Source organism: Hibiscus syriacus, unplaced genomic scaffold (assembly GCF_006381635.1).
Source record: "Hibiscus syriacus cultivar Baekdansim isolate YM2019G1 unplaced genomic scaffold, ASM638163v2 tig00005406_pilon, whole genome shotgun sequence".
NCBI lineage: Eukaryota > Viridiplantae > Streptophyta > Magnoliopsida > Malvales > Malvaceae > Hibiscus > Hibiscus syriacus.
Window position 1 is genome coordinate 2,816,441 of NW_024062056.1, and position 72,089 is coordinate 2,888,529.

The 72,089-nt window shown below is 32.7% G+C and overlaps 1 protein-coding gene and 1 pseudogene across 2 annotated transcripts; both read right to left on the reverse strand.

Annotated features, from left to right (window-relative positions):
• Positions 1-19,032: 19,032 nt before the first annotated feature.
• Positions 19,033-19,769, reverse strand: LOC120199246 (21 kDa protein-like). Of its 2 annotated transcripts, none has more exons than XM_039200395.1 (2): positions 19,143-19,769; positions 19,033-19,068 (listed from the first exon to the last, which is right to left on the reverse strand). In XM_039200395.1, the coding sequence occupies exon 1, from the start codon at positions 19,760-19,762 to the stop codon at positions 19,160-19,162; it is 603 nt and encodes a 200-aa protein (XP_039056326.1). In that variant the 5' UTR covers positions 19,763-19,769; the 3' UTR covers positions 19,033-19,068; positions 19,143-19,159. The 2 variants fall into 2 exon arrangements, with proteins under 2 accessions (XP_039056326.1, XP_039056327.1); XM_039200396.1 differs by having other exon boundaries at positions 19,042-19,063; positions 19,144-19,769.
• A 21,427-nt stretch (positions 19,770-41,196) lies between these two features.
• Positions 41,197-41,957, reverse strand: LOC120199322 (annotated as a pseudogene).
• Positions 41,958-72,089: the final 30,132 nt, after the last annotated feature.

Sequence of the window (72,089 nt, forward strand, 5' to 3'; positions counted from 1 at the left end):
GAAAAAATATTAAAATGAATCAGCACATTTGTGAGGAGGTGCAAGGATTCATTCAAAGGCTTTTAAGTTCATCTATTCATGCATATTGATGCAAAAAGGCAAATATTCATGTTCACACAAGGGGGAGAATTTCAGCTAAGATACATTCATGAACATTCATCCATAGAAGTCAAATCAACAAGTTCACACAATGTGGGATGAATTCGGCCAAAAGGATGCATTCCATTAAAAGATGAACATTCATTCATAAAATTCATTAACCTAAGCCACGCTTTGTATCTAATTAAAGTATGAACAGTCATCCATGAATGTTCACTCATTAAAGCTTGTATGTGTATCCTAGAAATCCTTAGGCCTATAAATAGTTTAGGTTTCATTTTGTAAATCAACCAACTTTGTTTAATCAAAACTTTTAAGATTTTTTCTCTTTCTAGTTTTTTAAGAACTATATGTACTTATCAAGTGCTCTTGTGCTTGTGGCATTGACTATATTCTTTCCACCTTGATACTTTTTGTTCTTTTGGTTTAATATACCGAACGGGTCATAGTCCTTAACACCATCCCTCAAGTTTCTATAAGGTCTACGGTTAAGATTTAATAAAGCTTAGTTTGATTCCTTTGTTTCTTTAGATACTCTCTTCATTCTTCACTACCATTTTCATACTTCCTTCTTCCATCACCATAAGTTTGTTCCATATACAAATACTTCTTTAAATCCTTTTAAACATGTCCTCATATTCATCTATTACATTGTCATTTCTATCCTACCATCTTACTCATTCATATTTAACCATTTTCTTTAAAGCCTTCTTATTTTAGGAACACTTGTTGCCTTCCTAGGTCCTACAATCATAGTGCAAGTCTTACCTCACCAAGTGGAGTAGGGTGTGCTTGTATCATATGATATCAGTGCTAAGGTGGAAGCAAGCAAGTTGTGAAGTGTTGACTCAAAGAAACAAGCAAAACCAAAAGGAAAAAGAAGTGCTATTCAAAAACTCATTGAAGGAACGTGCAAAAAGAAAGCAAAAGGAAAGACAAAATCAAAGCAAGAAAAGCAAAACAAAGTTAAAAGCAAAGGTTGTTTCATACTTCAACAAGTGGAAACAATCCTAAAGTTGTTTTCAGCACTTTGATTATGGCTAAGGAAGGTTGTTGTCTTATAGTAAGAATGCATTTCCTTCTATCAATTTCTTTTCTTTCTTCTTAGGTCAACCTTTTACTTTCTATTTATTTTTTCCCTACCTAACCTCATTTTGCAACAAAAGCCTAAGCACTTCATTTGAAGGTCTTGAGTTAGTTCTTTTAGAACTTAACAAAAGAGAAACGAGTAAAGAAAGGCATAATGAGCGTGTGAGATCAGAATGGGAATTACAAAAGCCAAAAATATTTTCCCGAATGAAACACGAGTTCTTGAGTGGAGTGACATCACAATTTTTTTTTGGAGTGACCGTGAGGTTTTGATTTGTGAAATTTGGTAAGGTCTATTTTCACATTTCAATTTTTTTTCTAACAATGTTACTTGATCTTTCCTCTTCCCAAGCAATGGAGAAAATTCAGTAAAGAGAGAATGCATTTCATACTCATTTCCATGTAAATGGTAAAGTATGTCTTGTAGCCATTGATAGTGGAAGTTGTACAAATCTTGCAAGAAAATACATGGTCAAGAAGTTGGGACTTACAATGTTCAAACATCCCAACCCATATGTTATGCAAAGATTAAATAAAAATGAAGAGTTAGAATTTATAGAGCAAGTACTTGTGCCTTTTTCAATTGGGAGATATGAAGATGAAGTCTTGTGTGCTGTTGCTTCCATGAATTCAAGCCATCTACTTCTAGGACGTCCTTGGCAGCTTAATAAACGAGAATTGTATGACGGGTTCCTAAATCATTATTCATTCATCCATGGAGAAAAAGAATCACGTTAGTACCGATGTCATCACACCAAGTACTTCAAGATCAACAACAGCTTAAGAAAAACATTGATGCTATGCAAAAAGAACTTTGTGAGAAAACAACGGCATTTGGAGTAGTTGAAATTGAGAATATTGAAAAGATTGAGTGTGAAGAAAAACATGTGTGTGAGAGTGGAACTAAAAAAGAACAGGAATGAAAAAAGAGCATACGAGAGAAATATGAAGAAGAGAAATTTCAAAAGGGTCATTAGCATGAGAGAAAAGAAGATGACGAGAAGGAAGTTTTAGTTTCTACTAATCAATCTTTTCTTCATATTATTTCATTTGATTTGCATGTTATTCCAAAGGCCATACCATTTCAAATTAATGAATCACATTTATTCATTGAATTTCCAAAGGTTATAACATTTGGTATTCCAAATAATGTTCTCTTTGACATTCGACGTACATTCACTTAATATTCACGATACAATGAACCTTATGAAAGGAAAGTTTCATCGAACCAAATTCTATTCATGATCCTTAGTGAATCTTATATGTTCATTCACATGGTTAATGATCCTTCATGTTTTAACTTATTTCTATTTCGCAACACAATGAATCATTTACATGGAATTGTTCTTTCTTGTGATCATCAATTCAAGAAAAAGAAACGAGCATTATCCAACTATTCAAGATACATAATGTGGAAAGGTACAAAGACTAAAGTTGGCATGACTTACCTACTTGAAGGATTCAAAGAAATTCATGCATACCCTAATAGGCATAATGATCTTCATTCATCCTTTCTTACACCAATCGGTTAATCAATGACACAATTGACTTATCAAGTGCTCTTGTGCTTATGGAGTCGACTATATTCTTTCCACCCTGATATATTTGGTTCTTTTGGTTTAGTATACATAAAGGGTCAATGTCCTTAAACACCATCCCTCAAGTTTCTATAAGGTCTAGGGTTAAGCTTTAATATAGCTTAGTTCGATTCCTTTCATTCTTGAGATACTATCTTCATTCTTCACTACCATTTTTATACTTCCTTCTTCCATCACCATAACAATGTTCCTTATACAAATACTTTTTTAAATCCTTTTAAACATATCCTCATCTTCATCTATTCCTTTTTCATTTCTATCCTACCATCTTACTCATTCATATTTAACCATTTTCTTTAAAGCCTTTTTTATTTCAGGAACACTTGTTGCATTCCTAGGCCCTACAATCAAAGTGCAAGTCTTACCTCACCAAGTGGAGTAGCGCATGCTTGTATCATATGATATCAGTGCTAAGGTGGAAGCAAGCAAGTTGTGAAGAGTTGATTCAATGAAACAAGTAAAACCAAAAGGAAAAAGAAGTGCTATTCAAAAAATCATTGAAGAAACGTGCAAAAAGAAGGCAAAAGAAAAGACAAAATCAAAGCAAGAAAAGCAATGTTAAAAGCAAAGGTTGTTTCATACTTCAAGAAGTGCCAACAAGCCTAAAGTTGTTTTCAACACTTTGATTGTGGCTAGGGAAGGTTGTTAGTGTCTTGTACTAAAAACCCCTTTCCTTCTATCAATTTCTTTCCTTTTTTCTTAAGCCAACCTTTTACTTTCTATTTTTTCCCTACCTAACATCATTTTGCAGCAAATGCCTAAGCACTTCAATTGAAGGTATTGAGTTAGTTCTTTTAGAACTTAACAAGAGAGAAATGAGTGGAAAAAGGCATAAAGAGTGTGTAAGACCAGAAGGGGAATTACAAAAGCCAAAAACAAATTCCCGAGTGAAACTATAATGCTTAAAAGGAGTGACGTCACAATTTTTTTGTGACCGTGAGTTTCTGATTTTTGAAATTTGGTAAGGTCCTATTTTTCACATTTCAATTTTTTTACTAATAATGTTACTTGATATTTCCTCTTCCGAAGCAATGGAGAACATTCAGCAAAGAGAGAATGCATTTCATACTCGTTTCCATGTAAATGGTAAAGTATGTCTTGTAGCTATTGATAGTGAAAGTTGTACAAATTTTGCAAGCACATAAATGGTCAAGAAGTTCGGCCTTACAACATTCAAACATCCCAACCCATATGTTTTTCAAGGATTAAATAAAGATGAAGAGTTAGAAGTCAAAGATCAAGTATTTGTACCCTTTTCAATTGGGAGATATGAAGATGAAGTCTTGTGTGTTGTTGCTTCCATGAATTCAAGCCATCTACTTCTAGGACGTCCTTGGCAGTTTGTTAAACGAGAATTCTATGATGGGTTCCTAAATCATTATTCATTCATCCATGGGAGAAGAAGAATCACGCTAGTACCAATGCCATCACACCAAGTACTTCAAGATCAACAACATCTTAAGAAAAACATTGATGCTATGCAAAACCAACATTGTGAGAAAACAAAGGCATTTGGAGTAGTTGAATATGAGAATATTGAAAAGATTGAGTGTAAAGAAAAACATGAGTGTGAGAGTGGAACTCAAAAACAAAAGGAATGCAAAGAGTGCATACGAGAGAAGTATGAAGAAGAGAAATTTCAAAAGGGACATGAGCATGAGAGAAAAGAATGTGAGGAGAAGAAAGTTTTACTTTCTACTAATATATATTTTCTTTCTATTCTTTTATTTCATTTGTAGGTTATTCCAAAGGCCATACCATTGCAAATTGATGAATCACATTTATCCATTGAAGTTCCGAAAGTTGTAACATTTGGTATTCCAAAGATTGTGCTCTTTGACATTCGAAGTACATTCACTTCATATTCAAGATGCAATGAACCTTATGAAAGGGAAGTTCAACGAACCAAATTCCATTCATGAATCTTAGTGAATCTTGTACGTTCATTTACATTGTTAATGATGCTTCATGTTCTAACTTATTTCTATTTTGCAGCACATTGAATCATTTACATAGAAGTGTTCTTACTTGTGATCATCAATTCAAGGAAAAGAAACGAGCATTATCCAACTATTCAAGATTCATAATGTGGAATGGTACAAAGACTAAAGTTGGCGTGACTTACCTACTTGAAGGATTCAAAGAAATTCATGCATACCCTAATGGGCATAATGATCTTCATTCATCCTTTCTTACACCAATCGATCAATCAATGACAGAAGCATTCAATTTGAGTACAAATCGCTCTAAAGAAGGGGGACAATGATGGGATCATGCCAAGGACCACACTTCTTCAACACTTGATCACTTCATGGATGTTCTACCTTGTTGATTATATGGGAGTCTTGCCTTATTTTATTATTTATTTACTTATTTATGCATTACATGTCACGTGAATATGTTTATCTTATTCTTAATTATGCTTGAATATTATATGTTGTCATTTATATGTATACTATATGATATTCATGCATGACTTATTAATTCACATCTTTAAATAACTCATTCAATGCATATGCATTCATAGTTAGCTCATTTGCATTCATAACATAGGCGGCAACATGCATTCATAATTATCATAGCTCAATTCCTATCTAATTATTTGTTTACATAATTTGTCTAGGTACATTGGATGCTAAGAAAACAAAAGGCAATTGCAAAGTTGGTTGGACAGTTCACATCAGTCAGATTAATCGCCATTTTTTAACATGTTCCAAGCATCTTTGGCTGATGAAGTCTCATAACATTTAATTCCCTATTGCTTAGCTTTCCAATGCACTTTGAATCGAATCAATTCAATATTGGGAGCTCATGATATACCTATATTACTGAAGACGGTGCAGGATGGAAAGAAATACATGATTTGCAACCATTCATCTCCTTCAAAGGAATTATGCATGGAAGGAATTAATGAAGACATGCATAGACGAGAAAAGAATATTAAAATGAATCAGCACATTTGTGAGGAGGTGCAAGGATTCATTCAAAGGCTTTTAAGTTCATTCATTCACGCATATTCATGCAAGAAGCCAAATAGTCATGTTCACACAAGGGGGGAAGAATTTTAGCCAATATACATTCATGAACATTCATCCATAAAAGACAAATCAACAAGTTCACACAAGGTGGGACGAATTCGGCCAAAGGATGGATTCCATTAAAAGATGAACATCCATTCATCAAATTCTTTCACCTAAGCCATGCTTTGTATCTACTTAAAGTATGAACATTCATCCACAAATGTTTACTCATTAAAGCTTGTATTTGAATCATAGGAATCCTTAGGCCTATAAATAGTTTAGTCTTCATTTTGTAAATCAACCAACTTTGTTTAATCAAAACTTGTGAGATTTTCTCTCTTTCTAGTTCTTTAAGAACTATATCCACTTATCAAGTGCTCTTGTGCTTGTGATGTCGACTTTATTCTTTCCACCCTGATACTTTTGGTTCTTTTGGTTTAATATACCTAAAGGGTCAAAGTCCTTAAACACCATCCCTCAAGTTTGTATAAGGTATAGGGTTAAGCTTTAATATAGCGTAGTTTGATTCCTTCCTTTCTTGAGATACTATCTTCATTCTTCACTATCATTTTCATATTTCCTTCTTCCATCACCATAACATTGTTCCATATACAAATACTTCTTTAAATCCTTTTAAACATATTCTCATCTTCATCTATTCCATTGTCATTTTTATCCTACCATCTTACTCATTCATATTTAACTATTTTTTTTAAAGCCTTCTTATTTCAGGAACACTTGTTGCCTTCCTAGGTCCTACAATCAAAGTGCAAGTCTTACCTCACCAAGTGGAGTAGGGAGTGCTTGTATCAATTTCTAGGTTCGAGTATTGGTACTTAAAGAATATAACCTATATTTTTAATCATCTATTTTAAAACAAGGGTCTTTTGGGAATAAAGTATCGATACTCATCCATAGAGTATCGATATTTTTTGTCAATTTTGATACTTGTAGGGTAGTATCAATACCGAGCACACTTAGCAGATTCTAGTAGGCAATTTTGGTATAATTACTCATGGGAGTAACGATACTGAGGATTGTGTACCGATACTCCTAGTATGAATCTTGATATTGAGCTATTTTTCAAAACATCGAAGATAAATTCGGTATCGATAATAAGGATAGTATCGATACCATAGACTAGAAGTATCGATACTCAAACTAGAGTATCGATACTACCTCTTTTCTCTCTGTTGTCAATAGGCAATTGGTATAAAGACCCAGAGGTTAGTATCAATACTTAGAGGTCAATATCGGTACCACAGGGCATACTATCAATACCCACGTATTGTTTTGGGTAAGAACCCTAAGGGTTTAAAGGGATAGTTTTGAGGGTCCCAATAATCCTATAACACCATGAAATAAAATTACAAGTGAGAACAGTAATAAACTCAGAACAACTAGAAATAATAACAGTTGGGATAACATAAAACTAGCCTTGTTTGATGCTAGGGAAAAACCCAGGACACCTGCGTTTACTTTAGCAGATAACGAACATCTTGTTGGATATATCCCAATTAATGCCAAGGCACTTCAGTTGCCAACTAGGTACAGATGTCCCAATACTTTAAGGAGTAAGTTGATCAGGTGTAAGTTTTCGATGTAGCTATGGATCTCACCTAGATACATAAAGGTATCCTAGGAAGTCTAGAGGGGTGTGTGCCCCGAGATGTAGAACCCTCACCCACACCATGATGCCTACCTCAGCATGTCATTTAAGCATTTCTATGTCTTCATACATATGCCACTAGGATGCACATTTAGTGAATGCATATTGTATAGTACAATTATTAGTGTGGCACTGAGCTTGTAAGCTCAGTGTTTGAAATGTGTTTCCATGCGCAATTTCTTAGAAGACCGTATGTGGAGCAATATCGTCGTCAGATATTCCAAATCAGCTGAGGCTTTAAAGTACATCTTGATTTATATTTGACGGTATATACTATTGTAGACACTTTCTTTATTCAAAATATATTAAGAGATAATATCATTTAATTTTTCACGCCAAGAATTAAAATAAAAAGATTAGTGGAAAACTGTTTTAGTGACATCTTTGATGCGTCACTAATTCAAGATCTAAGTAATGATGTTTTTCGAAATGATTTTTAGATTTTAAATTCAGAATTTCAATTTCTCGTACTAATTTTTTAAACTTATATGTTATGTGTATATATATTCTTTTTTTCAGGTTAACATATATTTAAATTTATATGCCTATTTAAGTTTTTTTTTTGTTTGGGAAAATAATTTATATGTTTTATTGTCAAAGTCAAGTGCTAATATAAAAACGAGATAACATTAACGAAAACTATAATTCAGAGAGATTTATCAGTGTTTCTAACTTTACTCATATTATGATGTTTGTAAAAGTTTTATCACAATCATCAATTTTGTCTTTAAGCAAAGTATAAATGTAAACCTCCAATGGTCATGTTATTTTTATATATTTTTAATAGAAAATAAATAAAATCTAGATACGCACTCCAAATAAAATAAATAAAATAAAAATAGAATTTAAAATAAAATTGTACTCAATTATTATTAATTATTCAGAATAAAAATTTCAAAATTATCTTTTCATAAATTATAAGGTTAAAGTATATAAAAATAAAAATAAATTATTTCTCCAACATCAAAGAGAATATCATGAATCAATTATTTTATTAAAACATTATTAAAATGATATAAAAATTGGTAAAATTTTAAAATAATTTTTAAAAAAATAATAAATAAAGCTTCATTAAAAATATATTCTTCATTGTTTTTTTACCCTTTTCTATAAAATATTTATTTTTCTTTATTTTTTATTAGAATTTATATTTTAATCATAATATAAAATAAATAAAAAAATAAAAAAAATTGTGTTTAATAATCTATATTTTAATTTAAATATATTATAATATTACAGCTTTTTATTTATATTTAAAAAAACAAATTAGTGACTCTGGCCTGATTGTTTGTAGGTCTTGATACGGATCCTATATATGTCGAGCTAGACTTGTCATCTTATTTTATTTTAAAAATAAAACTAAATCATTCATTTTTAACGTCATTCGTAAAAACTGTCTCTTTTTTGTTCTAGTGTCAAATTATTAAAATTTGTTATTTAGTCACACATATATTAATATTAATTCACATATTAAAATTTTTTATTTTTTATTAAAATATTAAATTTATAGTGAACATTTTTTAACACAAAAAATCTAACAAAAATCTTATGGTAATTATTGAATAATATTTTTGTTAAAAATTATAAATTACTTGTTATTATTGAAAATATTAACTTGACAATGATTTATGATTTTGTTTTAAATAGATAATGATCTTTAAAATTAAAATCTTATTAAAAATAATTTTATTGATTTAAAATTAGGCGAAGTGCTTTTTTTAGAAAATTTTAATATATACATAATTTAATTTTTTAATTTAACCTATACCATAAACATATAATAATAAGGCAAAAAAATATTTAATTCATTTAAATAAAATAATAATAATACCAAATTTTATAAAAACAAATTCTCGAAAAATAATAAATCCAAATTTAAATTATATCACATTAATTTTTTATTAAATATAAATTTATTTATGAAATTGCCACTCTATATTCATATGTTATTTAAGTTTTTTTACCCAACTTATTCATTTGTTGTTGCCACTTACCAGATATGTTTCTATTTCTTTTTCCTTTTCACGTTTTGTTCTTAATTTATACTCATATGTTCTTCTTTCAATTTTTTTTGTTCTTCATTATCATCCATCTTTTGTGACTGGTAATTAATGTAATCACCAATTTTCTCCCGAAACCCAAATCAAGGCCCGACCCAAACTGAAACCCAATCCCCAAAAACATATCCAACCCGGGGCCCAAACCAAGCCCAACCTTAATCTAACCCTAACCTTAGGGTAGCTGCCCCCAATCCCCCTATCAATGCTCGCCGCTCTCTGCACCAAGCAAAGTAAGGCCGCTCCAACACACCACCAAACTCTACACTCCACGCAACTCCTGCAGAAAACACAAAGCAAGCAAACAAATTTGTAATGATTCATTTTTCTGTAAAAATGGTACAAAACCCGAACCAAAACACTTTAAACTCTCTCGGTTGTTGATACATCTAGAAGCATTAAACCAGTTTTTAAAGTTGTTCTCCTTTTTATTTTGAGTATTAATAAATATGTGTCTTTTGTGTTAGTTTCCAATATCAGTAGAAAGCATATTTTTCTTTTTCTTTTTCTCAATTTTTAAATAGTAACAGAAAAACTTTTTTTGGTTTTTCGAATAGTAGTAAATAACAAAAGGAGAGGGGTCTTTAGTTCGGAACAACCGAAAAGAAAAAGTAAAAAAATAGTGTTTTATGTTTGGAAGGCCATCAACGAAGTCTTTTTTTAGTAAAGTGTAAATAAATAAAAAGAATATTAGATTCGATGTTTACCTGAGTGTGGGAGGCTTCGTCGAGACGCCAGAGTCTAAGGAAACCGAAAGATTTAAGAGGGGTTCGAGTGGTTTTTAGAGCGTTTTTGGTGGTTTTAGCCCTAAAAAGGACCTAAGCTAGTAGATCTACATATTTGGGTTTTTTGGCAGTCGCGTGTTTGGGGTGGCCGGAAGTGAGGCAGCCAAGGGAGAGCATTGATATTTTTTTTATTTTTTTTATTTAAAAAGAATTAAAAAGGGAAATGTTTGTATTTATAGGAGTAATTTGGGGGGAAATCATGCTGAGATCCTTGTACTTTTAAAGTGTTTTTTCAGTTTGGTCACCTATATGGACCAAAAATGTTATTTTCCCTTTTCCTTGTGTGCCTATTAATTTTGGATTATTCGCATTTTCATCCTTCTAACTTTAGCATGTTTTTTGCATTCTAGTCACCTGTAGGGTTTACAAATGTAATTTTCCCTTCTCTTTGCATGTTATAGTTTTGGTAAAATTATTGTTTGGTCCCTGTAAGTTAGGCGTATTTTTACACTTTAGTCATGTGTAGTGACTATTTAATTTTATTTTAATTCGTGTGGACTACTTTTTATTTTGTTTTTTTAGTTTATCAAGTTATTTTAGGCTTAAATAAAATGGATAATTACCTTTAGGTCCCTATAGTTATCGCATATTTTTGCATGTTAGTCCCTAAACTAATTTTTATTTTGTTTAGATTTAGCCATTTGATTTCAATTTGCTTTAATTTAGCCCCTGTTATATGCCTAATTTATTATTTTTTTATCTTAGTAATTTGATATTCATGCAATTTGGTCATTGTTTTATGCTTATTTTATTTTTATTTTATGTTGTGTTTTCTTTTTTATTTTAATTAGATTATTTAAATGATTCAAAACTTCATAGTTTTAAGCATTAGATTTCACTCTTAGATTAGGTTAACACTCAAATCAGAATTAGAAATTAGGATGACACCCTAGTTATTAATTAGGGAGCAATTCGAGTCGAGTTTTTGCATAAGATGCCCGATTACTCGAATCTATTGCTCGACTTTTTAAAATTTATAAATCATCAATATTTAAAAAATTTAATAGGTTAAATTAGATAATACTTAGGAGTTTTTGTTTATTAATTAGTCCGTGATCTTTATAAATTATTGATTTAGGTCCTTAACTTCTATTCTCTTAGAGCCCGACATTTTAGATCTTTGACACCCAAGCTTCAATTAGACCTTTACGATTGACATAATAAAATAGGTTAAATAAAGCCTCCACTTTTAGCAAGATTTCAATGTAGTCCTCTTAATTTAGGGAATAATTCGAGTTGGCCCTCGCTTAAATGTTTAAGGGACCATCTCGATTATTCTATTCAATAATTGGTTTAAAAATCAAATAGGGTTAATATTAGAACCTATATTTCTAGGTTTGTACCATTAGGTTCTTTAACTTTCATAATTCGACACTTTAAGTTAGAAAAAGCCTTAACTTACCCTTAGTTTAATTAGGATGAATAAAAATTTGTTTGATTGCATTTTATTTTCAAACCTAAGGCAATGTTCACTTATTAAGGAATTAATGGTATATCTCCCGCAAGTAAGCTCAGGGGATAACTACTGATGATTCCCAAATAGGTCGACATTCTTTTCAAAACTGCATTATAATTTTTCTAAAATTGAAGCAATGTCCGGTTATTGGGAAAAATAGTTGATCTCTCGTATTCATACTAGGGGAGAATGCTATTGCCTTTAATAAACGAATACCCTTATTCGTAATGATTTTAAAATTAGATAAAGTTTGAACTCAAAATTTTGGATTCTAAATATATGGTAATCAACTAGGTACCAATTTTTAGGCGCTTATGGGGTGTTAATCCTTCCCCATGCGTAACCGACTCCCGAACCTGATTTCTGGATTTTCACAGACCTTAAAACTTGGTATTTTGATAAAAATAAAAAGTTTAACACCTAATTTTTATGGTGTCCCAATCGCACCTTAAATGGTTGGTGGCAACTTCTCACATTTCAAAATCCTTTTCAAAGAAAAAAACCCCAAGTCAGTACTAGTATTTCCCCACTCAGGCAAAAAATAGTGTCGAAAGCTTGGCAACTCCTCTAGGGAATTTTTTTTAAAACAACTTGAGAGTCGAGCCACGAGTTGGTTACCATATATTTAGGATTCTAGAAATTATGAGTTTGATATTATTTTAATTTACGATTCATTATGTTATTTCAAATAGAAAAAAGATTTTCTCTTTGGTTAAGGCTTACACTTCCGTGAAATTATTTAGGACTGCTGCATATCATAGCTCTAAACCCGAGCTCAATCTCGATTTACTTAAGTAGGGGGAAACGTCACACCTCATAAGGAGCATTGGGCTTCCTCGTGTAGGTCTGAAAAATTACCTATATAAAGCATCCTAAGTTATATGTCTGGATATCAGTTCCGAGATACGTTTTAGTGGTGTGATCGCCTAAGCATAATCCAATTCGCAAGTCTGTAATGGGCCATAATTTGTGTTAACCTTAGCAGGTTGTAAAGATGGCTTGGGAACCTTAATAGAACAAAACCTCATTTAGAGAATTTAGTAAACCTACTCGCTAAAGCCATACGGATAACTTATGAGAACTAGAACACATGCAGTTATGACTCTTAATTTTTTTTGTATGCTTTATTTTTCAATCTCACATTTGAGTCATATTTTTGCTAAGCTTACATTTATGTGAATAATAATTTTAATTAACTTGATTCTTTTTGTCTAACTAACTTGACTTCCTTTTTTGTGTTTTTTTGTATTTTTAGATGAGCATAACATATTTTGCAAAGGCATTGATCCCTGAAATAACTACTCATTTAGAAGGTTCTTGAAAAGCAACGCCCGTAGTAATGCCTTTTGATGGGTTAGATATAATTTAAAAAAAATTCTTTTGTGGACAAATCAGAAGTTACAAGGATTTAAAGAAATTCTATCAACTAAAGAGAGAAGCATGACATAAGAAGGTTCAACGTTGAAGACAATAACAGAAAATTGTGAACCTAAATGATGGAGAAGAAGAAGAAACTAAAGATTTTAAAGTGCAAGAGTCTGAAAAAATGACTCATTATCCAATTACTCGCACAAGTTGTAATGTTTGATTTTTGCTTCCTCATTGTACCGAGACATTGCTAGTTTTTTAAGAATTGTTCAAGGAATAGTTATTTTGGGATCAGTCCTTTCGTTGCATTTGCATTTACCTTTACACCTTACCTTTACATCATGTGGTCATGACATACACAAAAGGGTGTCAATTCTAAGTAATCACCAATGAAAAGGTTTTCACCATTGACAAGGGGTTTCATAATCAGATAGACCATGATATAGCTAAGAAATGGCATTCGAAAGAAGTTCCGAGAAAATTAGAGAGTCGTACGTCCAAAGATTGCATGTCTGACGAGGAACAAAGTGAACTGCAATAAATAAAAGAGCAAATGTCCAAGATGATGGATAAAATAGATGTGCTGACCAAAGGAAAAGATTCTTCCACGCAAAGGGAGAAAGAACTTGACAAAAATAAATCTGTAACAAAAGAGGCTACAAAGGTACCCCGTACAATCATTGCCTCTTTCAAAAAGTTGTCAGGAAGTACAAAGGAATAGTGACAACAATAAAATTTCAAGTAAGGATAGATGAAGAGAAGCTATATAACCATTTCAAACGTAGTAAACTCGTGTTTCCTAATGATCCAGATGCCACAAAGGTACCTCAGAATATGAAAATAAGGGATAACATGAATCAAACTACAACGGCTCAACGTTTCACTCCATCTACGGAAACTTTTATTCACTCAACAGAGATGCACCTCATGAATAACCAAAACTTAGGAGGAACTGAACCTGACTTTGATCTTGCTCCTATTACATATGGAGATTTATACAATAAGTTATTAGAAGCACAAGAGGTAACCCCACGGTATGTGAAGCCTTTGCATCCTCCATATCCGAAGTTGTTTGATGTTAATGCAAACTATGAATATGACACAGGAGCTTAAGGACATTATATGATACTCGTGTTTCCTTCAAGCGTCAAATTTATTACCTGCTAGAGCATGGAGTTTTAGAATTCGAGAAGGAATGTCAACCTGGTTCAGTAGCCGAACATCTAGTCAAGGTAAAGCCGAGAGAATCCAAAGACAAAAGAGTTAGTGAAGGCATCCAAAAAGAAAAATGTTTGTTGAAATATGAAGCTCAACAGTTGCAGAACGAAAATGACATTATGAACAAATAATTGGAAGCCATACAAGATGGTTTTCAAACATTCAGTTAAGACTTCCAAACGGTGGGTTTAGGCAGTACTATAATAGAGTGGCAAAAAGAAGCCTCTAAATTGAAGAGTGACGTCGAACGATGGCAGATGAATTGCAAAATACACAAATGACGAGCTAAGAGGTGCTCTCGAGATCTGCAGATTACAAAAGGTGAACGTAGAGTAGCCTTACAAGAATTAGGGCTTTGGGAAATGAAGAATGAAATGTTGATAACAGCCCTTACCGAAACAAAAGCCTCATTTCAAAACCATATTTATGAGAAAAATACTGAACTAGAAACCAATAGAGCCGACAATAAAACAATGATAGAGCTAATATATGACTATAAAAATCTTGCCCAAGAACTTCATGATCGTATCGAGTCTTTTACGAGAGAGAATAGTCAATATTGCCTACAACTTCAAAGGTTGAAATGTAAAATGAAAAGAAGACAATGCGATTAATGAGGCAGTTACTCAAGCGAGCAACGTGACTCACAAGTTGGTCGACTTAGCCATCTTTGCAAGAGATTTGAAACAGATTGATGGCTCACCACCATATCATGCCAGAAAGATAACTTGGCTCCTAAATAAGATAAAAAAGCTAGGAGCTAAAGCTATTCGTTATATGTGGTTTGGTTATTCGATGTACTGAAACCTTTTGTGATCAATAAAAATAATTTAAGATGGTTACTATGGATTGACGCCTTTTTACAGGCATTGCATTTATTTTAATTTTATGCATTTTTTTATAAAAATCATCAAATTAATTTATGAAAGGTTACATACAGTAATACCAAGATCACCCAACCACATACTCCTCCATTCTTGATGGATAAAAGGTTAGAAGAAATAGAGCAATCCCAAGGAGAGTTATAAGATCAAATACGATATCAGATGGTCATGATGCAACAGAGGATGAAAAATCAATCTTTAGTTTCTCAAGAAGAAGTGTTGGGTTAGATGACTAAAATATTGGATACAATGATCGTCAACCGAGAAATAGCATCTGCTAAAAGACGTCAAAAAATTGACACATCAAGGTTGGTTGACCACCCTAGGGTATTCTATTTGGTTAAGGGGAGGAATCTCAATGTTACCGAGCATTTCAAAGGAAAAACTAAGTAGGGTCGATTGAGGTAATAAAGGTTGATGAGATATCCCATGAAAACTTAGATGCGAGAGAGCTAAGCTTAGTCCCCACCTTGGTTAATCCTCACGAGTTTAGGGTACCTGAGTTTGAAAAGTATAATGGTACCAGTTGTCCTTTAATCCATTTAAAGATGTTCTACAAAAAGATGGAGGGGTACTTGAATAACGATGATTTATTGATTCATTGCTTCCACGACAGTCTTACGGGACCGAATAAGGTGTGGTATACCCGTTTGAGCAAAGAGCAAATTAAGTCATTGACCGATTTGGCCAATGCTTTCCTAGAGTAATACAAATGTGTCAAAGACATGGATACAAATTGTCAGGATCTTCAGAAACTGAAGATGAAAACTACTGAAACCTTTAGATGCACTAAGATGGAGAAGTCTGGCAGCTCAAGTTCAAACTCTAATGCTAAAAAAGGAAATTTCATGTATGTTTCATAGCACCATTCCAGACCCTTTCTTCGAGTTGTCGCTTACAAATTCAATAAACGATTTTGAAGATCTTGTGTCAAGTGTGGAACAAGTAGAATATGTAATCACAAGGGGAATTTGAAGACTGCTTCTGAAAGATCAACCATTCAAAAATCAAAAGATAATGAGGTGAATGAATGTCATGTCTAGAGCTTGAAGTGTTTTTGTTTCAAAAGAAAAAAGAAAAGACAGAAAGAATAAATGGGGGAGAAGGAACAACCGTGCAAAAAAGGGTGAAGGCAGAATGAATTTCTCATTGAAACTAGGGTTTTTGCGCCTATTGGGTAGTTTTGGTCTCTCAGCGAGCGGGTCATTGAAGAATTTCGTATTTTCAAAGATGGCCCTTTTTTGTTTTCTTTCATTTTGGTCACGCTTTGATTGGGAATTCGTGTTTTAAATTCTTTAACTCTTGCAATCCACTCACCGTGTAATATTGTATGCCGACCTTATGCATTTTAATGGAATTCGATTTAGTCTCTGCATTTCTTTACCTTTAATTTTAATGTTGATTTTATGGAATTGGTTTATTATTTCAATTTAGATGCTAGCTTTGATTTCTCCCAATCTAATCATATGTGTAATTACAATATCAAGGCTTATGGTTTTAGTTCTTTTAATTTAACCATTAGTTACTTTTAATTAGATCACATTAATTCTAGATTTCTTATTTAGTTTAAATTAAATTCTTTAGATTTTAGAATTTATCAATTTGATCACCAATATTAATGTTAATTATTAATCTTTAATTAGGACTCTAAAACTTGGTAATTTAGTTATTCATTAGAGTCTAGCCTTTAGTTAGATCCGTTGGATTTTAACTTCTTTTATATTAGTTATTAATTAGAATTAGTCATCAAAACCCTTAGATTTTTAGACATTTAAATTTACTCACTTTTTAGGACTTGACCTTTAATTAGGTCCTTTAAATTTTATAATTCTTTAAATTTTGTTTTTAATTTTAACTTAAGTTTAGAATTAAACTTCAGGTTTAGAACTTCATTAATTAGATCAGTAGATTAAATTTATAGATTAGATAAAAGACCTTAAGATTAGGTTCTTTAGTATTGATCACTAATTTAGAATAAATTTGATCCTTCTAAGTCTAATTACTTCTAATTTAGTTCAAATACTTTTAAAAATTTTAGAACTCATTATAAGCACATAATTGAGATTAATTAAAAATATTTGTTTATTTTCTAATATTGAAAAGAGCGCTCCTAAAACAATTGGACATTTAATTTTAATATTAATAAATAAACAAATATTTTTTTAAGTAGTCGCTTAAAGTTAAATTAGGTCCCATTAATTAATGAATAAATACAAACTCATCCTTCCTCAATAACCCGATAAATTGTTTAATCCCTAGTTTTTAGGTTTTTATTATTTGCTTTCTTTTTAAAAAAAGTCTTTTAAGTGACATTCTTCAAAAAAATTAATTAAATTATAAGAAATGATTCCCTTAACATAACTAGGGAGTCACTTTCTTCGTTAATTAAAAATAAATAAATTGTGTCATATTTGTTCCTAAATTTCTAAAAGATGTAGAAAATGCCAATATTATTTCAATTAAAACATAAGAAATAAATTCCCTTACTATAACTAGGAAGTTATTTTCTTCATTAATTAGAAATAATAATATACAATTTTAAAGTTTTTTAAAATAAATTTCTTAGAAATCAAATAATTTTCTATGTATTCCGATTAAAACACAAGAAATAATTCTCTTAACATAACTAGGGAGTTACTTTCTTCTTTAATCGGAAATAAATAATAATAATTTTTCCCTAAAATTCCTTTTAAAATATTTTGTGAATAAAAGAATTATAAATTCAAATTCTCAAATTTCTAATAATATGGACAACGATATAATTGACGGAACCGATTTCGGGCGCTACTGGATGCTAATCCTTCCCCGAGTGTAATTGACTCTCGGACCCAGAATCTCTTAAAATGCATACCACTCGCGTCTTTTGAAATTTTTCATTAAAATTATTTAAAAGGATGATTTTCCGGGTATTCGACCTACCTAATCCAAATGTCGATGGTGATTCTAACCTTTTTAAAATGTTTTTTAATTTTTGTTAAACACTTGACTCCCAAATTCTTCCGAGCGAAAAAGTCATCATGACAATAACCTTACCAATCCATTTTACTCAATTCACAATCAACATAATTAAAACTTCTGACATTGCTTAAGGATTCTAGTGTTTTATCTCACTAAACCAACCGATTATTGGTAAAAACATAATAATAATTGGATGCACTTTAACTTTATAAAGATATAATTTAAGAAGAAAAAAAAAGATAAATTATATAAAATAAATTAACTGAAATTGACAGCATGTTATTGAAAAAATTATCGGGCTTATTTTTTTACACGAGAGAAAGCTAAAAGAATATAAAAATTAAAAGTAATAATGATGACAAACTTTCATTAATGTACTAATTAGTATTATTACACGTGTTTTAAATTGAGTGGTGAGACACTTATAGGAACATAAAATGGGAGCAAGAGAATTCTATTATTGTCGATTATAATTTTTTCCTCAAAAAAATCGATAGAATAAGCTATCACTTTTTTGTTTATATGTTATTTTTTAATGGCATTGATTATAAAATTATATTTTTTTAAAATCTTTTTAAATCATTGGTATAGTATGCATATGATTTGTTTTTGTCTATTTTTTATTTAAACAAGCGTTGAACATATACATCTGAAACCGTTAAATGAAAACAACATTTTCTCTAACCATTAAAAACCAACTATCACATTTGTCTTTGTTCATTTGTTGTTTGAACAAACATAGAATAACATTGATTGAAGATTGTAATTACATATTTTACATCGTGACAGCCTTTCCACACATATTGCAACCATTTCGACGTAGACAAAAAAAAGGCGAAATAATTCACAAGAAATAAAAATAAAAATCTGATAAATATGGTTTCGTTTAAGGATTTAAATCTGGCAACGAGCGCTATAGCGGTAATGCAATGCTATTTAACTCCTTTCAAGTGAAAGGTTAATTTTTGGCGCCAGCGTAGCGATTGACAATAGACAAAGAAATGCTGGTTAAGTGTGCAACTTTCTCAATCACAGTCCTCACCTTATCTTTGACAGCTCCATCAACGGCAGTCTCAGAGAAGCCATCCATGCAGGTATTTTCATCGGTCAAAGCAGCACTCGCCCATGTTTGTACATCACTCATCCGAAAAGCAAAGCTTTTGCCACCACTCTCACCCATTTCGGCAACAGACCTCTTGATCTCATCGAATGAATCACTTATTTCCTCCACACAATCCTGGAGAGCCGCTGCCTCTCTTGTCTTTAATCCCTGCTTTTTGCGGAGCTTGTTGAACGACTTCGAAGCCGAACGTGTGGTGTTAAGTGCGACGAAGAGGGACTTGGTGGCTAATATTTGGGGGCTGCCTTTGATTTCAGCTGCGTAGCTTGAAAAAGTGGCGAAACATAAGTCAGGGTAGCTCGTGGAATCACACCAAGTTTTGATGAAGGCTGTATCAGTTTCCGAGCTAAGGAGTTTTCTTGCTGCTGAGCATGGGGGAGATGTAAACATGGCGATAATAAAGATGGCTGACATTGAAAAGCTTGAACTAATCTTTTTCATTTTGTTCTTCTTTTTCCTTGATTTCAGCAGAAAAGCTTAGAGAGAGGGATCTTAGTTTATAGAGGGAAAAAAGCTCATAAAATTTTGATCACCTAGTGAATTTGGTTTTATATTGTTTCATTTAAATTGATCTGCTGTCAGTATCTTTAATTAGCTATTTTTTAAACTTATTTTATTCATAGATTCCCTTAATAATTTACAAACTATAGCTGAAAACTTAATTCATATATCCATATAATAATAGTTTTCTCTCTCTCTTTTATCATACTTGTGTTTAATTCAATATTGACAGGATAACAATTAGCTTTATATTCAAGATGTTTAAATTTATCTAAAATTTGAGAATTTGAATAAAATAAAAAATCGTTCATCTTATTTCAGTTTTGAATATTATCTCTTAAAAGATACGTTTTAAAGAGTATTATCTAAAGATGATTTTATATTATATTTCCTTAAAAAATGATTTTAGAACAAACAAGTTACTTCAATTATTAAAAATATTTTATTTTCCTTAGAAAGTTTGGCTCGAGCAATTATATTTAGGGATGAGCATCGGTCTAATTGGGTCTGATTTTATGCCAATTTGATCCAACCCAAAAAAATATGCCCTCCTTCCAAAACCCGATCCGACTCAAATTTAGGGTGACTTCACATTAGAACTTGGCCTTTTTTTTTAGATAAAACTTAAATCCGACACAACACTAAACAAATATATTTATAAAAAATCAATTTTATTCAATAAAAATAGAGATCTAATTGAAAAAATTATATAAAGAATGATATTATTTCAATTATCATTAAATACATGAGATCTAATTGTATTATTTTTAGGTCTAGTATCCTTTCACTATAAAATTGAATCTGATTTGACTCGAACTCGTTTTTTTAAATGTTGACCCAATAGAATCGAATCGCAACCTGTCAGATTTGGATCCCTTGTTCATCCCTAATTATATATGCATAATGTGTATAAATTATTAATGATTAACTTTTTTTCAAAATATATATAATTTTATAACCACTTTGTATTATTTAAAAAATAATTTTATATAAACTTCATAATTATAGGTGACATGTTACATTAAAAATATCAAAGCAACACAAATGATAAAATACTGATATGAGGATGAAAACAGCCTTAGAACAACAAATAATGCATCCAGAACATATCAATTAAAATAAGCATTAAAAAGATTTGTGTTCTGAGAAAAAAATATATTGTATAAGAATGGACCCGTACTTTTATAACGGATTCTCGTAGCAGTTGATCGTTGTGCAGATTGTTTCATTTATAAATATTATTTATCCATGATGGTGATAGAAAGCAAACACTTAAAATAATAATAGTTGAAGGAACAAGATAGCATACCAATGGCGACGAACGATAAGGTTAATATTTCAGATATTAAAGGACGCAAGGAGCGTGATATAAGCCAATTTTTCATTAAGTAAACGGCGACGTTTTATGTAAGGTGGTATTCTTCTTGGTTTAAAGGTAGTGTTAGTTTCTTATGTCCTGAATTCAAGTAGTTGGGTATAAAATATGTGTACATAATCAATGATTAATAAAGACTATCAATGGATATTACTTTATAATTATCTCATATTATTAAACAAATGTAACCCCCTCAGATCGATGCAGGTTACCTGATCCGATCCGAGGTGTCACATTAGGGTCACCGGAGTAACCCACCTAAAAAATCACATAAATTAATTTTTTTTGTTAAAATTATTAAAATCATAAAACAATTTATAAATACATCAGTAAAATTTAACAATGTTCAGAAATAAAACAGATTCCAGACTCGGATAAAAACAAAATACAAGCTGCATGCCCCCTAATCACATGTACCGTACTCCGCAAGCAACGCCGGTGGAACTCCTTTACTGATGTCGATAGTTGCACTGGTTCAATCCTTTTAACCTGAAATAGTGAGTAACAGAGTGAGCTTTGGAAAGCTTAGTAAACCAGTACTACCAAAAGATGCTGAAGAACATGCAGAGAATATGTAAGCATAATTTTCTTATTGGTTCAGACATCTACAAATATTTATGCTGAACAGAGGTCCTACTGATATCTCAGGTAGTAAAAGACAGGAAGCTTTCAGTTTAGAGTAAATGTTCGAAAGATTAGGTTCAGGAGATCATAACAGGGTGTCTAGTGTGTTCCCACAAAACCAATGAAAATGTACAAATCTTTTTAAAACAGTAGCAGTTTAAAACATATTTTTCAAAAACCATATAAAACCCTCCAACCGAATGCCATATGTAGTTCCCCAGAACTGCATAACCTAAGAGAGCACCTTGGGGCCTGAGAGCCTACCCAAGAAAGATTCTCGGGGCCACAGGGTCTACCCAAGAAAAATCTTGAGGTTGTAGGGCCTACCCAAGAAAGGTCTTGGAGACTCAGAGCCTACCCAAGGGTCGCCTTATGTTCATAAGGAATTATCAGTCGATGCTGAACCTATACAAGGAATTACCAACAGTAACTGAACCTGCCAGAGTCTTCAGTCATACCAGAGTCCCAGAGTACCACATATAAAATAATTTCAGTAAGTAAACAGAGATATCAGAAATCAAAATAGATAAATTAGAGAAAACATATGTGTGAATGAGGAACACACTAGAGGTTCCATATATTATTCGAAGGTACTTGATAATCTTATCAGGCAGGGAAACACAGCTCTTCAGTATACCAATAGAATGTCATAAATTAGAATCATTATCGAAAGAGTTCACTATCTGACTAAATCATCAGTTATTCAGAACGTGATTTATCAGGATCATATAGTATTCGAACATTTTTCAGAGGCACTATGAAATATGAAAGGTATTCAAAATCCTTTGCATTTGAGTTACTTGTGTTTTCAGATATAACAAGAGTGATTCCATTATTCAGGAAATCAGAGCCATTTTGGGCATTAGGTTCTTGAAGAATTCTTAGTGATTTGAGCTGAGAATGGAGAAACGAAGATTTAGGACATTTATGATTTGTGTCGATCTATCGGAACATCGAGTTAACTAGAACTTTATAAATCCCAACCATGATATCTGATAACCGATCAAATCGTTTCACTTCAAGAGTATTCATTCTTTAATACAGACAACTCTTGTCAAATGATCATCTTCCAAATCATCACTAAATGGATCTTAGGGAGATGAACAAATATTCCAATGGTCTTTATTTCATTTCCACATTGCAACGATATAAGGAAATGTTGACATACTTGATTCATGGTTCATAACCCTTAGGGACGGTACATCATGTAAGTTTATTAGCGTTTCTAGACTTATCCAATTCAATCACTTAATCATAAGTCATTGAGGTTACTTAGGTCATTTAGTAGTCAAGTCTATCCCAGTCACTTCGGATTTTCCAGAGTAATTCTATTGTTTTCGAAATTCAAATACATACAGTACTTCCATTCCATTTACTTGGTCAAATAATATAATCATATTAGTATTCGAGGTTGATTTGTTCATTTCAGAGCCGAGGGTATTTAGTTATTTCAGAGCTTGGACGTGTTTTGAATCATATTACACTTCAGGGGCATTCCAACTAAATCAGGAGTTTAATTGGTGATTCCAAGATTCAAGTGGATCATAATCTAAATTCTCAGGTCGCCTCCATTATCATATTAATCCATATTCCTTTTTACTCTTTAAGGGTATTATTGTCATTTCATTCAATTATGTCAGTTGCATTACTTCTGATAACTTAGGCTTGAAAGTATTCTAGTTCCTTTAGATTTCAGAGTACTTTGTTCATTTGATCACTAAATGTTAACTTCACCACTAGGGGAAGTCTTGGTCCTTTTCCAGTACAAGGACATTTTCATAATTTTATCTCATGGTGCTATTTTTGGTAATTTCTTAATCAAATATTCCCAACACTGAACCTTTAACGAGATTAATCAGAATTTACGCGTTCTAAGATTGATTGATTTACTGATTAAATTTTTGAACTGAGATTTGTTTCCGATCAGTCTACCTATTTTTTTAGAGTCGTTAGAGTCTTACACAGTGTTCCTTCTTTATTACAATTTTCGTCTGAGTCCAATGATAGTTAACTACCCTAATGGACCAATCATTTCCATTCACACATTTACCATTTATCAATGGCTCCAAAAAGCATACAAAAGATAGTAGAGTATTACCTCAATTTTTGTGCCATATCGATCAACCATTTAAACTCCATTCGGTCATCCTCGAACTTTAATTTAATGTCTAATAATTCCTCAAATACATAAGAAACGAATTTATGTAAGAAACTGAACTTAAATGAGAAACCAACTTGAATATGAAGATAAAACATCAAAAACGGCTTATCCGGTGCGAATTTGACAAAATGGACTTCAGATTCTGACTCTGGACGTCGAAAAACATAAAATAGGGCTTTTCAAAATGTTTGACTTTTTCAGTCAAAGTCAAAGTCAACGGTTTGACCGGTCAATGGTCTGACTGATCAACGGTCAATGGGTTGACTCGGTCAAAGTTAACGAGTTGACTCAGTGACTAGATCAGAACAGGAGGGTCGGGTCGGATCAGGCGGGTCAGGTTGACCGGTTCGGGTAGATCCAGACCGGCTGGACCGATCCAAAAGCTTCCAGGGATTGGGAAGAAGACCACATGTACTGCCGACGCGTGGCGGAGCGTGCGGCGGCGATGAAGGTCCGATTGGTCGGCGATTACTCCCTTTTCATGTACTTGACAAAAGCGATCCAACAAAATCAACAATCAACCAAATATTTATTGGAATTAAAAGAAAAGGTCTGAAACACTTCCCACACCAGCGATCGGCAAAAATGATGACGATGAATAACAATCTCGGTCGGGTTTTGATCAGAATTGGCTGGGGAACACGTTGATGGTGGTTGTGAGACACTACGGTCGACAGTTTGACCGGAATCGACGTAAAACCGAGATGATGAGGGAGGTTTCTCAACGGTGATTTTAACGTTGATTTGCGGCGGAAGAAAGCGTTTCATGATGCGATAAAGCTCGAGCTTTGGTCGCCGACGATGGGGAGTCAAATGGGGGTAACAATGTGTTCTACGGTGTACGAACGACGAAGATTTTGAGGTGGTGAAAACCAGAGGGGTTACGGTAAATAATTTGGGGATTTTTGGGTTTTAGGGATTTCACTGGGGAAGGGGGTTTATTTTTCCTTAACCAACAAAAAATGGGCAAATTCAGGATTGGGTCTCTCAATTTCTAGTACTTTCTAAAACTGTCTATAAATTTTGAAAAATTATAATTTGACCCCTAAATTGGGGTGTTACAAAAAATCCATCATTTGTTTAGGATTGATTATCCAATTTTTAGAATGAAATTATTTTAGGTCCTCCTTGTTCTACTGCTATCCCTTTCTTAATCTATTCAATCTTATGCATTTATGTTCTATTTCTCTTAGATTTTAGTATTATCTTCATCAAGTTATATTTATATCTTTTCGTTCCAGGCTGAGTTTCTGAGGACATATGAATTCTATTTGTCTGATATACCAAATGAGTGACAATTGGTATATCATGTACCTATTTTAATTTATTGGTATTAATATCAAGATTTGATAATTGATACTACTTTAGCACTACTAATACTCAATTCCAATGTTAATACCAAAATCACATATTGTAATTTAAATTTAACATGCAATATCAATACTCTCATGAGTAATATCGATATCTCAGATTGATTTGGTATTAATATCACTTGTATAATATCGATACCAAATGTAACAAAAGGTTAACATCATCCCTAAAAAACATGTATGGCTATTTTTTGTGGGGCTGAAAAAATCATCTCTTCTAGTAATTTCTCTCTCTCATAATAGAAACTAATAAAAGTTTCTTAGTGTTTCATTTTTTATAATTTGATATAATAAATATTAATTTTTAATTTTATATTTATTAAAATTTGGTTTTGATACGCTCGTCGTAAAACTCTCCAAGATTCAGATCCTAAAGCCTTAAGAGACAACAGCCATCCGTGATTGCATGGAAAAGCTTTAGGTGAAATGGGTTCGGGTGGAGGCAAAAGCTTCAAGCTTCAAGCTTCAAGCTTCAAGCTTCAAGCTTCAAGCTTCAAGCTTCAAGCTTCAAGCTTCAAGCTTCAAGCTTCAAGCTTCAAGCTTCAAGCTTCAAGCTTCAAGCTTCAAGCTTCAAGCTTCGAACGTGTGATGCACAAACATGGGTGAGCGCTGCTTTGACCTATGAGAACACTTGCATGCACGGCTTATCCGGAAATGTAGTCAATGGGAATCTCAAAACTACTGTGTTAGAAGACAAATTGTGCAAGTTGCAAATCTGACAAGCACTTCATGCCTTGGCTTTTTTCAACTGCTATGCTGCCACAGTGCCACTCATAAGTCTTAATTTCACTACTGTAACCATATTTCGAACCTATTGCTTCCATTGAAACTAATTGTCATAATACTTTAGTTGTTATTAATTGTGATTATTTTGAATAATTTAAAATTTTGATTTATTGGGTATAATTTATGGTTTGAAGTTAATAATTTTGTTGTTATTAATGATTATTGTTTTAAAGGACTTAAAATGTTGAATTTATTGGGTATGTTTTCTGGTTTGAGTGTAATATTTTCTAAAGTTTTGATTGTTATACGGTTAAATTTTTATTAGGAATAAAGTTTATTATTATTTTTTTAAATTATGAATTGTATGGTATCCATTTCAATTTTAAACTAAACATTGCTTTATTAAAAACGTTAGTTTTGACTGACGTTCTTACTTCACAAACATAACTAAGTTGAAAATGGAGTAGAGATGTTCCTAGTCCATAGACAAACTGATGATTGATGACGGGGATAACGACTAAAAAAGAGAGAGATACGTGACGTGACGCTAAATTTAACGAATTTCCAGCACGCAAGTTAACTAACAAGACAAAGAAAGCTCACATTAGCCATGAGAAAGTTGATTTGGATTTGTTTTTAATAGATTACTGATCGTCCATTATAATACAAAAACTCTAAAGCAGAGCTCGTAACTGAGTAATCGATGCAATCAATACCTATCCTAATTAATTGGAGAAAGGTCCATGAGAGAGAGATAATTTTTTTTTTATAAAAGTGAGATTCTTAGTTTGTCAAGGCAAATTAGGAGTTTTATTGCGAAATAAGGTCTAATTATGATTTTAGTATTTTCTTTATATGCTAACATTCGAGAATTATTTTTTTTATTTTAATTCGTGAATTAGGATCCAGTTAAACCTAGTATAAAACTAAACGTTTTATACCATTTTAGGATCGTTAGACGAGGAAAATCAAAAGCTAAGATTAACTCTATTTTGTTACAGTAAATATATTCTCATTTCATACTGTTAATCTTAACATTTGATTTTCACTCATCCAACATCCTAAAAATGTGTAATTGGATCATAGCCATATCCATGTGTGGGATTGGATTTAATTATACTGTATACAACTCTTTTAGTTTTACACATTTTTAGGACCATTGGATGAGAGAAATTAAGATTGAGATTAACAATAGAAAATGAGAATATATTAACTGGAAAAAACAAATAGTTAATCTCAACCTTTGATTTCCCTAAATCCATTGGTCCTAAAAAGGTGTAAAACTCTTTTAGTTTTACATAGATATAGAATCGTTGGATGAGTAAAAATAGATGGCTGAAATTAACTTTTTATTTTTTCTAGTGAATATCTTCTCATTTCCTATTGTTAATCTCAATCGTATATTTTTACTCATCCAATGATTTTAAAATGTAATAAAACTAAAGGATTTCATATTGTGTAGATTTTACACTCATTTATAGCCATTAGATTTAAATAAATAAATGACTTAGATTTAGATAAAATTATAACTCATAAATAAATATTTTTCACTCATATCAAAACAATTTTTCTTTTTAGGTTTAAGGTTTAGGATTTAGGGTTTAAGATTTATGATTTAAGGTTTAAGATTTATGATTTAGGTTTAGGGTTTAGCCTTAGAATTTAGGGTTTGAGGTTTGAGTTAGGGTTTTATATTTTGGAGTTTGGGGTTTGAGATTAGAGCAATAAGAGATATTGTTTTACTGTAAGTTAAAATATATTTATTTAGAGTTATAAATTTTAATTAAATCTGAATCATTTATTTATTGAAATCTATTGACTAAAAAATAATGCAAAACTTATTAATTTTACACAGTGTAAGTGAATCTTACCCCTATATATATTTATATCTTAATTTGGTTATTTAAGAAATTAATTTCTATTTTGTCAAAACAATTAATTAATAAAGTTTTGTGGGACTAAATTTTGATTAATCAATTATCTTTCAAGGAAAACTTTGCGAAAATAGATGGAAAAATGATTCAGACAGCAACATCAATTTTATCATGTATATATGGGTTTAGAGGTTTAAAGGTTTAAAATGATCTTAAAAGTATATGAATTAAGTTCTTAACTAATTTTGTTATCAATTGAGTAACAGTTAACTAATTTTGTCCTTAATAAACTTCAATATCGTTTCTTCTGAAGTATGAGTTTCGTTTCCTTCGAGATAATACAATATCATAACTCAGAATAGATGAAACAGAATTTATCTTTTTTTAGTCATTTATATTTTTACTCACTTGAAGAGAGGAGTCTATCATTCATATTTAAATGTTTTTATATACACTAACCAATGGTGATGATGTTTTTTCCCAGATTCTATTTCCCAAAGTTGCACTGCAATGAATTATTTTTTAAGATTTTTCAAATATGACCTATCAAGAAGTCATAGAGGAGCAGTTCAACTTTTTCAAGATTTGACCTTCCCAATGTTGGGTGAAGTGAATCAACCCAGATTAGCTTGGCAGAGAAAAAAGTCAATTCAGACTCAATCTACCGTAAAGTTGCTTAACTGATGTTATCTTGTCGAGCACCAAATTTAAAATGAACAAGCTCGCAATTTTAAAGTTCTTCCAAGTTCAATTTGAGTGAGTTCTTCCTTATGTGATTGCTTATCTGCTTGTTTATACATTACATATGGTGCACAATTCAAGGCGAAGGACAGTTCACATCAGTCTGATCGCCAATTTTGAACTGGTTCAAAGTATCTTTCGGCTATGAAGTATTTTTAACATTTAATCCCCTATCTCTTAGCTTTACAACGTACTTTGAATCCCATAAATCCGACATCGAAAGCTCAAGATATGCCTAGATTACCAAAGACAGTGCGGGCTTGAAATTCATACGAGATTTACAACCATTCATCACCTTCCTTGAATTTATGGATGGATGGTATTGATGGAGATATGCATGGACCAGAAAAGACAATTCAAACGAATCAGGACAGTTATAAAAAGATGCACACTCATTTAAAGGATGAACATGCATTCACCCAATGCATTATTCTTGTTCACATTAGGCGTGCATTGAACCAACTTAAAGGACGAACCTTCATCCATGAATGTTCACTCATTAAGGTTTCCATATTCACATTATGCATGCGATGTATCATAGGCATTCTCAGGTTTATAAATAGTTTAGCTTTCATTTGTAAAATTAACCAACTTTGTTTCTATCAAATATTTGTGAGAGTTTCTCTCTTTAGTTCTTTAAGAACTTAATCGACTTATCAAGTGCACTTGTGCTTGTGGCATCACTTATCCTTCTATCCACCTTGATATTTATGATTCTTTTGGTTTAATATGCCTAAAGGGTCAAAGTCCTTAAACATCGCCGCTCAAGTTTCTTTAAGGTCTAGGGTTAGGCTTTAATGTAGCTTAGTTTGATTCCTTTGTAACTTAAGATATTGCCTTCATTCTTCACTACCATTTTCATACTTCTTTCTTCCATCACCATACCACCATTCCACCATACAAATAATTCTCTAAATCCTTATAAACATATCATCATCATCTATTTCCATTTCATTTACTTTAATTTAATCATTCTCTTTGACCCATTTTGCTTGTAAAGGGAGCCTTGTTACCTTCCTCAACCGAAACAATCAAAGGGAAACATTTTCTTTATCAAGAATCCAAGTGAAGGTAGGGTGGCCTATGCCATGCAATAATCAGAACTTTGGTGGAATGCAACAAAAGAGACATCATTGAAAGCAAGTTATCAAAAGAAGAAAAATACAAAAAGAAGAGACCAAAGGAAAAAAAGAAAGAAACAAAAAGAAAAAAATCAACAAGCAAATCCAATATAAACAAGGGATTAAAAGTGAAGAAAGAAAAGAAAACAAGTGCGAAGAAGTGCCAAATCATTCTAACCAAGCCTAAAGAAGCCTTCAAGACCATTGATTGTTTCTTTTAGGAAGGTGGTGAGTATCTTTGCATAATAAGTGACCTTTCTTTATTTTCTTCATTTTTCTAGCCTACCTTCATCTTTCTATCTTTCTACTTTCTTATACACTAACCAACATTTCAACCAACATCCATTGCACTTGAAAGGTCTCGAGTTAGTTCTTTTTAGAGCTTTGCATGAGAGAAAATAGTGGAAAAAGGCTAAACGAGTGTGCAAGAATAGAAGGGGGTTGCGAAAAGTCATACATATCCCGAGTGCAAATATGAAAGTTTGAGTGACATAAAAAAAAATTTGGAGCGATCATGAGGATTTTGTTGTAGGAAAATTGGTAAGGTCCTTTATCACATTTAATTTCCTTTAATCACTAACAATGTTGTTTGATGTTTCATCCTCTCAATCAATGGAGCATGATCAACAAAGGGAAAATACATTTCACACTAGATGCCATATCGATGGTAAAGTTTGCCATGTGATCATTGATAAAGGGTGTTGTACCAATCTTGCAAGTACAATCATGGTGTACAAATTGTGCTTAAAGACGATGGAATATTCAAATCCATATAAAGTGCAATGATGTGATTGCCATTAATCAACTAGTGTTAGTCCCATTTCTATAGGCAAGTATGAGGACGTGGTTCTTTGTGATGTAGTCCCAATGAGCACAACACATTTGCTGCTTGGAAGACCATGGAAATTAAACAAAAGAGCCACTCTAAAACACCCCCAACCCGGATCTGGGTCCGAGGTGTCGCATTTACTTATCAAAACATTTTTCCTCATAAATTAGTAAAATCTAAATCCAAAATTTGAGAAAGTAAATGATTTTAATTAGTTATAACCTTTAGTCTTACAAAGCCCACTAGAGCATATTCAATACAATTTATTGAGTACATGCCAACTACAATTAATATAACAATATACATAGATTTCCATATACTTTTCTGATCTGAACTTCGTAAAGGAGATACTGACCTCTGTTGCCCTCTTAACTTTTCTTTTAGCTTTCTGGAACATACGTGTGAAACACTCACACGCTAAGTCAATGACTTAGTGAGGCAATAAACATATAATGTAAACATTAACTAGTAATCATACATAAACAATTACTACTATCATTCCATACAACTCATATACTTTTACATGTAACAAATACATACATACACATATATGTCATTATTATTCATATCTCTTATCTCCTGTTCCTATGATTTCTTATGTCTGTATTATATCTCTTATAGACTTGTTATTATATCATCATGTTATGTAAAACATATATCCTATTATAAAACCCATACACACAAGCAACTATATCATCATCATTATTCTTATCACTATAATTGATTCCTTGTTATCATATGATCTTATAATTACCATTTGAAAAAATCATATATCACACATATCATTTCACAAGAGAACAAACATATCATCATATCAAGTTTATTAATATTATCTCTTATTTAGCCCGTGTACATTATTGAGAGCTAAAGATACGTGAATACATAGAGGTTGTGCACTATGCTGTCACCACAGCTCGTATAATTCCCACTAGGGGCGCGTAGAATTTGTCCCGTAGGACCACTATGTCCCAAAGGACCACGTAGAACACATATGTCCCGTAGGACCACTATGTCCCGAAAGACCACGTAGAACCCTCGACTCTTGGCATGCCAACTATATCTCTATATCTCATAACACATAACATGGGCATTTTCTTTATATTATTTCACATATTCTTATCATATATGCACATAGCTTCTTATCACATTGCATATGATCACATAGTCACGTGGTTCACTTCCATATAATTCACATATACCTTTTCTCTTATTCCTGTCATTCATAATCACATATACATATGCTCATATAATTTCTCATTTAATCACATAGCTTATAACATTTCTCTTGTGTTCATATGTTTCCCATACATAACATATATCATATTCATATCACATAACATGTAAGCTCACTATTTTTATCCCTATCATGTCATTTCACATATGCACTTTTATATTCTATATACTATATTCACATACTTCAATATCATTTGACTTATTTCACTTTATTACATTAAAAGATATATCTATAGTCTTATGAGCCCTATCAACAGTATCTGTTCATATAATCTCATTACTACGTATTCATTTCATTATTTATTTCCTTATCACATTCTTTATTTTATTTCTCATGTTCTTATGTAAGCACATATGTCATGTCTTGTTTACTTATGTTCATATGTATATCATATAGCTTATGTGACATATATGTCACTTATATCAGTTCATATGTCTTATCACACTAACATATATTCATACAAATCATATCACACATATAATAACATATAACTCATAACAAATATACGCTCATGTTCATGAATCCATACATAATACTATAGGAAATAGACTTGTCGCAAGTCTTATTTCCATTAAATATTATATACTATCTAATATGCACTCACCTTGGCCTCACTAAGTTATAATCCCATTTTGATTTCTTTTATTTCGATCGAATCTTAACTTGATAATCATTCCGGAACTTGTTCGTGCTCGATATCTACACAATCATGTATTTATACTATCAATATCCAATAGATATACTATAATCTATCATTTCTTAGACTGAAAGAAAGATTTATTCTATTTCTATTGCAATGCATCAGTACATTCTACAATGTATCGATGCATCCCTTAACATGTGCATCGATGTACTACCCAGGCATCGGTACACAATTTACATTCGATGTTTCCATTTTAAGGGGATGCATCGATGCACTCCTTATGCATCGATGAACGAATTACATTCGATGCTTCTTTAATTGAGAGTGCATCGATACACATTGAAGATGCATCGATGCACACAACCCAGAAATTCCATTTTGAGCACGAAATGTCTTACTTTGCCTTCCAATTCTACTTATCAACCCCTCCTTATGCCTTAAAACTTATCTATACATATGTAAACCTTCTTATAACACTATAAATCTTCACCATCTCTCATAATTCACCATAATTCTTGAATCAAAAAATTTCATCAAATTTTCCATGTGTTATAAATTCAATTCTATCACTTCTAACTTCTTAATTAACCATTTGACAAGTTAAATCCATCTTTAGAACTTCAAAAACCTTTCTATAACAAAAGTTCATTTCTACACCTTTAATATAATTTCCTTTTTAATTCTCTATTGTTGATGTTTAAAGCTTATATAAGCTTTCCTTAAGCTTATATAATACTCAAAGAATCAAAATCAACTTATAAATCTAAGAATTAAACAGCTGAAATTAAACTCACCTTTAACAGAGGCTTACGGGGAGAAGAAGAAGCTGAAGAAGAAGACTCTAGATATATTTCCTCATTTCTCACGTTTTTATATCCCTTAAAAAATCTTCTCTTAGAAAAGACCATAATACCCTTGTTACTTTCCAACTTTACTATTAAATCCAACATCAAAATTCTTCAATTAAATCCATGATCTTTTAACTTATTTTGAAATCGAGCACATAGTTTTCAAAATTTGCAATTTAGTCACTAACCCTAATTTGGGATATTACACACTCATAATGGATTCTTAAATCATTATTCATTCATCCAAGGGAGAAGAAGAGTCATATTAGCACCATTACCATCACACCGAGTGCTTTAAGATCAACAAAACTTAAAGAAAAGCTTTGATGTTATGCAAGAAAAACATCGTGAGAAAATAAAGGCATTTGGAATTGAAAATGAGACTTTACGTGAGAAGACCATTTTTGTAGTTGAAGATGAAATTGAGAGATTTGAAAGAGAGGTTTAAAATGAATTTGAAATTAAAAATTAATGTGTTTAAAAAGAAGAGTGTGAGAGAGAAGATTGAATTCGAAAAGAACAAGAGTATAAAGAAGAGAAAATTTGAGGGGAATGTGAGGAGAAATAGGTATTGATTTTCACTAACCAATCATTTCCTCATTTTCTTTCATGATTTGCATGTTATTATAAAGGCCATGCCATTAAAAATTGATGATTCAAATGTGTCCATCGAAGTTCCAAAGGATGTGTTATTTGAAGATTTAAAAGGTGTGACATTTAAAATTCCAAAAGCTGTGCTCTTTGACATTCGAAGTACATTCATTCCATATTCAAAATTCAAAGAATCTTAAGAAAGGGAAGTTTCAATGAACCTAACCAAGGAGGAAATCAAACACCTAAATTCATACATGAATTTGATATTTTCCTTTTCTTTGATTTTAAATTATCTACTTCTAATTATGTTTTATATTTCAGATTGTTGATTCAAAATCAAATACTTGAACTTGTGAAGCATTTCGAGCAAACAAAATGGTACAAAATGAGAGTGAAATAATTTCTAATCCAACGAAGATCAAAGTTGTTCCCTTATGTACAGAGCATCAATTTAGAGAAAAATCTACTTAAAGAAAGGAGGGTGATGCGATCCTGCCGAGCACCAAATTCAAACTAAACAAGCTCACACAACTATAAAGTTCTTCCAAGTTCAATACGAGGGTGTTTTTCTTTATGTCATTGCTTATTTTCTTGTTTATGCATTACATATGACGTGAATATGCTTTAGACTATGCTTGAGTATTACATGCTATCATTTACTGTATAACATATGATATTCATGCAAAACTTATTAAATCACATCTTTACTTAGCTTAATTCATGCATATGTTACGTTACACATTCCTTATGTTATCATATCATTTGCAATATTATATCATGCATGGAATCGTGTGTTGCATTAGAATGTTACTTATTTTATAACATGTTATATATTTAAGAACTTGTGCATATATGACTTATATACTAAGGGTTTTATGCAAGGAACAATTCAAAGCAATCTAAATGACAGTTCACGTCGCTCAGATTGATCGCCAATTTTGAATAGGTTCAAAGCATCTTTGGGTTATATAGTCTTCTTGAAATTTAATCCACTATCTATTTGAATGACATCAATTCAACACCGGGAGCTCGAGATATGTCCAGATTACCAAAGACAGTGCAGGCTGGAAATTCATACAGGATTTACAACCATTCATCACCTTCCTTGAATTTATGGATGGATGATATTGATGAAGAGATGCATTAACCAAAAAGGATAATTCAAATGAAACAACACATTTATAAAAAGATGTACAGTCATCAAGATGCCAAGATGAACCACTCAATTCAACATTCGACCACACTAAGGGACAAAATCAACCAAGGGTCATGTACGCACTTGAAAAGGAATGATGAACATAACTAATTAGGTAAATTAATTAAGTTTGTTCATTCATCCAAATCAAATGATTCAATGCGTGCGAATGCAATGAGTCAGGGGAGCTGAATCAATTCTAGTGCAAGCGTCCCAAAGGAGGTCGAACCATCATGATACATCTCTCTAAATTCATGCAAGGAAAACGAACTAACATGTTCACACAAAGGGATGAAAGATTCGACCAAGGAGAATTAATTCATTTAAAGGATGAACATGCATTCATACAATGCATTTTTCTTGTTTACATTGTGTGTATTGAACCAACTTAAATGATGAACATTCATCCATGAATGTTCACTCATTAAGGCTTTCATATTCACATTACGCGTGCAATGTATCCTATGCATTTTGAGGCTTATAAATAGTTTACCTTTCATTTGTAAAATAAAACAACTTTGTTTTTATCAAATATTTGTGAGAGTTTCTCTATTTAGTTCCTTAAGAACTTTATTTACTTATCAGGTGCACTTGTGCTTGTGGCGTCATTTATCCTTCTATCCACCCTGATATTTCTGGTTCTTTTGGTTTAATATGCCTAAAGGGTCAAAGTCCTTACACAACACCCCTCAAGTTTCTATAAGTTATAGGTTTAAGCTTTAATATAGCTTAGTTTGTTTCCTTTGTTAATTGCGATACTACCTTCATTCTTCACTACCATTCTCATACTTATTTCTTCCATCACCATACCACCATACCACCATTCCACCATACAAATACTTCTATAAATCCTTACAAACATATCATCATCATCTATATCTTCCATAGCTAAATCTTTATTTACATTTCATTTACTTCCATTTAACCATTATCTGTGAGTCATCTTGCTTGTGAAGGGATCATGTTGTCTTCCTAGTTCAAAACAATCAAAGGGCAGTCTTGTCTTCATCAAGAATCCAAGTGAAGGTAGGGTGACCTATGTCATTAACGGTGGGATTTATCAGAACGTGATACATGTTACTTAACGGTGGAATTTAATGGCCATTATTGCCCAAACACTTAAAAGTGATAACTTTTGTAACATAAGATACATGGATGATTCAAAAAAAAATTTGGGCACTTGTTTGACAAAAGTAATATAGTTTGGGCACTTATTTTATAAGTAAGCCTAATTTTTTTTATTTTCTTTTAACCTATAAGTTGAATTTATCTATTTATTTTATCACATTGCTAGGTAAATTAATCATTTGAATTCATAATTTTTTTTCATTTTTAATATTATATTCTAATTGATAACATACAAAAAGGGCATTATAGGGTGCTAATTCTTACTCACATGTAATTGACTTATGAACCTATTTGTCTGATAAGTTAATTGATTTTATTGTTTTAATTTAATTAAAATGACAAACTTTTATTTGATCTAATCACACCCAAATAAAGATCGATGATGATTCCCTTGAATCACATTTGATATTCATTCGAAGCGAAACTTTAAAAAGTGATTCACCTTCCATTTTTTAAAGATATTTTGACATGAACAGAAAAATATGTTCTTAATGACTTAAAATTACTGAAAATTAACAATGGAAAGATCTCATTTACTATTGAGAATTATTTAGTTGATTAACTTAACCTTAAGCCCTCAATCAATACCTTGGGTTATATAGGAATGTAGTAACTCAGAACACTCACCAAATCTTTGTCGCTGTCCTACCGAAAGACCACAAAATGACTTTTTTCCCTTTCAAACGTTGAAATCAGATTCAATACTTTAAATACACATCAAATAATACAAAATATTATCATTAACAACCAAGAACAAATCCAAAAATCACTATTAAAATACAACATCAAATTTAAATATATTGCTTAGATTTGAGCTAAAACCATTTGGCTTCCTACCTCGTCGATATAAGTCTTCAAGTGGTTGTGATTTCTATGTATGTTCTTCCCACTACAGCAAAATTGTTTTGTAGCGGCATTTTTAGCGGCGTTTGGAGAGTAAACGCCACAAAATTTAAGCATATAGCGGTGTTTACAATTCAAACGCCACAAAACAATACTTTAGCGACGTTTCTTCAACAAACGCTGTGATAGAGTTGTACTTTAGCGGCGTTTTTATACAAACGCCGCAATAAGGATCGTTTATAATGGCGTTTTTCTAACAAACTCCACGATAGATTAGTACTTTAGCGGCATTTTTATACAAACGCTGCAATAGGGTTCATTCATATTGGCGTTTTCCCAACAAACACCGTGATAAAGAGTACTTTAGTGGTGTTTTTTATACAAATGCAGTAATAGGGTTCTTTAGCGACATTTTTTGTAAAACAATGTTGTGCCAACGTAGTACTTTAGCGGCGTTTTTATAAAAACGCCGCTATATACTTCAACTTTTAATGGCGTTTTATAAAAACAAACGCCACAAAAAGATGAATTTATATCAAACCTAGACCCCTTATCCATTTTCCTCTCTTCCTTTACTTGTTTATTTCCTCCGCTACTCTTTGTTTTCATTTCATAAAAAGAAATTAAATCATTTCCCCCCAAAAAGGGTGAAATTCTCTAGCTTTACCATCACCTCTGAAATGAAAGGGGATATGGAGATCGAAGAAATTGAGGCGGTTCTCGAGAAGATCTGGAACTTACAGGGTAAGCTTAGCAATGCAATTCACTCCATTTTCCGAGCTCACTTTCTAAATTCCATCAAAGCCCTCATAAAATCCGACAAGAAGAAGCTCTTCAACGACGTCGGTAACGATAAACGGAACGGCTCAATGTATGTCCTAGTGTTATATTTGAAGTTCCCTTATTTAAAGCTATTATTCTTGGTGCCTGCGGGTTCAAGATCTGGGGGCATTTGTTCTTTTGTGATAAAATTGAGTTCTTCTGCATCTTTTTTCGAACTGCGTTTTAGGTAATTTAATTCCATAAATTTGGATAATTTCGTGTTTATTGGTAGGATTTTGCATCAGGGTTGGTTTTAGATCTTGTTGACAACATCTCTTTTCTTTGATTGAATGATTCTTCGTTGAAGGTTCGAAGTCTTGACTTTTCTTTTGTTTTTATTACCATTTTTTCTTTTTTGTTCAAACTATTCATTGTTTATCTTAAGATATTTGCAAATTGCTTAAAGAAAATTTCATTTGAATTATATTATCTAGGTTTCATGCTTTGATCAATCTACTATTCCTTGTTTCATCTTCACTAGTTTTGTTTCCCTGTGTATGTATTTCTGGAATCTAAAGAACAATTGCTTAGCTATTTCCATTACAAATTTGTATAATGGTGGAAGTTAATTTTGTGTTATTTTGTTTGTTTGTTTAGGTTCATAATAATTTGCAAAATGGAAGGTCTTGTTGTTAGAAGGGTCATTCCATCAGACAACAGATGTTTTTTCAATGCTGTTGGGTTAGCTCATTAAACTACTAGATCGATAACTTTCCGTTTTAACTTTTATTGGTTCGATTGGTGTGATTATTGTTCATTTGAGATTGTTTTTCTTCATTTCCTCGTGTTTAGGTATGTTATGGACCATGACAAGACAAAAGCTCCAGAATTGAGACAAGTTCTTATATGCTTATTCTCATGATTTTTTTGTCAAAGCGCTTTGTTTAGGTCATTTTATTATTGCATGGAAACTGAAGACATATATTGAAACTTTGTCTGCAGTTTATGTTAGCTAATGAATTCTAGTATTTAGACTTCGATCTGTGGATAGAACCGTTACACAATACTAAGCTTTATATGTTGGTATTCAAACCCATACAGTTGGGGCTTTTATGGGAAATGTTCAAGATTACTGTTATTATTCATTTTATCATAATCTATTTGGGACAATCTCACTGACCTGGGTATGTTATTTTCTATTTTGAAGGCGCCATTGAGCTTTTAATATTAGCATATTATTATGGCCGTGAAATTGCAGCGTATGATATTCAGACAACACGTTGCGATTTGTATGGTCAGGTTAGAATGTTGATGTTGTCACTCTTTTTTGTCTCAAGTGGTCAATTTTTTTTGTTATCAATGCTTACTCTCATCTTCTTTTTAAATGTGGCCTTCATGACAGGAAAAGAACTACTCTGAAAGAGTCATGCTGATCTATGACGGTCTCCACTATGATGCATTGGCAGTATGTTGTTTCGTGACCAGTTTATTATTTTTTGAGGTTGTTCATATTGTCTCCTTTCAAACTAGAGGAACAACACGAATAAAACATTAACGGATAATAAATTGCTATGAAGGAAACTTTGAGAGAACCTATATGGAATTATGACTTTTAATTAGACACATCAAATGTTGATTGTGTTCTTTCATAATGTTTTATTTTCATTTCTTGTTGCTGCCATTCTCCTTTGTATGCTTATGGTTTTCTTGTTTCGTAATGTTTTTGGATTCTTGTTGCTGTCATTCTCCTTTGTATGCTTATGCTATTAACGCCTTCAAGGAAATGGACATTGGCTCCTTGGATATTGGGGATTTTCTAGGTAATCTCTCTTATTGCTCCATTATTTTCCAAAATCTATGTTCTTATTTCAGTGTGTTCACTATTGTTCCCTATGACTTTCAATAATTGGTGCAATATTTGCTGCAACAGATTCTGTTTGCACACTGCATGTATTCATAGATTAAAATTGTGCTAGCTTTTTTTCTAAATTGAAACTAGAAAACTAAACTTGCTAAAATCGAGTTGTTTCTGTCTGATGATGCAGGTGCTTAGTCAGGATGAGACTCCGTTACTTTACATTATGGTTTTCGGAGAGAGTGTTGTAAATGATATAACATCTGTGGTACTTTTCAATGCAATCCAGAGTTTTTATCTCACAAATGTCAATCCTAAAATTCTAGTGAACAATATTTTTTAAATTGAAAGTGAAAGAACTTAGACTAAATTCTAGAGAACTATGTTAAACTATATTACATTTAATTTTAGTGTTTATAAATTTTAATTTATTTTGTTGTTAAGTATTTTTCTGCATAACTCGTGTCTTAATTAAAATGTATGGTTGTTTTTAATTAGATAAAGTTACATGATATTAAATTTAGGTGATGTAGAGCAGAAATGAAATATGCGAAATCAATTAATCTTAGCTAAAGAAAGGTAATTAGCGGCGTTTGTATCAAAAAATGCAGCTATAGATATGATATTTTGCGGCGTTTGTATCCAAAAACGCCGCCATAGATCTGACCTTTTGCAACGTTTGCTCCAAAACGCCGCTATAGATATCAACCTTTTGCAACGTTTGTTCAAAAAACGCAGCTATAGATTTTACCTTTTACGGCGTTTGTATCCTAAAACGCCGCTATAGATATCAACCTTTTGCAGCGTTTGTTCCAAAAACGTCGCTATAGATATTGACCTTTTGCAGCGTTTATTCCAAAAACGCCGCTATAGATAGCGACCTTTTGCGGCGTTTGTTCCAAAAACGCCGCGATAGATCTTAACCTATTGCGGCGTTTTTTGTTCTCAAACGCTGCTAACTTTAGCGACGCTGGTATTGCCGGCGCTTCTTGCGGCGTTTTTCCTATCGCCGCAAGTACTTTTAGCGGCGCTTAAAAATGCCGCTATAGGACTAAAAAAATGCCGCTAAAACTCTATTTTGCTGTAGTGTCCCTTCATTTGGCTTTCTAACTCGTCTATCTAAAGGTAAGCTCCTCTCATTGTTTCTTTTTATTTTGGTGGCTCAGCAATGTTGCAGAGGGCACTATTTCGCGAGGGCTATATGTAGCAATGAAGGTGGAATATGCTAGCTTGGGGGATGACCAAAGGCAAGGGGCTCAAGGGAAGAGGATGGTATATGGCCAACGAGTGTACTCAAGAGTGGATGGATTCAAGCCATGTAGCACCCACACCAAAGACTGGTTCCACCCATGGGTTTGATTTGGTTCATGCCCATGTTTGAAAATGGATTCGGAACAGGACTAAAATTGATGTGTACATTTATAATTAAAAGTAACTTTGAGGTGGGAACCGAGATTGAAAATTAAACCTTGATCCGCAATTTGATGTTGTAGTACATTTACACAAACAGTTCAGACTTGACACACTAAAATTTCATATCCCCTCAATACATTTCACAACATAACCTGCAATCTTCCCTTAAGGTAAGCTACTTTGAGTTGAGGCATAGTTGTTGATGAGAGCCAGGGCATTACCCGTCAAATGTGCAATTTTAAGAATCCTTCTCCTTACCAGTCTTTGCATATCCTTTCATGGACTTCCCAGCGAATCCATCCATGCAAGTATCTTCATCTGTCAGCGCTGCACTAACCCAGGTCTTAATATCACTGATTGTGAGGGTAAAATTCGAGCTTCTAATTTTACCAAGTTCGCCCTTAGACTGTTGAAGCTCATCTATTTAGTCTCCGATCACATCGATGCAATCCAAGATGGCAGCAGCTACCCTAGGTCTCAAACCATGGATTCTTGAGATATTCACCATCAACCTCGAAGTTGATTTGCTGGCTTTGAGGGTCACGTTGAGGCCAGTATGGACTAACAATCTGGGGCTGGTGTTAATTTTGCTTGCGTAGATCGAGAGTGAGCGGTAGCACAATCTGGGATAAGTTGTGGAGCTGCATGAAAATTTGATGTACTCAATGTTTCTTTGGTTGTGAAATGGTGCATCAGCTGAGCTCAACACTATGTAGGTGGTGAATTGAAGGATAACAAGCAGAACAAGAATTGCTTGTCCATGGCGTAAAGACGAACCTTCCATTTTCTCTCTTTTCTCTATGATTTCAAAGATGTGCAAACATGATTGATTTATAGACAAATTAAAAGTTGTGATTCCCACTACTTAAGAAGGAAAAGCCTGATACTAAGGGGAATAATAAAAGCTACAAATATGGATTATTGAAAAAACAAAACAAAACATGTATTTGGATATTTCCTTTTAACTTCACAATATTCTATTATTTATTTGATATGACATGAATAGTTGAAGGGAATTTTCCGAAGAGAAAATAGATTATGGGAGGTGTAACTTGAACTATTGGTTGGGCCGTGCAGAAATATACATTTATCAACTACATTGAAATTCACAACCAAACGTGTCTTTGTTCTAACCACCGTGTAAGTCCCATACAAAACTAGGCTGGTTCGCTTGAAGAGAATCTTTTTATAATCAGACCTGACGATGTTGTGTAGAAATAGAGATCTATAAGATCCAATAGAATAAGTGATCTGGCATAACCAAAGTTAGATTTTAGTTTTTTTTTTACTTTCTTATCTTAATAGTATGAAAATGCATTCATTTCTTTGAATTAGATCCAATTTTATTATATTATCGTAATGAAACAAGGAATCTAAAGAAGAGTCAAAGACTATAGTATATTAGTAACAAGTAAATTCTTTGTATGTAAAAAATTTTGATATATTTTTTGTTGGATAAAGGCTAATCGCAAGGCCTAAGACGACAATAAAAAAAATTCATTGCAGCATAACAACAATCAAATCTAGGAGAACCATTTCGAACCATTAAGACCAAACTCCAGTAAAACTGCAAATGTTGTTTTAACGTTTGAGGATGTCATATTTTTTTTATTCTATCAAATGTTTTATAAAAAATTGACCATGGAATCAATAGAAAGACATTAATTTAGTGATTTGATTTGTCACATCATATAGTTTGAGGACTGGTTGCTATCTCTACAGAAGTGAAACTCGAATGAAATGTTGCTTCTTGCATTTCAGTTTGGGGTTTCAGACGTCCCTTATGTTTTGAAATTTGATGTTTATATTAGTGGAAAACCTTCGATTAGATTCATGAGAGCAATTCAAAGTTTTGCTAGGAATTTGATGGTGAAGAAAAAACTAAAATGATATCAATATAAAATTAAATATGTATAAGAGTTAAAATTTAACGTAATTCGATATTGTCTACGTTCAAGAGAAATATGAATAATAATTCACTAAAAACATAGAAAACAAAAAGAGTAAAAATACATAATATTACATGTATATCAAAATTTGATATAGATATTAAAAACATTATTAAATAAATTTAAGTACTAAGTAATATTTAACTATTAAAATTGCAATAAAATTAAATTTAATTATAAAAGATTATAATTTACGTTAAAATATAACGAGATTTAAGGGTTTCTCGTCAATCTCGTTCTTAAAGATTTCCTTTTGATGATTCCAAGACTGAACTTTAGAGGAAGAGATAAGCTTGTACATTACACTCCATAAAAAAAAAACAGGGGGCTAAGTTTAAAATCATGTTTTGCAACTTCTGATTATCAATGTTTGTGTTAAAATCATGTTTTGCAACTTCTGATTAGCATTGAATTTTTTATAATACAGACTATTAATGATTTCTAAGTTCAGTTCTAATTTTAAAAAAACATTCTCAATGTACTAAATAATTATTCTTCGATTTATTTATTGAATAATGTTTAAAAGCTCTTATAATTGTGGATCATTATCTCTATTTCTGGATCTCATGCCCATAAACAGGGCCTAAATCTATTAGAAAAGACATTTTGATAATAGACTTTTGCTTTTATGTTAAACTTTGTTGTATGAGTGGAGTCTTCTGCTCTTCTTTTCTTTATGCTTAAAGAATAAAGTTATGATTATTAGAGATCTTCAAATACAAGACCAAATAGAACCCCAAGCAAGGGCACTAATCCTGTAGACTCCAACCTATACAAATCCTCCAACTTGCAATCCCCACTCTATTATATATCTTATCTCTCAATCTGAGTTTGACAGTCTTTTTTATGCGAACAACAATCTCCAATGCATAGCTCTCCGGATTCTTAAACAATATGTCATTCCCTTCTCTATATCAGCAAGATGGGGCTATTCTAAGCCAACTTTAAAACCATCGACATAAGGGATCTTCTCCTCAACCGTCGCATGCCCATGAAAGATCCGAATTCCAACTCATCACCCCTCTATTCAGCTGAAATAATTGCAAAAGCTCCCCCAAACTTTCCTAGAAATTCACACTGGCAAAATAGGTGATCCTGTGTCTCCAAGTCTCCCCTACACAAAACACAAAGGCTATCCTCATGAATCCTGAAACTCAAAAGCCTCCATTTGGAGGAAAGTTGGTCAAGCACAACCATCCACAAAATGACCGAATTCTTGGGACGTCTCTCAGTTGCCAAACTAGACTATCCCAATGGACTTTACCCAACCTTGGCCTTATTTCCCCAAAACTTGGACAACCGAAGAGAAAGAGTCCCCAAGAAGTTCCCCCAATAGACGTTGCTTGCTCTCTCACACACAATAGACTCTTCCAATTCCAACTACAGCTCCACAGCACATCAACCTGCCAAAAAGAGCAGTGCCTAAGCGCATATGAGAACACCCAAGCAATCCAAATATAACGCTCCTTTAATAACAATTTCCTTATCAGCGTAATAAGGCAGGCTCAATTCCATCTAAGGTGGTCCTTAAGTCCAAGGCCTCTCTGACTTCGGGAAACAAATAACTTTCCAACTAACTCTTGCTCCCTTAACATGTTTATCCTCCCCCTTCCAAAAAAACTGAGAGCAAAGCTGGTTAATCTTGTTGATCACCGCCTTAGGCAAACTAAGTTGCCTGGACCAAAAATTTTGCATACTATAAATGAAAGATTGAATGAGTTGAAGTCTCCCTGCATAAGATAACAATCTAGCCTTCCAACTTTGAAGTTTGGATGAAATTTTGTCAGTAAGAGGTGTAGATTCTCGGATGAAAAATCTCTTCGAGATAAGAGGAATGCCCATGTATCTCACTGGAATGATGCCCCTCTTAATACCAATAGCATCAAGAATCTCCTAAAGACTGACACTATCCACAACTCTGAAAAGCTTTAAGATTGGGTCGAGTTTAGGTGTAGCGTGAGAAGCTATAAAAGACTTCCATAATCCACCATACTCTTAAAACAGTCTCATAAGTGTATTTGGTGAACATTAACATGTCATCAATAAAGCAAAAATTTGTTAGAAGAATTCTATGACACTTTGAATGGTAGTTGGAAACCCCTAATTATGCATCTTTATCAAACAATCTTGATAAAACGTTCATAGAAAGAATGAATAGGTAGGGAGAGGGGTCTCACTGCCTCACCCCCTTGGCTTATCAGAAAAACCCCACAAGCCCCCTTTAAGGAAATTGAAAATTTCAGCATAGTGATATACTCTTTAATCCAGCCACAACAACCAGAGGTAACCCAAAGCAACCATAATCACAAAGATGAACTCCCAATATTTGAAATCACACGCTTATAAATTTACAAATCTTTATTTTCTTTATATATTCTTCTTCTTCCCCAATATTTAAGCATTAAACTTTATGTTTTATCTCTTTCTTTGATTCACATCAACACACGTTGTTTCTATGTTAAGCAATTATTCCTTAATCTTAAAATAAAATAGAAAAAGATAGTATAGAGAGAGTAAGGGTTGATTCGCAGGGACTAAAGAAGCTATCGTAATTTGGTTCTTACAAATTGTTGATAGTTAGTAAAGAAAATGAAAGATTTAATCTAAAGAAAATAAAGAAAACGAATTAAAGAAAATGAAGATGAAAATTCTATTGACAAAAATTAGCTTCAGGCTTAAGCTTTTTCCTCAATTCCAACCGATCCTTAAATAAGATTTTAGCTTTGGATTCATGTCAGTTACAGTCTATACGGCCCAACCCCTATAAATTGTTTCTCTCAATTAACAGATCATCCAAAATCAATTTTAGGATCTCAGTCCTTGTGTAGACTAACCGCAATAATCATTTATTAAATCCAACTCCGTTTTTATTTTGGAAAAACCCGACTCGGATTATAGCGTCTCAATGAGAATTGAACTCGATTTCAGTTTCCTTTAGCAGACCACTACTAAGTGTGTTCATAGGAAGTCAAATTTGCTACAAGTCGATCCTTCCTCCCAACTATTAATCAAAATCGTAATCAATCCAACGTGCACTTTTTGAAAAGAATATTATTATAAAAGGATGGTCGATTATCAATCCTTTATTCCAAAAAACTAAAAATGTAACCCGAAGGGTATGAGGTGCTTTTCAATTTTCACGATCGGAATTGAGTCATTGCTTCAACCTTTGGCTTATGAAAAACTTAGCTAAGTGATGAGCGTTTTAAATTATTGCTTTTTTTACTTTTTAATTCTCCTATTTTATGAATATATCACTACTGATTTGGATTGTATTTAGTTTATTTTATGTGCAGTGACTTGTTTACTGGAATTGGTAGAAAATGGGCATGACGCTCTGACGTTATAGATCCTAGAAGGAGGAAGATTTTGGAAGCTACCTAGCCAGCACGATCTAGAGAGATATTTTGGGAATTCAGTTTTTAGTTTAAATTTTAAAACATTTGAATTATCTTTATTTTGAATTCTTTGTTATTTTTAGAATTTAAAAGCCTATATGTAAAATCCCAAAAAGTGGGCTAAAGACCAAAATGCAAATTTTGAAAGTTTGAGGATCAAAGTAGAAAATTGGGAAAAGTTTAAAGACCTAAATGGTATTTTCCCCAAAAAGAATTTTATTCCATAAATGAATTTAGTTTAGTGATCAAATTATAAGATTTTGAAACTTTGGTGACCAAAGTATAAACTTTGAAAAGTTTAGGGACCAAAATGTAATTTTAAAAAAATACAAATTGGTCACGAAAATAAGAAAATAAATATATTATTTTCACATTTTTAAATGTTGGAAATAATATTTAATGGTTTAATTCCATGTTTAATTTGAATAGTTGGATAAAGGTGACTGAATTGTAATTTTTGGAAATTGCAAGGGCAAAATGGTAAAGTGGAAAAATATTTTGTTCGTATTTGACTATTGGAAGATGATAAGGTTGCTGTAACTTGGAACTAATGTAAGCATCAAGTTCATTAAGGGTAAATTAGTATGGATATTTTGATTGTTAGGGTAAAGTGGTAATTTGGCATTTAATGAATATTTAATTCATTATTAATAAAGAAAGATGAATAATTGTAAGATGAATTTCTTCATCTTTTTCAGAAGCTTCACGTGAGCTCTCCCAAGGTTAGAAAATATTTTTTTTTTAATTTTTGAGCCAATTTCTTCAGAATTCGAGTTATGTCGTGAAATAGAAAAGTGATCTACGTGAAAAACGCTATCATTTGGTACCAATATTGCTTTCTAATCTTGTTGGATTTCAAAGATCCCAAATATAAGGGTTTATTTTCATGATAGGATTCATGAAATTGATGATAAATCTTGATGATTTAGAAGTTGTAGATTCATTTTCAAGCTTCATTTATAGTTAAAACATGTTCAATCTTCCTATAAATTATTCTTTAAAATTCGGCCAAATTATAAGTTGAAGAACTTTGTGTTCTGATAAGAGTTGATTAGGGATTTGATTGTGGAGATGTTAAAAGGTTTATTGAAAGTTGATTTCATGGTTGAATCGAATCAAAATCGAGCAAAATCATGAAAACGTAGTTTTAAAGGATAAAGTATTCGACCATGATGTATTTGAGTGAGAAAAATTATGGAAAAATTATACAAGGTCTGGAAATGATTTAGGAAGTATTGTAAAGGTCTTAGAAAAATTTAGGGACTATTTTGTAAATTTTGAAAAGTTGGGGGACCAATTTAATAATTTTAGAAAAGTTGTTAATGGTTGTATAATTGTCTAATAGTTGATGTACTATTCTGGAAATTGATGTTTTGGGATTGAAATGAGCATTTAGATGTGAAATATGACCATTTTGGAAGTTTGAAAAGATTAGTGATTTAAGTGTAACATCCACATAGTTGGGGTGCTCAAAGGTAATTGTACCTTTGTAAAAGTATTTGGTTGGTAATAATTCCAGTACTGGAATTTCTTGAATTTATGGAATTTCTGGAATTTTTTGTATTTAAAATTTAAGTGAAAAAATTGTAAATGACCATTTTGTATAAATTGGAAAAGTTTATGCCAATATTAAAAAGGAATTATTAAGTGTTAAGTATATTGATAAAAATGAGTTTCAAGTGTCTTATGGATTATGTTTTGGGGATGTGTTTATGTTAGTACAATACTAACACATGTATCACTATAAAATTGTGATTTGTACAGATCGTGATTGATTTGTGACTAAGATTAGTCAAGTATAAAAGGATTATTGTGGATTATAGTGAGGATCATCTTTTGGATATATAAAGTGTCAAGGTGAGTGCAAATTTAATTTGTAATTATGTTATAGAATAAACATTGGCTTGCAATGAGCAAGTGACGGGGTTAATATGGTAAGAAGTGACTCTTAAAATGTTATTTGATTGTGATGCATGCATAACATTATATATGGATGTTTTATACATCATTGGGTAGGATTTGCGAAAAGTCTATTTCCCATGTTGGAATGCATGATTCCATAATTACATGCATGTGATTGATATGATGCTTATGTATGCATGAGTACATGAAAATGGGTATATGTGTCATATGTTATTATATGTGATATGTTTGACATGTTATTTTATATGACATGATTGATGTGATCATATGAGAATAAAATATGAGATATGTGAATCTAATGTATGTGAATACATTCATATGTGAGCAAGATATGACATACGTGTTTATATGAACACATGAGAAACGATACAAATTATATGATACGATCTACATGATTACATGCACATGTGATATATGTGATATGATATGAACCTATGTGATACGAGTTATATGACAATGATCTTTGAGATCATACAAGAATGGTACAAGTGATGTGAACTATTATAAATGATAATGCCCATGTTATGTGATATGAGAGCTAGTGGTACAGTTGGCATGCCAAGAGTCGAGGGTTCTACAGGTCCTTCAGGACACAGATGATATCCTTCGAGATGATAGATCCTTCGGGACATATACGAGATCATTCGGGATAATTTTACATGCCTTAGTGGAAATTTATATGCCTTAGCGGGAATTCATATGCCTTAGTAGGAATTTATTCGAGCTGTGGTGACAACATATGTGCACAACCTCAGTGTACTTACATACCTTGAGTTCTCAGTAATGTACATGGGAATATAAAAGATATCAGTATTGTATATTGGCCTATAAAAGATATCAAAAGTGTTTACATTCTTATATGATATCATGTTATTGTTGTTTACACTGAATTACATGTGTACATGGGCTAATAAAGAGATATTAACAAGTACAATATATATGATGCATATACTTTTGGTGATATGAAATGTGTTACAAGAATTATATGATGTTATGTGTGTTTCTTAGTGAAATGTATTACATGATAATGATATTGATGTTGAGAATGATAGAGATCATGATAATGATATTGATACTGATAATGATGATTTATGTGTATGTATGCATTTTGTTATATGAAATGTTCTATGGTTTCTATTATATGCTTTATATGCCTCACTAAGTCAACGACTTAGCGTGTGATTGTTTCACACGTAGGTTCCGAGAAGAGTAAGAATGATAAAAGTTATGCAAGATAGGTCAGTTTCTCCTTTCCAAAGATCAGATAAGAAAAGAATTGAATAGTTTGTATTTTGTAATACTTATTGTAGTTGGCATGTAACTAAAGCTTTAATCTGTTTATGCGCTAATAAGTTTTATAAACCATTTTGAGATAATTTATGTAAATTATTCATCTTTTTTTTAGTGAAAGTTTATAATTATTCAGTATTTTATACAAGTAAATGTTATGAAAAGTCAATGTGACACCTCAGATTCGTATTCGGGTCGGGTACGGGTTGGGGTGTTACATTTAATGACATCAGAGCTATGGTTTAGACAATTCTAGGCATAAACCGAAGTCCAAAGTGTTTTAAAAAGTATAATGCCAACACAAAGTGAAATTTTTTCTGATTTGATAGTGTAAGGAGTGTGCTGTCTTGTTAGTAGAGAATATTTTTCATGATGTTGAATGATATTCTGATGTGTTTTTCAATTTTATGCTTCTTTAACTTATAATATGATTGTATTGAAAGAGTTAAAAGGGTGCTCTTAAACCGAGTTCAAGGGTGAATTTGAGGAAGGTTCTATTGTTATAAACCTTTTGTTAAATGATATGAAGATAATGTTAGAAGGTTTTTATTTCTCTAAAGTGGAGAAGTTAGATTGAGTAGTTTCGTTACTATGTGGACAAGCTAGAGTATAGTGGACAAATGTCACCATGAGAATGTTAAAAGATTCAGTGATGTGGTTATTATTTGTAGAAGAGTACAAGAATAAGTACATTGATGACCAGTTTATAAGACAAATAAAGCTAGAATATATGAGCTTGAAGCAAGGAAATTACACATGCATGTGTATGAATGTAAGCATAATAAGTTAAGCATATTTGTAGTTGAGTTATTAATGAATCAAATGATTATGAGTTTGATTGAGAATAGATATCAAGTCCATAAAACTTGATAGAGTTACCTTTTGAGGTAAATTTATGAAAATGGATTGTATACCATTCCATGCTGCAATGAATTATTGTTTAGATTGAGATTGAATCTCAAGAACTTTAAAAGTGTCAAGTTCATAATGATAAGAAAAAAAGTAAATTTGTTTACTAGTGTGATTTTAGCATTAACTACTATGAAGTTATTGCTACAAATTGTCAACTCTTCTTATTGAACAATGTGGACATTTAGAGTTTCATTTGATATGAAAATGTTTCAATTGTTCGAGAATTATTTCTATGAATTTAGAAAAGTTATACAGATTACCATAGGAATGAAATAAGGAATTGTAAAGTAGATATATTCAATTCAACTTGATAAAAAAGTTTTTTGCTGAAGACCCATGTGTCATGATACAAGTGTTAGTCAGACAAATAGTAAATGTCCGATAAAGATTCAGGAGCTTATGTTACATGTGAATCTTATGGGATTATCTTTAATGAGTTTTAGATCATTTTGATCATAAGTTGGTTGTCTATGCATTAAGGTTGGGTTAATGGTCGCAAGAAGCGATTAATTCAGAAAGATGCATAGAAATTTAAAATTTTAATTATTGATAAAAAAATGAAATAATCATTAACGTGACCATCAACAATGGTTGTGATTAAAATGATGTAAAAATGATGCATAGCTTTTCTAGCTAAGGTGATAGATTTATCTAAAATAAGATCATATGATATTTCCATAATTCGGGAATTTCCATATGTCTTGTTAGATTTAATATTTGGGTTACCTCCATATTGAGAGGTGAAACTCAATATTTATGGTTATCAAGGCATTGATCATATATTTTTGGTTTCGTATTGAATGGATACGATTGAGTTAAGAGAATAAAGAACCAATTACAAGAGCTGTTAGATCGAGGATTCATTAGATCGATTATTTTACATTGGGGTGCACAGGTGTTGTTTGTGAAAAAGAAAGATGAATCTATGCGATTATGCATAGATTATCGACAGTTAAATAAAGTAACTATCAAGAACAAATATCCTATTTTAAGGATTGATGACTTGTTAGATCAGCTTAAAAGGAGCAACAATTTTCTCTAAAATTGATCTTCGAATAGGTTATCACCAATTAAAGATTAAAGAGGAAGATATTTCAAAGATAGTTTTCAGAAAACGGTATGGACACTACGAGTTCGTAGTAATACTACTTGGTTTGAAAAATGCTCTGACAACATTCATGGATTTGATGAATTGAGTATTCCAAATTTTACTTGGATTAATTTGAGGTGGTCTACATTGATGACATTCTGGTATACTTGAAGACAAAGATAGAGCATGATGCTTATCTTCGTACTGTGCTCGAGATACTTAATGGTAAAAAGTTATATGCCAAACTGTTAAAGTGTGAGTTTTGGCTGTCATAATTGTTTTCTTAGTCATGTTGTCTCTGCAGAAGACATAGGAACTAAAAAAAGAAAAATTGAAAAAAAGAAAAAAATAGAATGAAAAAAGAAATGAGAGATGCTTAAAAAAATATTTCACTTATGAAAAAGGTGAGACTAAAGACTTTGAAGTCAAGTCTGATGGGTGTATATTTTATCGAGGAAGAATTTGTATTCCCCATAATGATGAGTTGAAGAAACATATTTTTTCTAAGCCACATTATAGTCCACTGACTATACATCTAGGTGGGAAAAAATGTATCAGGAAGTAAAGAGTCACTTTGGTGGCCGGTTATGAAAAGAAACATTACTGAGTTTGTTGATAGACGTTTGACTTGTCAGCAAGTTAAAGTTGAACATCAAGTTCATTCAGGATTGTTGCAACCAATCTCTATTCTCCAGTGGAAAAGTGAGAATGTGCCGATGGACTTTGTGACGAGGTTACCTCTAACTCCGAATAAAAGAGATTTGATTTGGGCGATAGTTGATCGATTGACCAAGTCAACACATTTCATTCTTGTTCAATCTGATTTTTCTACGGAAAAGTATGTTGAACTGGTATGAACTCAAAGATCGGAGTGTTGTTGGTTCGTATTTGATTCAAGATGTAGAAGAGAAAGTTCGAGAGATTCAACATAATCTCAAAGTGACATCCGATAAACAGAAGTTATATGATGATCTTAAGGATATGCTTAAACATTACCCCCATCTCTTTGTGCAGTGAAAATTCGAGGACGGATTTTCTTAAGGGGGAGATTTGTAACATCCCAAAAAGTGGGCTAATGACCAAAATGCAAATTTTGAAAGTTTGAGGATCAAAGTATAAAATTGGGAAAAGTTTAAAGACCTAAATAGTATTTCCCAAAAAGAATTTTATTTCATAAATGGATTTAGTTTAGTGATCAAAATATAAGATTTTGAAAGTTTGGTAACCAAGGTATAAACTTTAAAAAGTTTAGGGACTAAAATGTAATTTTAAATAGTTACAAATTGGTTACAAAAATAAGAAAATAAATATATTATTTTCACATTTTTAAATGTTGGAAATAATATTTAATGGTTTAATTCCATGTTTAATTTGAATAGTTTGATTAAGGTGACTGAATTATAATTTTTGGAAATTGCAAGGGCAAAATGGTAAAGTGAGAAAATATTTTGTTCATCTTTGACTATTGGAAGATGATAAGGTTTCTGCAACTTGGTATTAATGTAAATATCACGTTCATTAAGGGTAAATTAGTATGGATATTTTGATTGTAAGGGTAAAGTGGTAATTTGACATTTAATGAATTTTTAATTCATTATTAATAAAGAAAGATGAATAATTGTAAGATGAATTTATTCATCTTTTCCAGCTGCTTCACGTGAGCTCTCCCAAGGTAAGAAAATATTTTTGTTTACAATTTTTGAGCCAATTTCCTTGGAATTCGAGTTATGCCGTGAAATAGAAAAGTGATCTACGCGAAAAATGTTATCATTTGGTACCAATATTGCTTTCTAATCTTGCTGGATTTCAAAGATCACAAATATAAGGGTTTATGTTCATGATAAGATTCATGAAATTGATGTTAAATCTTAATGATTTAGAAGTTGTAGATTCATTTTCAAGCTTGATTTATGGTTAAAACATGTTTAATCTTCCTATAAATTATTCTTTAAAATTCGGCCAAATTATAAGTTGAATAACTTTGTGTTATGATAAGAGTTGGTTAGGGATTTGATTGTGGAGATGTTAAAAGGTTGATTGAAAGTTGATTTCATGCTTGAATCGAATCAAAATCGACCAAAATCACGAAAACGTAGTTTTATGTATTTGAGTGAAAAAAATTATGGAAAAATTATATAAGGTCTAGAAATGATTTAGGAAGTATTGTACATGTATTATAAAATTTGGGGACCATTTTGTAATTTTTGAAAAGTTAGGGGACCAATTTAATAATTTTGGAAAAGTTAGGAATGGTTGTATAATTGTCTAATAGTTGATGTACTATGATGGAAATTGTTGTTTTGGGATTGAAATGAGCATTTAGAGGTGAAATATGACCATTTTGGATGTTTGAAAAGATTAGTGATTTAAGTGCAACATTCACATAGTTGGGGTGCTCAAAGGTAATTGTACCTTTGTAAAAGTAATTGGTTGGTAATAATTCTAGTACTGGAATTTCTTGAATTTATGGAATTTCTTGAATTTCTGGAATTTATGGTATTTAAAATTTAAGTGATAAAATGGTGAATGACCATTTTGTGTAAATTGGAAAAGTTTGTTCCAATATTAAGAAGGAATTATTAAGTGTTAAGTATTTTGAAAGAAAATGAGTTTCAAGTATCTTATGCATTTTGTTTTGGGGATGTGTTTATGTTAGTACAATACTAACATATGTATAGTTATGAAATTGTGATTTGTACATATCCTGTCTAATTTGTGAGTAAGACAAGTCAAGTATAAAAGGATTATTGTGGATTATAGTGAGGAACATCTTTTGGATATATAAAGTGTCAAGGTGAGTGCAAATTTTATTTGTACTTAATTTATAGAATAAATATTGGCTTGCGATGAGCCAGTGATGGAGTTACTATAGTAAGGAGTGACTCTAAAATGTCATTTGATTGTGATGCATGCATAACATTATATATGGATGTTTTATACATCATTGGGTAGGATTTGCGATAAGTCTATTTCCCATGTTAGAATGCATGATTCCATAAGTACAAGCATGTGATTGATATGATGCTTATGTATGCATGAGAACATGAAAACGGGTATATGTGTCATATGTTATTATATGTGATATGTTTGACATGTTATTTTATGTGACATGATTGATGTGAACTTATGAGAATAAAATATAAGATATGTGAATCTAATGTATGTGAATACATTCATATGTGAGCAGGATATGACATACGTATTTATATGAACACATTAGAAATTATACAAGTTATATGATATGATCTACATGACTACATGCACATGCGATATATGTGATATGATATGAACCTATGTAATACGAGTTATATGAAAATGATCTATGAGATCATACAAAAATGGTACAAGAGATGTGAACTGTTATAAATTATAATGCCTATGTTATGTGATATGAGAGTTAGTGGTATATTTGACATGCCAAGAGTCGAGGGTTCTGCAGGTCCTTCGGGACACAGATGACATCCTTTGGGATGATAGGTCCTTTGGGACATATACGAGATCCTTCAGGATAATTTTACATGCCTTAGTGGGAATTTATATGCCTTAGGGTGAATTTATACGAGCTGTGGTGACAACATATGTGCACAACCTTAGTGTACTCACATACCTTGAGTTCTCAGTAATGTACATGGGCTTATAAAAGATATCAGTACTATATATTGTTGTTTACACTGAATTATTATATGATATCATGTTATTGTTGTTTACACTGAATTACATGTGTACATGGGCTAATAAAGAGATAATAACAAATACAATATATATGATGCATATGCTTTTGTTGATATGAAATGTATTACAAGAATTATATGATGTTATGTGTGTTTATTAGTGAAATGTATTACATGATAATGATATTGATGTTGAGAATAATAGAGATCATGCTATTGATATTGATATTGATATTGATAATGATGATATATGTGCATGTATGCATTTTGTTATATGAAATGTTCTATGGTTTCTATTATATGCTTTATATGCCTCACTAAGTCAACGACTTAGCGTGTGATTGTTTCACACGTAGGTTTCGAGAAGAGGAAGAATGATAAAAGTTAAGCAAGAAAGGTCAGTTTCTCCTTTCCAAAGATCATATCAGATCAGAAAAGAATTGAATAGTATGTATTTTGTAATACTTATTGTAGTTGGCATGTAACTAAAGCTTTAATCCGTTTATGCGCTAATAAGTTTTATAAACCGTTTTGAGATAATTTATGTAAATTATTCAGCTTTATTTAGTGAAAGTTTAAAATTATTCACTATTTTGTACAAGTGAATGTTATGAAAAATCAATGTGACACCTCGGATTCGTATTCGGTTCGGGTACGGGTTGGGGGTGTTACACTATAAATACCTTCCTTAGTGAGCTTAAGAAATCTTTTATCTTGAATTTATCTTGTTATTTTATTTTTGATTTTATAAAGTTTTCTTTTCTTTCTATTTATGTTTTTACTTTTATGTTTTTATCAATTTTCATAAAACATGCTAAGTATGGTTTCCACCATGCTTAGCTAGTTTCTTTATTAATCGAGAGCTAGCGATTACTCAATTCAATATGTGCAAATTGGAAAGAAGTAAAATACCTTTGGGAGAAAGTCGACATTGGTCTAGATGTTATTTTAATTTATATTTGGGAGAAAGTATCAGCCTATGGCATATTGGACTTCATGTGAACACACTTAGCGGCGGTCCACTAAAGAAAATCGAGATCGAATTTGATTCTCGACAAGTCAACAAAATCTGAGTCGAGCCTTTCAGTACTAAATTATGTTTTTTATAAAGACAATAGTTGTGGTTAGCCCATTCAAGAATCGACTTTCAGAGAGTGACTTAGGAAGATCAGTTACTAGATAGAGAGGCAAGTTAAAATAGTTTAGGCCCTATAGACAGTAACCGACATGAATCCTTGAGCTAAAATCCATTTCGATGATCAAACGAAATTGAAACTAAGTTAGATTTATGTGATTGCTTCATTATTGTTTTAAATCTCTATTTAAGTTTTCTTTTATTTTACTTCAATTTTAATCTTTATTTTCTTTATCTTTCTTCATCTATCAATTTCGACACCCCTTTTTTCTAATTTTTTTTCTTGTAGTTGGCTGGATTAAAATCGACATTAAATCGCATCAGGAATTTCTCAGTCCCTGTGGATCAATCCTCTTTCACTATACTATACTTATTTCTATTTTATTTGAGAAAATGATTTATTTATTTTTGACGAGTAAAACGACGCTTGTCAAAATTGCTGCCATTATCGGGGACTTCAGCAAAATACTAATCTATTTTTTTGTTTTGATTTTAAGAACAAGGGTAATATGGGAGAATTAGTAGAACTTGACCCGGAGATCGAAGTGAAAGCTTGTAGAACTTACGTCCAAATGCTTCGACGAAAGAAACAACAAAGAGAATAAAGCAAGCAGTAGACAAATATTGAATCCACTTTCAGAACACCATCCCGTACTCAATCCTATGACGAATCAGTACCTGACGCCACTCCAACTACACCAACTGGGAACCCCATGCCTGAATCAAAACCGATGAAAAATCGAACAATTAGAGAGCTAGTCGTAGATCCCGCTATACAACAGCCACTCTGTATCACTTTTCCTAATGGCGAGACCTCTTATCAACCCAAGACAGGATTAATCAATCTTCTTGCTACCTATCAAGGTCTTCCTAGTGAAAGTCCACATAAACATGAGAGTCTGCATAAACATCTTATAGAATTTCACATGGTTACGCCAGTATGAAGCCTTAGGGAGTTTCCAAGGATCAAATCAAATTAAGAATGTTTTCTTTTTCCTTAGCCAGACCGAATATGGAATGGTTATTTTATTTAACACCCAATTCGATTACTTCTTGTGCTGATTTATCACATGTTGTTATTGACAGATTTTTCCGAACGACGAAAACAAGCGAGCTGAGGAGAATCATTTTGGGAATTCAATAAGACGAAAGAGAGACCCTCTACGATTATTGGGAGAGATGTAAAAAGTTACATGCTAGTTATTCGTAGCATGGTTTATCTGAACAAACACTTATTCAATATCTTTATGAAGGAAGGCTTCCGACATAGAAGAAAATTGTAGATGTCGCTAGTGGCGATGCTCTCATCAATAAGACACTGGATGCATTAAAACATTTAATCTCCACAATGGTGGCTAATTCATAGTAATTTAGATCATCGAGTGGACCCAACTGACGGGTTCAGAGAGTAAGTAGAGTTTCACTTGAGAATAAAATAGATAAATTAATTGACATAGTTAATTCACTTGTTTCAGGAAGAATTGGAGCCACAAGAATCATCTGACGCATTACTTCCCAATGTTAAAAGATGAATTTGACGCATAATTTAATGTTGTATGTAACTTTCTGGGACCTCTCAAGAGGCCTTATAACCTATATGACAACACCTTTAATATGGGATGGAGAGACCATCCGAACTTGAGTTATGAAAAGCATCAAAGAATTAACCTGAATTATCAACCGAGACCTCCTCCCTTCCCTATTAAAATGCCACAAAAATCATCCTTCGAAACAATTGTCAAAAAATTGGCTTTTTCCTAAGAAATATTCCATACTTAAACCCAATCTAACCTTCGAGAACTCGACAAGAAAATAAGCCAATTGGCTCAAACAATTGGTCGTTTGGAATCTCAAGGCCGACTACCTTCGCAAACCAAAACAAATCCAATGGTGAATATCAGTGTAATAACTCTTCGAAGCGGTACTGTCATTTCGCCTGAGATCCCAGAGGAGAACAATGCATCACCGAAAAAGAAAAAATAATCCAAGATGGTACCTCAGTCTATCTCAGGTAATCACGCCTATTCTTCTTCTTTTCCTTCCCCTCATGAAGTTCTGCCTCATATTCCTTCTAGATTAATGAAGCAGGACAAACAAGCTAAAGAGAATGAGATCCTAGATGTATTTAGAAAAGTGGAAATAAACATTCCGCTTCTTGAAGTGATTCAAAAAATACCCAAGTATGGCAAATATCTCAAGGATCTTTGCATGAATCGAAGGCAATTAATTGGGAATGAAAAAGTAAACCTTGGTGAAAATGTTTTTTCTATCTTTCAGAGAAGGCTTCCATCGAAATACAAGGATCAAGGCATGCTCACCTTACCTTGCAAAATCGGCAATATCGGAATCAAGAGATCCTTGTGTGACTTAGGCACATCCATCAACATAATGTTGCTCTCCATCTACGAAAAAATTCCAACGAACCGCTGAAAAAAAACAAGGGTCGCGGTTCAACTCACCGATCGATCAATCATTTACCCCAAGAAAGTATTATAAAATCTTCTGGTGAAGGTAAATGATTTAATATTTCTTGCTAATTTTTATATAATTGACATGGAAAATGATCGTAGTAATATTGGATCCAAAATTCTTCTAGGGCGACCTTTCTTAAGCACATCGTACATGAAGATCGATATCCAAAACTACATTTTGACTATTGAATTTGATGGAGAAGTCATCAAATTTGACGTATACAAGGCTATGAAATACCCCAATAATATGGCGATCTTGAATTTTGTTGATATTGTCAATCCATTAGCTGACGATTTTTTGCAAACTAATTTGCTATTTGATTTTGGCAGAGGGTTGGAAAAAGAGGAATTCGACGATAGGGAGTTTGAAGAAATTTGTTGAATCATTTATTCTTCTATTTTTAATTTTTGTTTAATGATGTCTAAGTCTATAACTCTTCTATCAATTTTACAGGCATGTAAGTTGCAGTTGAAGCAATTGCCGACACATCTTAAGTATCCATTTCTGTTCGAAAATGGTACCTTGCTATTCATCATTTCAAGTGAGTTGTAAAAAGATGAAGAAAATGTCTTTGTTACTATTTTACGCGTAAATAAAGAGGCAATCAGATGGACTATAGCCGATATTAAGGGGCTGAGTCCATCTATGTGTATACGTTACGTTGTTCCAAAGAATACCGTCGTTATGTTTGTCAAAAATTCAGAAGGCGAGATGGTTCTGACATGAATACAAAACAGTCGGAGAGCCTGTATAGACTATAGGAAGCCTAATTCTCTAACCCAACAAAAACCATTTCCTCTTACTTTTTATTTATCAAATGGTTGAAAGATTAGTAGGCAAAATCTCATTACTACTGCCTTCACAATTTTTCAAGATTTTTTCAGATTCCGGTGGCACACAAGGACTAAGGGAAGATGACATTTACTTGACCATTTGGAACGTTCGCTACCGTAGAATGCCTTTTGGACTCTACAATGCTCCTGCAACATTTCAAAGGTGCATGTTAAGTATTTTTCCGATCATATTGAGAGAGGTACTAAAGTGTTTATGGATGACTTTACTGTCTACGGTAACTTTTTCAACCAATGTCTTTCTAATCTTACTTATGTGCTTAAGCATTGCATTGAATTTAATTTGGTTCTTAGGAATGAAAAATGCCATTTCATGATAAGTAAAGGGTTAATTCTTGGGTATGTTTTTTCATCTAAGGGAATTTCGGTAGACAAGGAAAAAATTGATGTAATTCCATACCCCACTTAAGTGAGGGAAATCCATTCTTTTTCTTGTCCATGTAGGATTCCACCGAAGGTTCATCAAAGATTTTTCTTAAGTGGGGCAACCATTATGTAGATTGCAGCAAAAAGATGTTACCTTTGAATTTGATCAAGATTGTAAAAATTCTTTCAACATCTTATAAGAAAAACTCATACTCGTGCCCATTGTTTAGCCACCAAACTGGGATTTGCCTTTCGAATTAATGTGTGATGCTTCATATTTGTGTTGGAGCTATTCTCAACCAAATAATCAGAAAAGAACCTCACGTCATCGTCTGCGTATAAAGAACTTTGTATTCGGCTCAGCGCAATTACTCGATTATGGAATAAGAATTGTTTGTTGTTATTTTTGCATTAGAGAAATTTCGATCTTATTTACTTGGAACTAAAATTTATGTTTTCTCTAATCATGTAGTGCTAAAATATTTGATGAACAAAAAGGAAGCAAAGACAAGACTAATTCGTTGGATTCTTCTGCTTCAGGAATTTGATCTCGAAATTAAAGACAAAAAAGGGAACGAGAACTTGGTTCCAGACCATCTGAACTGACATCTGAACTTGGTTCTAAATGGTAGAGGCAAAGGCTACCTGAAACAATGATGCTAAAACAACTACTAATTTTCTTCATATTTTCTGGATTTGACACTTCGACAGCAATCATTTTTAGAAGGGAACACATTTCATCAACCGAGTCATCGAATGGCGTGACTCAACGAATTGCATTGACCTATCATCCGCAAATGAACGGACAAGTGGAGGTGTCGAACTGAGAAATCAAGACAATCCTTGAAAAAATTGTCAAACCAAATAGGAAGGATTGGAGTTTGAAGCTAGTAGATGCTTTATGGGCATACCGCACGGCTTACAAAGGCCCCATCAGAATGTCTCCATATCGTCTTGTTTTCGGAAAGCCTTTCCATTTTCCGATCGAATTAGAGGACAACGTATATTGGGTAGTTAAGCAGTGCAATATGGAAATGGAGGCGGTTGGCGAGGCTAGGAAATTGCGTATCCAATAACTCGATGAAATTCATAGAAATACCTACGATAACGCACGAATCATTAAAGAAAAAACAATAGAGTTTCACGACAAAAAAAATCATTTAAAACTTTTTCTATCAGATAAAAAAGTTCTTTTGTTTAATTCTAAGTTTAAAATTTTTGTAGGAAAACTAAGATTGAAGTGGTTCGGACCCTTGATAGTAATCAATATTTTTCCTCTTGGTATAGTAGAAGCCAAAGATAGCTCCGGTGCTCGGTTTAAAGTCAATGGCCAAAGACTTATAGCATTTTATGAAAATGCACCAATCGAGTTAATTGAAGAAATTAGTTTGGATGAGTTAAACATTGAAACAGGGCATCGAGCTAACAACGTTAAACAAAGCGCTTTATGGGAGGCAACCCATCTTTAATTTCGTTTCTTTAGTTTTCTTCAATGTTAATTTTTATTATTTGTTTTCGTTAAGCATTTTACTTTAATTTTTATTTTAATTTTCTAGGTACCCTGGTGTTTATTCAAACTTAAATGGATTAAGGAGTAGTATTTTTAACTGAACAGTGTAAATTTCAGACCCCCTAGCACAACACATGAGCAGCCTTCTCCTAAGAGAAGTGCGATGTTTCATTAAACGACACATGATAGCAAAACTCTGCCCAGGGACAACGCTTGTTAGCCAACCCCAATCCTATGTTATTTCATTCTGTCGCACATATCTTTATATTCCCCTCCCATTTCAAACACTTCTCCTTATTTGTACCCCTTTTGACCAGCCAAACATTCAAAATGGGACCCACATGCTTTTAATTCTTATATCCTTGTCATCCTTTTACATTTTGAACCTATTTTATCTGCCATTAAACTCTACCACTGAACCCACCCCAACCTTTTATTTTCAATTTCAATTTCATTTCTTTTAACCTCTCATATTACTAAAACACATAACCAAACACGCCCTTTCACCACGCCTTTAACCGTTTTGAATCTGTTCATTCATCGTTTGAGGATCATCGCTCATCCGTCATCCATGCACTATCGCTCTTCATCATCATCTCCGTCCACCATGGTCTGAACGTGAAATCAAGGCACCGGAAACTTTGGAATCGACACTTTGACAACTTCTCTTTGAACGGTTGAACCATATCAAAAAAACACCTTTCGCCATCATCAAAACGGGGAGTATTCTTTACCCTTCTTGTACTTTCAATTTTATCTCCGTATTGGGGCATTATGACTTAAGTGAGGGGTAAATATTTCATGAGAATTTCACCTTAATTGTCTTATGATTTTGTTTGATTGTATGCGATGATTGACTTTGTGTTAATTTGGTTGAAAATTTTTCGCTTTCGTCGATTATTTTTAATATGTTGTGCTTGCTTAAGTTCATGTGATTATCTTGAGTACGAACATTCTTGATAGTTGAATTGCATAAATAGAGATTTAAGTCGACTTTATTGTAACATTCCTTGATTTTGTTGATTGAAATTCACATTACTTGATGCATGAACATGCTTTGGTGAGATTTTAAGCCTTGATGAGCATGTTTCTTAATTTTTATGATCTTATTCTTGTTTGAGTGTGTCGAACTAAATATTAAAAATCTAGAACTTGTGGTATTATGCATGTCGAAATTACGCAAGAACTTGATGTTTTGAAGTTATATGGGCACATAGGATTCACCTTCTTTCACCCAAAATGCCTACCTTTTTATGTCCCATTAGTTAACCATATTTGAACCTATTCCATTTTTGTTTTTACCATATTTTTAAACCCGACATTTTTATTTATCCCTCTTTTCTACCCTTTTTAGGACAAGAGAACGCGTTACCCTATGTACGTTTCACGAAAAAATGATTTGAACAGCAAAAAAAAACAAAAAAAAAGATTCGAAAAAAGCAAAAACAATCAAAAAGAAAAAAACAAAACAAAAATAGAAAACAAAAATAGTTCAAAAAAATAAAAAGGGTTGTTTGATGTTTGTTTCATATTTTGGCATCCCTTTTAGTTACATGGGGTTGTTTGATGTTTATATTTTTACATCCTTTTTATTTACTTTATTCATTTTGTGGGATTCACTCTAATTATTTGTGAGTCTATTGTCTTGATTATTAACCTCATTTCTAGCATTTTCTCACCTTTACCTAAGCCCTATTACACCCCTTTAAAAGACCCAATGATCTTTGCATCATATTTCTATTAAGTATTGGAGATTTGACTGTGTTACAAGACTTTGAAAATTCATGTTTAGTTTTAAATCTGAGTGTATTTGCACCCGAAACACATTGAATTGTTTGAGTGAATTTTTGTGAGGAATTGAGTTAGTTGAGTTATGATTAATGAATGATTGGAAGTTGCAATTTTATCTAACTTGATCCTACTTGTGTTTATTCAGTTGATTGATGTCTTGATCAAATAGTTATTGTGAACTTGACTAGCATAATTTACTATAGTATGAGATGAAGAAGAAAAAGGTAAATTGAGTTTTAACCACTTTGATCAAAGCATGATTGAGGGCAAGCATGAGACAAGTGAGGGGGAATTTGATGAGTGTTTTAAATTGTCATTTTTTACTTTCTAATTCTCCTATTTTTTGAATATATCACTGTTGATTTGGATTGTATTTTGATTATTTTATGTGCAGTGACATGTTTACTGGAATTGGTAGGAAAAGGACGAAAACTACATTATTTTTTCACAACTGGAGACATGAACACAACACTCGGCACGACGTGGGCCTGACCTGGTAGATTCTAGAATGAGGAAGATTTTGAAAGCTACCTAGTCATCACGATCTGGAGAGATATTTTGGGAATTCAGTTTTTTTAGTTTGAATTTTAGAACATTTGAATTATCTTTGCAAATTTAGGATTATTTTTATTTTAAATTCTTTATTACTTTTAGGATTTAGAAGCCTATAGATACCCTCTTTAAGGTAAGACTAAAGACATCTTTCATCTTTAATTTTATCTTGTTATTTTATTTTTGATTTCATAAAGTTTCCTTTTATTTTCATTTTTGTTTTTGCTTTAAGTTTTTATTGATTTACATAAAACATGTGATTATGGTTTCTACCATGCTTAGCTAATCTATATGTGAAAATTGAAAATCACTAAAATACCTTCGGGTTTCATTCTCGATTTTCTAGAATAAAACATCGACAATCAACCATCTTTTTAAAATTAAAACGATTTCAAATAAAAAAGTCGACATTGTTTTGGATGTCATTTTAATTTATAGTTAGGAGGAAGGATCGACCTGTGACATATTTGACTTCTTGTGAACACACTTAGTAGTGGTCTGTTAAGGAAAATCAATATCGAATTTGATTCTCGAGGACACAACATAATCCGAGTCGGGCCTTTCAGTACTTAATTATGTTTGTTCTAACGACAATAGTTGTGGTTAACATGTTCAAGAATCGACTTTCGTAGAGTGACTTGGGAAGATCGATTACTAGATAAAGAGGCAAGCTAGAATGGGTTGAGCCTTGTATACTTTAGCTTACATGAATCCCGAAGCAAAAATTCATTTCGATGATCAAACGAAATTGAAACAAAGCTATCTTGAGGCAATTTTATCATTATTATTTTAAATCTCTATTTACGATTTCTTTTATTTTAATTCAATTTTAATATTTATTTTCTTTACCATTCTTCATCTCTCAATTGCGAAACCCCATTTTTCTAATTTATTTTTCTTGCAGTTGCCTTTACTGAAATCAACATTAAATCACATCAGGAATTTCTAGGTCCCTATAGATCGAACCTTTTTCACTAGACTATACTTATTTCTATTTTATTTTAGAAGAGGATTTATTTTATTTTTATGAGTAAAACGACGCTTGTCACTAAGCATGATAGAAATCATACTTAGCATTTTACAAGTAAAGAAAACTTGAAAAGAAAAATAAAGAAAGTAGAAAGTAAAAGATAATTTTATAAATATCAAAGAAATGAAGAAAACAATTTGAGAGATATGTTTTTTAGCTCACCGTGTCACACCCCAATTTAAGGGCTAAAATTTATTAATTTGAAAGTATAGAATTAAAGTAGTAACAAGGGAAAAGTTGGGACCAAATTGCAAATTTCTAAAAGTTGTAGCTTGGTTTTGAAACCTGTTGAAAGTTCAGGGTCTTGAACCCAAATTTTAACATTTTTATTGCTTAGTGAAAAATAATCCACCGATCGAGCAACCTCGAAATTATAGACCCCAAAATCAAAATCTCTAACCCCTCAATTCCTCCTTGTAGACCTATCTTTTCTACCTCGATCCGCTGCCGTCCAGTCATCGTTCATCGCTCTGACACTACCAATAGACTCACCGTCGACTGGCGACCAAAACTCGAGCCATATCACATTTTGAATCGGTGTTGTTTGTCGTAAAAACTCACCAAGAAGTTTCATCAATTATAAACCCTAACCGTCACAAATTTCATCAATTTCGACCACTATACTCGTCGATTCAACTCACTTCCCCGAGCACCGAACTCCCCACCTCTGTCCGCTTAAAACGTAGCCCTTGAATTACTCCATCATCGTCATTTTTCCGATCATCGGTGTGGGTAATATCTTCGACTCCTTTCTTGTTTATTTATGTAATTTTGGTTGAATTTTTGGACTTAAATTGGTTTAATAAGGTTAGTGAAAGCTCGATGATGAATCGACTATTGTCCCCATTCTATGTCATCGTCATATGCGTCGTCACACGCTGGTGTGCACGTGGGTCTCATCCTCTTTCCTAGAAACCTTCTAGAACCGGTCCAGCCGATCTCGACCAGTCTGAATTAGCCCAAACCTAATCCGAACTGGGTCTATTGAACCGAACCGAGTCAACCTGACCTGACTTGTTAACTTTGACCCTACCCGTCGACCGGTTTGACCATTGACTTTGACTTTGATCAAAAAAGTAATTTTTTTCAAAAAGCCTTATTTTACATATTTCGACATCCTGAGTCCGAATCTGAAGTATGTTTTGCAAAATTCGTACCCGATCAAAAAAAAGTCAATGGTCAACGGTCTGATCGGTCAAAGACAACGGTCAACGGGTTGGGTCAAGGTCAATGGGTTGGGCCAAAGTCAACAGGTCAGGCTGATTCAGTTTGGGTGAACACATCCGGTTTGGGTCCATAGGTCAGGTCAGGTCAGATCAGGTTGGGTCGGTTCAGACCGGTTATAGAAGGTTTCCAAGAACAGGGACGAGCCCCACGTGCACCACCAGCCCGTGACGGTGCATGCGACGACATGGGGAATGGGGACAATAGACGGTTTATACATGAGCTTCCACTAAGCTCGATCAGCCAATTTCATTCCAACAATTCAACAAAAATTACATAAATAAACAAGAAACGAGTTGGAGATATTACCCACGACGGCGATCGGAGAAACAACAACGATGGAGTAACTCAAGGGCTAGGTTTTGTGCGGACATAGGTGGGGAGTTAGGCGTTTGGGGTGGTGAGGTGAATCAGTGAGCATAACGGTCAGAATCGATGAAATTCGCGATGGGGGTTTATAATCGATAAAACTTCATGGTGAGTTTTACGACAAACGACAGCGATTCAGAACAGGATAGGGGTCCGGTTTTGGTCGCCAGTCGACGGTGAGTCTATTGGTAGTCTCAGAGAGATGAACAGTGATCGGATGGCAACAGATCGAGGTAGAAAAAATGGGTTGGCGAGGAGGAATTTTGGGGGGCTAGTGATTTTAATTTGGGGTTGATAATTTTAGGTTGCTCGATCAGGGGTTTATTTTTCACTAAGTAATAAAAATGGTAAATTCAGGTTTAAGACCCTAAACTTTCCATAAGTTTCAAAAAAGAGCTATAACTTTTAGAAATTTGTAATTTGGTCCCCTATTTTTCTTTCGTTACTACTTTAATTCAATACTTTAAAATTAATAAATTTTAGCCCATAGAATCATAAAATGTAGCAAAAATGACAAATAAATAATTTTTAGAAAATAATAAAACTTAATCCTAAAAATAAAAGATAATTCCTAAAACTAATCTTGATTTCAAACTTAGGATGTGCACCCTAGTCTCCTATCTCCATGAACTTCTTGACTAGATGCCACGTTGGACGCAATCATGCCCCAATTCATGCTCACTAAGGTGACCTTGATTCAAAAAAAATAAAAAGTCACAGAAGTCCATATATTTTAGCACCATTTCTGGAATCAAGTACCTTGCATAGAAAATGAATGAAAACGCCCAAATCAACAACTTAAATTAACTAATCAATGAGTAATTATCAATAAAATATTAACTAATTTAAGCGTTAATCAAATTCCCCTAACTTATTCAATGCTTGTCCTAAAGCATTTCTTAATTCTTATATAAAACTCCCAAGTTGCCATCTCTTATTCCATAAATTTCCAATATTGCTAAACAAATTAAATCAACCACGGCATAAGTAATCAAATGTAAACAAATCACGACATTCTAATCATCCGTCAATTGCAAATAATTCAAGACTTAGTACCTCACATTGGTTTGCTTATTCCGCTCACGAGTTTTAGGTTGATGATTCGCTCAGGCCTAAACTAATCAGTACACTACCATAGGCTTGTAGCTAAATCTAATCTCTACTAGCAATAATCAAGAGGTCTTTAAATGTGTTGTAATAGGGCTAAGGTTCGGATAGTATAAAGGCAAAAATGGGATTAAAAATTCAAGACGAAGTATAGATTATTTCATAATTCTATTCTAAAGGAAACACAAGTAAAAGAGAGGAAATGAAGGATGAAACAATTGAAGATCTAATTTTTTTCTTCTTTTCTTTCTTTCTTTTCGCACTTTGTTTGAATTTTCCATTTTTTTTGTTGTTCGAATAGTTTTAAAATTTCTACATTGTTTTTTCTTGTTCAGCTATTTCTTTTTTCTGTTATAATCAAACCAGTATTTTTTGCTACACTATTCGAACCAAACTGCAATGACCGAACAGTGGAGATTTTTCTACTTTTTTAACACTCCCTTTTTTCGTCTGTATGTTTTTACATAATAATTTTACCTCATCTTGAAAACGATGAAAAAGAGGAAATAATAACTAAATAACCTCAGGTTTACAATTTAGTGAACAAAGAAAAGGGAAAGGTTCAATTGATTTACTAAGGGGAAAATAAAGAAAAGGATAGGTTATTTTCTGGGAAGTGGAATTGGTTAATCTTAATTCCCCTATCACATTAAAGCATCATAATCAATTGATGTAGTCTCAACAAGCATTATGCTACAATTAACTAGCTAGTTCGACACACTTAACTGAAACCTAACCCAATTATGTAATGATATTCGAGTTATGCACGTGAGGCTACCAAGCATTTCATATAAAAAATGACGCTATGTTAAATAAATAATATAATCTAATTCTATACATATTGTTAAACACGCTTACACGTAGGATTAAATTAAATAACATATTTTATTTAGGCATTACAAACTAAAAAAACTATGAACATCCAAGGGCCAAAACGGAAAAAAATCAGCAATAGAAAATCAAATCTCAAAGCAAGAACATAGATATGCTTAAGGGACTAAAATGCACAAGAAATAAAATTACAGGTTAAATTCGAAAGTTCATACAAAACCAAGATAACTAGATTCAGGACTAAAACAAGAATCCACAAAATTAGAGTTCAAATGTAAAAATAACATGGAATCGAAAATAGCTTACCCTAAGACTAAAAAGAAAATGCGTAAACTTAGAAGATATAAACAGAAACCCAAAAGACAACTATCTAAAGACCAAAATGAAAAACTTTGAAAATTAGAGGACACACATCATTAGCCCCGTCTTGGCCATGCACGCATTTCCCTAAGCCTAAGCACTGTCGTTTTATACTTCACTTATAACCCTTAAACTCAAATTAAAACCCTATATGTTATTAGACTAGAATTCTCTCCGTTCTTCACTGTCTCAATCCCTTTCCATTCTCTCCACTCACCCATGCTCGAAACCTCAGGCACCATAGCCACCTTTCGGCCCCCCTAACGGCGACCACACTAAACCCCGACCGCTATTGGACTTCAACCGAAGCGAAACGACCACTCCTGCTCTTTATCACTCGAGTCTCTCTACCCCGATGGCTTCAACTCCGACGACTGATTCCTGAACTAGGTAAATCGACTCCTTTCTTCTTATTTTATTTTTGTTTTGTTTCAGAAATTTTAAAAAGCCTATTTTCACTCTTCTTTCGACATTAGAACACGCACCAAAAGAAAAAATGGAGTCAATACGCCCCCACTTACATTTAAACAGCCCAGGTAAATCCCTATCTTATTTCCTTATTATTTATATCAAATGAAAACCTAAAGACATGATTCATAAGAAACTTGTTAGACATGTAAAATATAATTTATTTACCGATTTATTCAGAAAAAAATTAAAATTAGCGAAGAAAATGCTACTGTACATAATGGTAAAGAAAATAAACCTTGAAAGAATTTGCCTTGAATTGCTTTGGATCATTGAAACACGTGAACTCTTCTGTTTCCTTTGATCTCCAAAATAGGAGGAAAATTCAGTACAATGTTCGTTATGTTTTTTTATTTTCTGTAAAGGTAAACAAAAAAATGGAGGTTTTTTCTGCTTTTGCTCTCAGTTAATTGTTGATGCCTCTCAGCTCTCTCTCTTTTTTGTTTGCGATGCTTGATAATTTATGGTTCCTTTTCTCTGGTTGATAGTGGTTTTTTTAGTGGTTCCCCCTTCTGTTATTGTTGAATGCCCTCTGTCAAAAACCAATGATGGAGATGTTTTCGTGTTTCCCCTCCCTTCAGTTTCCAGTAGTTTTCTCAATAAATAACCGACCCTCACCCCATTATACCTTTACAAACTGCTAAAAACCAACGTTAACTTCTCTTTTTTCTTTGCATGCAACTGTTGTCCATTGGGCTTGAGACGGGACTCCATCTGGTTTGGACTGATTTGGCCTCGATTCGGGCTCGTTGTAAAGCCCGGACAAAAACGAGTGTCTACAGCTGCCCCTCTTTGCCCATTCTTGTGTTAACAAGAATAGGGCAAAGATAAAAAAGACAGTGTGTTTTTGTCCAGTTCCATCTTCGTGCTTTGAAACTTTATGAGGGATCTGCTCTCTCTTCTTTGAACAATCTTCGACCAGTGGGTTCGCTCCCTCTTGCTTCAGGGAGTAGAACTCGAACAATCTTCTTCCTACGGGTTTGCTCCCTCTTGGTTCAGGGAGTAGAACTCAAACAATCTTCTGCCTACAAGTTTGCTCTCTCTTGCTTCAGGGAGTAGAACTCAAACAATCTCCTGCCTACAGGTTCGCTTCACTATTCTTCCATGAAGGCTCAACCTCGAAGGTCAAACCTAAAAATCAAACGTTACCACTCATTAGTGTATGCTTGAAGATTTGAAAAACATTATACTAAAAAAAATTAGAATTTAAGTGAATCTTTGAGAATCCATTTCTCTTGCGGGAGCTTGTATCGCAACAACTAGATATGAGAATATTCTTGGACTCGACTTTCATTTGAATCTCTCTCTTCCTAGGGCTTTGAATTTGTTAATGACTCATTGTGTGCATTTCCTTTTTATCAATTGATTCGCTTCTTTGTACTCGAGAACCTTCGCTTTCCTCCCACATCTGATAATCTGATGGTTTGCTCCAACACTCTTTCGAGAAGGCTTAAAATAGCTCGGATGACTTATCATCTTGCTCGAAAGACTTACAAATGACTCGAAGGATTTCATTATCATGCTCGAAAGACTTATTGATGAATTTGCTTCACTACTCTTCGGGGAAGGCTTACAAATTACCCGAAGGATTTCATTATCATGCTCGAAAGACTTACTGATGAATCTGCTTCACTTCTCTTCGGTGAATGCTTACAAATTACCCAAAGCATTTAATCATCATGCTCGAAAGACTTACTGATGGCCCAAAGGACTTCATCATCATGCTCGAAAGATTTACTGATGGGTTTGCTTCACTACTCTTTCATGAAGGCTTACAAATTACCCTAAGGATTTAATCATAATGCTCGAAAGACTTACTGATGGCCCTAAGGATTTAAGCATCATGCTTGAAAGTCTTATTGATGGCCCGAAGGACTTACTAAGTGCAAAATTTTGGAAAAAAAATCCTTTTTAGTTTTCAAAGGTTTCATTTTCTTAAACATCATTTTCTTATTTTTCAAACTCATGTGAAAACATCCTACCCGAAGGTCTTATGGATGGCCCGAAGGACTTATCATCTTGCTTTAAAGGCTTATAGATGACCAGAAGGATTTTTAATCATCATGATCGAAAGACTTACTGATGGTCTCGAAGGACTTAAATTGTTTACTGGATAAGAAACCATTCTTATATTTCAAAATCTCAAATTTCATATTTTAATGAGAAATCCTTCTCATTTCACTTCATAAAACGACTTAATGGTCGGTCTATATGGCCCGCTTCACAACAATGCTTCCTCTGTGGATTGACCCCTGCGTTCTTTAGGTTCTGCCTCACTAAACAAGATTCCCTGTATTTGATGTTTAACTTCTACCTTTCAATTGTCGGGATTTTAACATCCCGCATCTTCTATTTTCATTGGAAGATCTGTCAAAATCATGTGTTTATGCATGAAACACAAATGCAATTAAATGTATCAATGTAATGCATTTTATTTTATGCAAATAATGTTTTCATGAATGCATAAATGTCGATTCAATCTTCATTTGACTTCAAAGTGGCGAACTCAGTCTTTTTCTACTTGATCATTCCTCTCCGGGATTTTTTATGCAAATCATTTCCCGCTTCTTCCCCCTCCATAATTATCAGTTCACGCTGCTTCTTCCAACCATGTATCACACAACAAATGGAA

Bases quoted from the DNA above. Each gene is read 5' to 3' on its own strand.
- LOC120199246 (XM_039200395.1), bottom strand. From the start codon at position 19,762: ATGAAAAAGATTAGTTCAAGCTTTTCAATGTCAGCCATCTTTATTATC.